Source organism: Procambarus clarkii, chromosome 61 (assembly GCF_040958095.1).
Source record: "Procambarus clarkii isolate CNS0578487 chromosome 61, FALCON_Pclarkii_2.0, whole genome shotgun sequence".
NCBI lineage: Eukaryota > Metazoa > Arthropoda > Malacostraca > Decapoda > Cambaridae > Procambarus > Procambarus clarkii.
In genome coordinates this window covers 17033904-17105992 of record NC_091210.1, presented here as the reverse complement: position 1 = coordinate 17105992, position 72089 = coordinate 17033904, and the positions used below count along the sequence as shown (strand labels likewise).

Sequence of the window (72089 nt, the reverse complement as noted above, 5' to 3'; positions counted from 1 at the left end):
TCGGAATAACTGTGTTTTACTGACGTAACAAGATTGTTAAGGAGCCAGTTATTATTTCTTGAAAACGTTCTCTTTCTCCCTCTCCCTCTCCCTCTCTCTCTCTCTCTCTCTCTCTCTCTCTCTCCCTCTCCCTCTCCCTCTCCCTCTCCCTCTGCCTCTGCCTCTCCCTCCCTCCCTCCCTCCCTCCCTCCCTCCCTCCTCCCTCCCTCCCTCTCTCTCTCTCTCTCTCTCTCTCTCTCTCTCTCTCTCTCTCTCTCTCTCTCTCTCTCTCTCTCTCTCTCTCTCTCTCTCTCTCTCTCTCTCTCTCTCTCTCTCTCTCTCTCTCTCTCTCTCTCTCTCTCTCTCTCTCTCTCTCTCTCTCTCTCTCTCTCTCTCTCTCTCTCTCTCTCTCTCTCTCTCTCTCTCTCTCCAGGAAAGTGTCACGTTTCTGGTCATTATATCTCTCAGGATTCTCTCCGTCTTGTAGTCCGTCGAGGCGTCCATCTCTTCATCAGTGGTAGTACCTTGGACCACTGTTGATTATATTACGTTTTAACGCTTCAATTTTTATATGACTACCAGCTTGATCATGAGCACCTCTCCCAACACCACATGCAACACAGTACAAAAGATGACTGTCGTATAAGCCCACTTGCAAGCTCTCAACTGTAATGATCTTAATATAAAGGTAATATGACAAAATCTCAATCAAACATGTTGACAATGCATAAAAACAATGTTCTAGAAATAGTTTCATAATCCCTATAAACCTGACATTATCCTCCATCATGATAAATATCATGATAAAAACACAGAAATAGTCGACAAAAGCAACAATAATATGAGGATCGACATAGTCGAAGCACTACATATCAAACACTTTCATTCACTTATATACAACGATCATGCACTTAGATATACCATACTATATGCATGACCAAGGCAAAATGACATCAAATATTATAATTACGATTATAAACAAATATAATAGAAACCTTGATGAGTATTCGAACCTATGCACTTAGGTTCGAACCCTCACACGGTTCCTGTGGATTTGTTCATTGATATAATACATTATTATCATTTTTCTGTATTATGATTATACATATATTATTAATATTACAATTATAAATAAAAAAAATTACTGTTGGTGTGAAATATATTGATACTAACTTATACTCTCTCAGTTTGTGAAGTTATCGACGGAAATTACAAATCTAAGTGCGTATAAATCTTTACATTTGGTGTACATGGTAATTATTACGTGGAGCTTCCACGTGACTCATAACATAGGGTGTCGCAGGGATCATTGCATTGGTGTTCACTCGAATTATTAGTTGGAGCGTCTACAAGAATTATTACGTCGAGCGTCTACAAGAATTATTAGTTGGAGCGTCTACAAGAATTATTACGTCGAGCGTCTACGCAGAAGAAAATCAAATCAAATCATATACGGGATAAATAAATTTACAAAGCGAAGCTCGAGCGGGACTGACAAACACAAATATAACTTTATCAGAGGCAACCTCGGAAGTAACTCGAGGAGTGAAATGTAAAATATCGGTTATCTGGACACGTTTTTAATTCTGAAAGTTAAAATAGTGACTAAACATGAAGAGCGCGGGAGGGGGAATAACTGAAGAAAACGCAAAGAAATATATGGAATCGAAACATTTAGAGAGTAAACGAAGCATTTGGGATATCTACATATTACCCTCCGTGGTGAGCGAAGTGAGTTAAAATTATTATGAGTAAATTTGTATTTTTTTCATTGAGTTGTTATTGAATAATAAACTGATAAACAAAACATTCGCAAGTTAAATGATACTGCGATTGCTATGGTAAGGAAGTGGGCCCCTGACAAGCAGAGTTGATTGGGCTACCCTGAGAGAAAGAAAGGAATTTTAGTTGAGAAATACATAAACTTAATTACAGAACTAATTTCCCAACAGACGCGCCGCTATTTGCGATCGACGCCCAATTGATGGTGAGTGATGAAACACTTGTATCTTTCCTGATAAGTCTCGTGTCTAGGCAAAAATAACCTAGAGGTAACACGTGTCTGTAGTCACATTCGTGCTAAGATTAACGTGTCAGTATCCAAACTCAAGATGAGATTAACGTGTCTGTAGTCAAATGCAAGCTGAGATTAACGTATTTGTAGCCAGATACAAACTGAGATTAACGTGTCTGTAGCCAAATGCAAACTGAGATTAACGAGTCTGTAGCCAAATACAAACTGAGATTAACGTGTCTGTAGCCAAACCCAAGCTGAGATTAACGGATTTGTAGGCAAATACAAACTAAGATTAACGTGTCTTTATACAAATTAATAAAGGTAGCAATTTCGTTCTTTCCTCTGAAACCTTTATTGTTTGAAATACAGACACTAAATTACTAATGCCATACATTCCAAGGAAAAATGGTTATATTAGGAACATACTAACATTATTAACGACTAACTCGTTCAAAGAAAACCAGATTCAGGGCCTTCTCAAAGAAAATGGGGTATTCGCAGCTTCACCAAAATATTTCTTTACATTCAACACGCATCTTTGAAACGTTTTCCTGGGGATTAAATATGAAAAAAAATATTCTTCAAGACTGCATTTATCTAAATCACATATAAACATATGATCTACTTCTCTTCTACTTCTCTAACAGTAAGAGAAACTCCACAATCCACCAAGATGAGAAACTCCACAATCAACCAAGATGAGAAACTCCACAATCAACCAAGATGAGAAACTCCACACACACCAATAAGAGAAAATCCACACCCATCAATATGAGAAACTGCACAATTCATAGTCCCTTTCCATAGTGAAGCAACCTTACACAATCTATAAAAAAAAACATCCGCCGAGCTTCCCATCAACCATGTGTAGAGAAGTTGTGTTGAATGAACAAAAATAAAAATAACAAGAAACAAAAGAAGTAACACAACCTCTCATATATGATCCTAACACATATATGAATATTTAAACATAGCTATACATGGCAAGCTTTCCGTATAACAAGGCCCTTGATTTCCGAGTGCTGCCAAGGCTCCCTTGGCAGCACTCGGAGAGAGAGAAGAGACAGAGAGAGAACACATTCTTTCCATTTTCTCTATAGAGGAATAGGGAAAGATGATGACTTAAGACTTATCTTAATAAACTAAAGAACGTTCTTTTAGCCTGAACAGCTGGATGTCAACAATGGTTGTCCCCGCTGAATGAGGTAAGAGTATTAACACAATGTAGGCAAGAACCGGTTCACGCTGAGGGCCGAAGATTACCGTAACTCAGAACGAAGAGAAGGCAGCCATGAGAACTTCTCTGTCCCTATCTTTTGTATCACTTCATCACCATATTCTTTCCTCTACACAAAGCGCCTAAGCTGCCACCCCCTACATTCACCTGCACTATTTCAATCAGTCAATCAGCGATGGAAGGGGAGTTGGATAAAAGATTAATATAAATGTTGGGGCAGCGATATAGTGGCGCAAAATATAGTGGGACGGGTAGGTGAAACGCTACGTAACTGGTTAACTGCACCCCTCGTTAACGAGACAACTTACCTGCCTGATTAACTGGACCCGGGTTAACGAGACATGTTATAGCACTTAACGAGACACTCTGTATCCCAATATGTGTACGATGCCACCGTCCGTTGATCAGTTATGAGAACATTAAGAATATATATGACAGATGATAAGTAATTATTTGGAATTAGGATGAATAATTTAATATAGTAGGATGTCAATGTTATGCAACATTGACATAATATTGTCATTTGAGTAATAAACTGTCAGGCTCTATTTCAGAAATAGAGCCTGACTTTGCAACGGCATAATGACTTTTTCTTCAATGCAATGGACCTAATTTGGGCATTAAAAGAAGAGATTATATCTAGTGGCATGACTGGTCGAGACTCATGCATATATGATCCAAGGCTTGAGACTCTTGCATATATGATCCAAGGCTTGAGACTCTTGAATATATGATCCAAGTCTATAGACTTGCATATATGATCCAAGGCTTGAGACTTGCATATATGATCCAAGGCTTGAGACTCATAGCGAACGTTTGAGAGATACTGGGAAGAACATATATTTTCTCCATTGGTACATACATTTTCTCCAGTGGTAGCCGAAGCCGATAGCTTCGGCTACCACTTCCTTTTGTCCGGCCGTGATGGTCAAGCGGATTAAGGCGCCCTGTAGTTACCAGTTGCGTTGCTCCTGGGAGTATGGGTTCGAGTCACTTCTGGGGTGTGAGTTTTCAGTCATATATATATATATATATATATATATATATATATATATATGTGTGTATATCACGAAAATAAACACGTGATTAAGAATGTGACAATGTCAGACCACGGAGGAAAAATGAAACAGGAAATTTCCTTAAGTACTTTCGTATATTAAATACATCTTCAGAAGGTCCTGAATAGGTTGGAAGGTCCTGTAGGTTGGAAGGTCCTTCCAACCTTCAGAAGGTTGACCTTCTGAAGATGTATTTAATATACGAAAGTACTTAAGGAAATTTCCTGTTTCATTTTTCCTCCGTGGTCTGACATTGTCATATATATATATATATATATATATATATATATATATATATATATATATATATATATATATATATATATATATATATATATATATATATATATATATATATATGTTTCATTGAATATGACCGCATATTCTGTATTTATTATTTTCTGGTTTAGGGCTTCTATCCCTCTAACTATTTTCTTAGCATCAGGGCTGATGCTAAGAAAATAGTTAGAGGGATAGAAGCCCTAAACCAGAAAATAATAAATACAGAATATGCGGTCATATTCAATGAAACATGTTTGAAAGAAAACCTGCTGCCAGTATACACCAACTGCCAGTATACACCAACTATATATATATATATATATATATATATATATATATATATATATATATATATATATATATATATATATATATATATATATATATATATATATATATATATATATATATATATATATATATATATATATATATAGGGGGGTACCCCTATATATATATATATATATATATATATATATATATATAAGGTACCCCTTATATATATATATATATATATATATATATATATATATATATATATATATATATATATGTATATATATGCCTCTTCCGTATCCCCCTTAATTTTACTGACATGCACGTAGGAAGAGCTTCATGAGAGATACAAACAAAAACGGAAATTTCAAATTGAGAATAAAATAGATGTGTGGCAGGATTACAGGGACCATCCTGGAAGTCTTAAGATTACAGGGATAATCCCGGAAGTATTAACATTACAGGGACCAATCCAATAGATTGGTTATTTTCTAAAATAATCTTTTTTGGCCCTACTCTACACAGACGCGGCAGGTCGAATCAATCGGCTCTGATACACAACCTACCTAACATGAATTTGAGTCCTGGTTTTGTGGCTGTCGACGTTTCCCTTTCTCAGTACTCTACATTCCTAACTGTTCTAACCTTCTTAACAAATGATATAACTTAGCTTTGCCCCTCTCTAGACTCTCTTTCCTTTCCTCTCTGCTTCTTATGTTACTAGAATTGTTTTTCTCTTTGCTGTTTGACCTCCTGTAGTTTACTGATTATATTTTTATCTTCTTTGATATAGCTTTCTCATTATTACCTTATTCTTATTCCTCTTTATTTTCCTTCCCTTAATTCTAACCTTTCCTATACTTTACCTGATTCTCTTAATTCTTGCATTTATTATCTTATTTTTTACCTTCTTCATTCTCTCTTGCATTCATCTTACTGTTCTTCACACTCGTACCTTAAATTGTTTGTCTATACACCTCTTCCAGTTTAACGGTTCAGGACGAAACGAAAAATTATCGGTTCTTCATTTTAAGATTTCTATGTTGGGTGTCGACTCTTCAGACATGGTGAATTGACAGCTGAGTTAAGTTAAAGGGTTAAGGGGTGAGTTAAGGGGCCCTGACAGCTGAGCTGAGTAGACAGCGCTCGGTATTCGTAGTCCTGAGGTTCCGGGTTCCAGATGGAGGTGGAGGCGGAAACAAATGGACAGATTTTCTTTCACCCTTATATCCCTTTTCATCTAGCAGTAAATAGATACGTGGGAGTTAGTCAGGTGCTTCAGACTGCTTCATAGGTGGGGGGGGGGAGGTGTAACAAAATGGAGGTCTGATCGAGGACCGGGCCGCGGGGACGCTAAGTCTCGAAATCATCTCAAGATAACCTCACGGATAACCTCAAGATATGGTATTGTGATTCGTCGTCTCCATTGTACTTTATTACTTTTGACACATAAATAAACAATACAAAGGAGAGGGGTATCAACTGGAAATGAAAACAGAAAAACGCTGAGACTTGTCAATCTCTTTTATGGATATTGAAATTATTAAATCAGTGTCATTCTATCTTATGCAACATTTGCCTTGTTTTATGCCAAGAAACAGCATCAGCATGCTAAGTTGCTTCGTTATGGTCAGAAAATGAAATGTGGTTAGGAATATATTTTCTTACAATTTCTTCAGTGAAAGACGAGACAAACGCTTGATGAGCATTCGCGGAACGTTTCTTTTTTAATTGCGGAAAAGAGCGCCATTCAACCACATTCCCGACGTAACTACGACGTTGCTACAACGTTCGAACACATTTTAACACCTAACAAGTTGTAACAACGTTCTAATACGTCATAAAAACGTTATAGTGGTTTAACAACTTTATTATAAGTTGTAACTTGCGGAAAATAGGGAGAGTTACGTTGTGTGTTTGCAGGGCTAGCGGGGCCATTTTCCGCGCACTGGCCGCCTCAACTAAAGTCAAAGTCAACACCAAGACCAACCTGTTTACAGATTCCTGCCTCGTCGCTCCTAAGGCCACAAACACTTGACAATTGGCTGCTGTTGCTCCTGCTCTCGTTCACTGTTTTCTGGCGACACATTTTTTCTTTCAGATGTAGTAAAAGATTTATTTTACCTCAATTTCATCTTTTCAGTGGAGTTCATACGGTAGTTTCAGAAAGTTAATGAGCCGATTTTGTTCTTAAGTAACAATTCTAGTTTCGAGTCATGAAATTTGCGTTAATCAGACTGCGATTAAAACTGTTCTATGATTCAGAGCGAATTTGCTCTAGTTTCCAACTGTTAATTAATCATTAACGAAGGAAACTACTACCGTACAAGCAACGAATTAACCGCTCAAAGAAATGAGTTGAAACTGTTATCCAAACAACGAATGGTAGACTCTCAAAAAGCGAAAGCAAATGTTTGACTAAAAAAAACCAAATGCTGTTTTCAATCTAACTTCACCATCAATACATATTTTCATATTTTACAACTCGTTTTTTTGTTATATTTTTACAAATTGGACCATGATTTGATCAAATTGGACCAGAGACCGGGCCGCGGGGACGTTGATCCTTGAAATCAAAGCAAGGTAACAGCAAAGTATGATGAACCGTTCATGCGAGTTGTGATAGTTCCATTAAACAAACAAACCAACATTATGCAGCAACGTCTGTGACCTTGACGAATAATTGAGAAAATTAAGAAGTACGAGACAGAAGAAATACGATAGTAAAGGATAATCATAAAAATATAAAATATCTTCAGAACCTTCATATTTCCAATTACACAAAATTTTAATACAAATTTTGAGTTAACACTTTTTTGTATTAATAAATACATGTGTTCTAACATTCTTGTAAAGCCTAGTGTTTCCTATATTTAAAATAAAATACAGATATATAAATATATATAAAAAGTACGCATAGTGTTTCGGGCAGGTCCTTAATCCTAATTATTCTCGGAATACGATCTGCCAAATCGTTTAATAATCAGGTACCCATTCACTGCTGGGTGAACAGATGCGTAGTGTTAAGGACTGGTGCCTAGTCAATCCTCCCCGTATAGGATACGAACCCGGGCCAAAGCGCTCGCGAAGCGCCGGGCGAGTATATTACCACTGCGCTACGGGGACTGCACACATAAAAATAAATAAATAAATAAATGCCCCAGTAAACATAAATATGTAGACTTAACAGGGTTGCTCAGATGTTGCCAGGTGACAAGTTGCCAGGTGACAAGTTACCAAGTGACAAGTTGCCAGGTGACAAGTTGCCAGGTGACAAGTTGCCAGGTGACAAGTTACCAGGTGACAAGTTACCAGGTGACAAGTTGCCAGGTGACAAGTTGCCAGGTGACAAGTTGCCAGGTGACAAGTTACCAGGTGACAAGTTACCAGGTGACAAGTTGCCAGGTGACAAGTTGCCAGGTGACAAGTTACCAGGTGACAAGTTACCAGGTGACAAGTTGCCAGGTGACAAGTTGCCAGGTGACAAGTTGCCAGGTGACAAGTTACCAGGTGACAAGTTACCAGGTGACAAGTTGCCAGGTGACAAGTTACCAGGTGACAAGTTACCAGGTGACAAGTTGCCAGGTGACAAGTTACCAGGTGACAAGTTACCAGGTGACAAGTTGCCAGGTGACAAGTTGCCAGGTGACAAGTTACCAGGTGACAGGTTACCAGGTGACAAGTTACCAGGTGACAAGTTACCAGGTGACAAGTTGCCAGGTGACAAGTTACCAGGTGACAAGTTACCAGGTGACAAGTTGCCAGGTGACAAGTTGCCAGGTGACAAGTTACCAGGTGACAAGTTACCAGGTGACAAGTTACCAGGTGACAAGTTACCAGGTGACAAGTTGCCAGGTGACAAGTTGCCAGGTGACAAGTTACCAGGTGACAAGTTGCCAGGTGACAAGTTACCAGGTGACACGTGCTTCTGAACACTGAGAGACACCAGAGTTAAGCTGGGTGTTGCTAGGTTATTTAATGAGTAATATCCTGAGTGTTTGATACACTGAGCGAGTGAAATCCTAAGTGTTTGATAATCTTAGTTTGTGATATCCTGGGTGTGTAAAATTCTGATTGTGGCATTCTGAATGTTTGATATCCTGAGCGCTTGAAATGCAAAGCAGTGGATATATATTCTTTGTGCTCCTTCTCAATATATCAGAGTTTCTGATATACCGAACATGTGATTTGACACATAAAACGTTATAACAAGATGTAACAACTTTATTACAAGTTGTAGCTAGCGGAAAATATTTTGAGTGATCTCCTAGGTAGGAAATTGTGGGATAGTTACCGAGCAAATCTACTTCCAACTGGGTTTGAACATATAATGGAAATACCGACTTTTCATTAATACTTAAACATCCAGAGAATTAGTGCTTTACTCTGTCAGCAGAAAGGAAAGATTCAATTAGGGCTCCGAGAAGACAAAGACTGAGTTGGGAGTGTGTGGAGAAATCACTCGACTTACAACCTGTCCTATTACTGTCACTTAGATACATGCTCCTGTCTCATATTTTCAGTTTAAGTAGACAATCTTTTAACAGTTTGGGAGAACGATACAAAATTGCTATTACTTTTTACCGTGTAAAAGACTGGAGAGGGAGTGAGAGAGAGAGAGAGAGAGAGAGAGAGAGAGAGAGAGAGAGAGAGAGAGAGAGAGAGAGAGAGAGAGAGAGAGAGAGAGAGAGAGAGAGAGAGAGAGAGAGAGAGAGAGAGAGAGAGAGAGAGAGAGAGAGAGAGAGAGAGAGAGAGAGAGAGAGAGAGAGAGAGAGAGAGAGAGAGAGAGAGAGAGAGAGAGAGAGAGAGAGAGAGAGAGAGAGAGAGAGAGAGAGAGAGAGAGAGAGAGAGAGAGAGAGAGAGAGAGAGGAGAGAGAGAGAGAGAGAGAGAGAGAGAGAGAGAGAGAGAGAGAGAGAGAGAGAGAGAGAGAGAGAGAGAGAGAGAGAGAGAGAGAGAGAGAGAGAGAGAGAGAGGAGAGAGGAGAGAGAGAGAAGAGAGAGAGAGAGAGAGAGAGAGAGAGAGAGAGAGACAGAGACAGAGACAGAGACAGAGACAGAGACAGAGACAGAGAGAGACAGAGAGAGAGAGAGAGAGAGAGAGAGAGAGAGAGAGAGAGAGAGAGAGAGAGAGAATCAAGCGGTGCCCACTGTACCAGTACAAGGGCCAAATCAAAACTCAACTAGTCAATATAGGTCTAGAAGGAGTGGTCGAAGACGTATTCGTCCTACTCAGCGTTCTCGGCCTCCACACCCTCAGCTACAACATAACCATAATCAGGCACTTCATTCCCAAACTCAACAAGGCCCAGAACAGCAACAACACCGGCCACCACACCCTCAGCTACAACATAACCATAACCTAACACTGCATCACCTGCGGGACTCCACTTGTGACGTCTCGCCAATCTGAGACCTCATCTCTCACACAGACTCGTTGTCTCCTGTTGCTTAGGTGCTCCTCTATCCACCGGAGTACCTTCCCTTTCACTCCAGCCTGCATCTCCAACTTTCGCACTAGCCTCTTGTGTGGCACTGTATCAAAGGCTTTCTGACAATCCAAAAATATGCAATCTGCCCACCCTTCTCTTTCTTGCCTTATTTTTGTTGCCTGGTCGTAGAATTCAGGTAATCCTGTGAGGCAACATCCCTGAACCCATGTTGATGCTGTGTTACAAAGTTCCTTCGCTCCAGATGCTCCACTATTTTTTTCGCACAATCTTCTCCATCAGCTTGCATGGTATGCAGGTTAGGGACACTGGCCTGTAGTTCAGTGCCTCCTGTCTATCCCCTTTCTTGTATATCGGGACTACGTTAGCTGCTTTCCAAATATCTGGCAGTTCCCCTGTTGCCAGTGATTTGTTAAACACTATGGAGAGTGGTAGGCACAGTTCTCCTGCTCCTTCCTTTAGAACCCAAGGGGAGATTCCATCTGGGCCTTTAGCCTTCGTCACATCCAACTCTAGTAAACACTTCCTTACTTCCCCACTGGTTATCTCAAACTCTTCCAGTGGTTCCTGATTAGCTATTCCCTCACTTACCTCTGGAATTTCTCCTTGCTCTAAGGTGAAGACCTCCTGGAATTTCTTATTCAATTCCTCACACACTTCCTTGTCATTTGTAGTGAATCCTTCCGCCCCTATCCTATGTGTGTGTGTGTGTGTGTGTGTGCGTGTGTGTGTTTGTGTGTGTATGTGTAATAGGTTATCCACGTTCCAGTAATATATAGGAAATGATTAGGGGCGTGGATCACCTAATTTCTCAATGTTCGTATGGCAGCCAAGGGAAAGGATAAGTTCCACTTGAACAGCAGTTAGTGGCTTCTGGAATACTTCCTTACTGGGACTGTTCTGTAGTGTGAATGATAGCGCTACCATCTCCCGTGTTTGGGGTTGGTGGTTCGAGGGTCCTAGGGGCCAGGTGTATGAAATACAAATAAATAATTAAAATATTTAACCGAAATTGTTAGATTAATGTTTCTAGCACTAATATCTTTTCTTTATATCCTATGTTCATCTTTAATGGAGACAGATGTTTAAAAGTTAACACTCATAAGATTATTTAAAAATTGCATTGGCCTTATGTGTGTTGCTAATTGACTCATCTCGATAATTAATTCTTTAATATTCTTGAAGGCTTACAAGTGGTTACAAATTAGCAGGTTTCACAGTATGTATGCCATACAGGTGAAGATTAGAATTGCATCTTACATTTAGTATTCCATCTTACATTTACATTAAGTGTAAGACGGAAGTTGATATTATTTTATCATATATATTATCTGAGAAGGAATAAACTCCACCTTCAAGTCTGACTTTTTTATTTTTCCGTGTGTTTTTACTTGACCAAAGGAATAAGTAAAATGTAAATACAAGATATTGGTACTAAACGTAAAATTCCTACCTTACATGCTATCATTCGCTGTGCAAGAATAAACAAGCAAACACACAGAAGTTTATATTTAAGAAATCATGCAATTTTGCTATCGCATTCAGAACTTCATGTTTTGCAATTATAAAAAAATGAATTAAATTGGCAATAAAATGATTGAAATTAAAGGATGATAGGAATTTCTGGAATTCACCGTGCAAATTGATTCTGCACACTCCAAGTGATATATCTGGCGAAGAGTTATAAACGTTTATTTTGTTATAAGCTTTTTATTACGTTTTGCAAATTGCTTCATTCATCAATGGGACAAAACAATTATCTAAAAGTTTACCGCAATCATGTATTTCACTGACGTATCCAGTTATCAAATGAAATGGTTACCAATTTTTTTTTACCAAACACAGTCAAATTTTTAAACTCAGTGATCCCAATAAAGGTGAGAGCTCTTTTATTGGTCACAGAAATACAAAGTTTTAAGGTACATGAACCTCTTAATAAGGCCAGTAAGGGATCAAGTCCAGCCGTTGCCTCCTCCTGGTGCTCCACAGGTCAAGATGGTAACGATGATAACACGACACACGCACAAATAACGAGACAAATTCACTTAAGAGCCAAACAAATATCATTGTCTGGTCTCAGATCTGCATACATATACAAACAAAATGAGCCTCTTGGTTAGAAACAATTCTAGTGTGAAATACTTTGTCATAAATATTTAGAAATAGTAAAATCGGAAGTTTCTATTAAATTTAGTATTTCATGATTGTAAAAAAAATTTCATAGACAATTGTCGTCTATTTCTTTACATGAACACATAGGGACGGTCAGCACCAACACTCTCAGTGTATAGAGTCCGTGTATACACATCAGTGTATAGAGTCCGTGTATACACATCAGTGTATAGAGTCCGTGTATACACATCAGTGTATAGACCGTATAAACTCTGACTCAGTGTATAACGTCCCTTTCGATGCACCTATCAATGCACAATCAGCAAGGCTCAGTTAACAATCATATACTGTGTAAACTTAGTCAGACCTTAGAGAATCTTACTAGCAAAACAGGATAAATTTACGACAGATAATGCAATATTAGATTACTACACATCAAGCAGCCAGCTTACAATCGGGGGCGTCCTATCCTCTAACGCCAGGTAACTCCACTCTTACTGCTACAGCCCACCAGTGAGAGAGGAATGGAAGATTACCCAGTTACCAAAACCCAGTAATACCTCACTCAGGCTACATGGAGTACTTAAATGTCACCTTTGCTAATGACATCATTGTTGCATATATTCCTGCCATCACTATTACGAGTAAAATAAAAAAGTGACTAACGGAATTCATTAACAGATGTCACAAACCAATTTGAGAGCTATGGCAAACCATAAACCCACTCGAACTCCTCTTAATGGACGCGTTGCTATGAAGCAGCAGGCGTTTCCTCTCTGAACAGTGACACTGAGGCGCTGGAATAAGTTTATATTTGCCTGTACACTTTTCTTTTTACTGCAACTATCTCGCTGCATGAAGATGTTTTCATCGTTTCAACGGAATTGACGTCATATTTTCTCCATTCATACATGAAAAGTATTTCTAATGAATGCTTTTTCTTCTGCACAACTAAATAATTGTTTTCAATCTTTCTTAAATACTTTTCATATCGTTCCCTGCTGACTGACAATGTCCGTCACGACTCTTCCCTCAGCTCACACGCTTGTTGCCTCACACAATTAAATCTAAACTTAATTAAAAGACCAGAGATCATTTTTGCTCAGAGGTCGCCTTCCTCCGTAATCTTCGTGCCGACTCTGCTTGCTGTGTTTTGTTACATTTGGACCCGAATTGCAGCAGAAAATGTTATCTTGTTAGAGGAGGCTTGTCGCAGTAAGAGAGCCTGACACAGACAGGTTCATGAGTGTTTATGAGATTATTTTGGCAATATCTGCTCCCTAGTGCTGCAGGTCATCCGGAGAACGTATTAACTGTGATATATAATTTAACAAACTGGGTTTATGTCCATGATTGATTATTATTTGATTTATTAAATAATACAAATCCGAAACTTACTTTGTATTTATCCAGATGTTTACATGACAAAGCCTTCATGTACATGACGTTGTTGTCATTCAATTTCGTAAATGGATATTGAAGATGGCATCAAAACAGCTGTATCTTTCTCGTAAGTGAAAGATGCTGTATTGTATGAAACAGCTGTATTCCATCTCGTAAGTAAAACGCAGCACGGAACTCTGCTCAACTCTTCTTGAGCCCGCAGCACGGAACTCTTCTTGAGCCCGGATGGGCACATGTATAAGCAAGTAGATGGGGTCGCCACTGGGTTCTCTTCTAGGTGTCCTGTTTGCAAACTTCTACATGGGTACCATCGAGCAAAAAGTCTTAGTCGACATGAACTTGAAACCGGTCATATACTGCAGGTATGTTGACGACATTTTTACACAGGTACCTGATGTCAGACATCTGCAGGAGCTGAAGGAGGCGTTTGAGCAGAGTTCCATGCTGCGTTTCACTTACGAGATGGAAAAGGATGGGAAGCTGCCCTTTCTAGATGTAACAGTCATGGAAAAGAGCGGAGGTTTCCACACTGCAGTCTACACTAAGGAAACGAACATAGGAATGTGCCTAAATGCCAACAGCGACTGCCCAGACAGGTACAAGAGGAGTGTTGTTAACGCATATGTCGACCGTGCTCTCAGCCACAGCTCAGAATGGAAGCAAGTCGACGACGAAGAACTCTGTAGGGTAAGGCAGGTCCTAGTCAACAACGGCTTCTCCAATGGTTTCGTCGAAGACATCATAAGAAGGAAAGTGAAACGCCATGCAACCTCTGAAGAGACAACTAACACAACACCTATACCCCCTATTAGACTATTATACAGGAACTTCTTTTCCACAGCTCATAAAACGGAGGAAAGGGTCCTGAAAGATATTGTTAATAGAAACGTTATCCCTACAGACAAAAATCAGAGGATACAACTGACGATTTACTATAAAACCAGAAAAACGGCCAGCCTACTCATGAGAAACTCTCCAGACACAAAGCAGAACGCTTTAAAAGAGACCAACGTCGTCTATGCCTTCAAATGCCCTCTTGGGGACTGTAAGCTCCAAAAAAACCAGTATATAGGCAAGACAACAACATCTCTTTCTAGGCGTTTAACGATGCATAAGCAACAGGGCTCCATTAAGGAACATATAATCTCTTCCCACAACCAAACCATCGCCAGAGAAATCCTAGTAAACAACACAGAAATCATCGATAGATACAGCGATAGCAGACGGCTTGACGTTTGCGAGGCACTACACATTAAAAAGTCAACACCAGCAATCAACAGCCAATTAATGCATAACTATATTCTACCCACTTCAAGACTCCGCTCCAATATAGAAGCATCAAGAAATATGGACCAATAGGCTTTCTACAATCACTTCCATTCAATACCCATTGTTTCGTGTTCTGTCTTGTATTGATGAATTTAATACCCTATTAAAACCACCTCACCCCATCCACCTCACTAAAATGTAGATATAAACAAATCGGAGATGTGTAAGTTCTATTCAGTTGTGTATGTGTAAACTAAAGTCTTTGAAAATGTAATAAGTTTTACGAATCTTTATATAATGAATTTATATAATGCTTGCTGCGTCCTCGGTTTCTGTCCAGAAGCGGAGGAGCTTCAAGAGATCCATAACCTTTAGGCATTTGTCTTGTATGTTTTGTAACCTTTAAATACACAATAAAGGAAATAAAAAAAAAAAAGGGAAGGGGGTGGTAGGAGAAAAGCACACAGAAACTGTATTGGAGGGGACCTACATTCCCTCCAATGCGTTATGTGTGGTGTCCTCCGAGGCTATAGGTCCCCCTTCTTCCAGCCAGAGGTGGTACTCCCTTCCCTTTATATATATATATATATATATATATATATATATATATATATATATATATATATATATATATATATATATATATATATATATATATATATATATATATATACCTTAATTGGTTATATATCATAACAGTTTGAAAAAAGTATACAAATTCAGTGTCAGTTAAAAACATCAAGCCAATAATTTTTTTTCGAGATACAGAAGATATAACTTAGCAACACCTAAACGACAAAAAGAAATTCAAAACATGCATACTTGTGTACATGTGTAGAATACTTGTGTAGGACGGAACTATGAACCTAGCAGCATGCCTAAACAAACACCGTAAAGATAAAACACACTAAACAATCACCTACATCCCACCCAGGCGAGAAAGAAAGCAGTAAAACGAGCCTGGAACTTTGAGGAAAATTGGGCTCTGGTGCGGGCAAGAAAGACTGAGACACAGAATATTTGCGTATAAAGGTGAGGTAAATAGTTTGGATAAAAAGGGATGCGATGTCAAACATTCCTTCCCCCCCCCCCCCCCCCGTTCATCCCAAATCCTTATCCTGACTCCTTTCCAGTGCTATATAGTTGTAATGGCTTGGCGCTTTCCCACTGATAATTCCCTTCTCTTTTTTATACTTATATATCACATTCTAAGTGGAAAATTTTGTTTTTTTAAGTCGTATGTAAAGAGTGTGTGAGAAGGTGAAGAGCGAGTGCTGGCATTTTGGCAGCGATGAAGGGAATCACACCATTGTTATTACGAAAGCTTCTTTAATGTTCACTTGGTTTCGGTCTTCCTACATCAACAGTATGGAGGAAGTTCAACCCCCGACCGTCCAAGTGGTTGGGCATCATTCCTCTCCCATCCTCTCCGTCCCATCCCAAATCCTTATCCTGACCCCTTCCAAGTGTTATATAGTCGTAATAGCTTGGTGCTTTCCCCTGATCGTTCCCTCCCCAAATCTACATAAACGTAAACTTTTCATCATAGAAATGTTAACCTAGGATTTTGTTGACATATTATTTTCTGCATCTATACTCATACTTATGAAATGAACTGTATGGTAAAAACAAAGCTTAATTCCAACACAATGTCGCTGAAAATAGTTAAATCAAAATTAAAAACAATCAAAATATATGAAAATTAAATTTTTCAATGCAATCGGAAACATTGAAAGAGAATTTGTAACATATTTAGTAAAAGTGTGTGTGTTGCTATTACATGCAACAGATGGCGCTGATTTTGGAAAAGAACATGTTTTTACCTGCCACAGGTGTGGCATTTATATAGTAGGTATATAAAAACACGCGTATATTAGAATGGAACATTGTGTCAGAATTTCAAAGCAATCGGTGAAGAACTTTGGGATATTACAGTGTGTGTTGCTCTTACGTCCAACAGATGGCACTGTTAAAAAAAAAAAACATGTTTTTCCTGTAACAGGTAAGGCATGTATATAGTAGGTATATGAAAACACGCACCTATTCGAATGCAACGTCGTGTTCAAATTTCAAAGCAATCGGTAAAGAGGTTTCGAAGATTTCTCTTACATGAAAAACACAGTTTTTCAAAAAAATATTTTTTCTTTCCGTCACAAACGTGACATTGTGTGAAAATTTCAAATCAACCGGTGAAAAACTTTCAGAGATTAGCGATTTTGAACAAACGAACATTTCCATTTTTATTTATATAGATTATAGTTTTATTAATGAATTGCAACTATACTAATAATCTCAAATTACTTATTTATGTGTTCATAGTGCTAGTGGATAATAAATGCAAGTTATAAAAGTCAAAACGATTTTATTTATAAAACAATTTCTCCGATATCCATTGTTTTCGAAGAAACCACGATTCTGGCTAAAATATGATTTGCGGTATGTTAATATTCAATGTGGAATTCAGAACAAGTTTATGACTTTTCAGTCACAATTCGATCTCAAGAAATAACAAACTTTTCATATTGTGTCACAATAGACACATTGTGCTCATTCATGATGTTCCAATAACGAGTCTCCTCACAAAGTGCCCCACAAGCAGGGGCACTATTTAGAGTTCACCTCATGCAGGCGCGCAGTCACAATAACGTGGCTGAGGTATGTTGACCAGACCACACACTAGAAGGTGAATGGACGACGACGTTTTGGTCCGTCCTGGACCATTCTCAAGTCGAATGGTCAAGGACGGACCGAAACGTCGTCGTCCCTTCACCCTCTAGTGTGTGGTCTGGTCAACAGTTCATCTCATATTCCATGTGCCAAATTGTACCCACGCTAGGCATCCCGGAAGAAAGTAACCACAGAATGTGTCCCAAAGAAAATTTCCTATTTAGAGCGTTCCAGAGCCAAGCATCTGTTTCAAGTTCTTGAGTTTAAAATTCGTTTAGTTCTTTGCATACGCATATACTCATACGTGTGCACATACAAACATATACGTGTGTATGTGTTCGTCTAGCTTGTGTGCGCTCCTTTCATACTTTTAATGTATACGTGTGCCTGCGCTATTTAGAGTCCACCTCGTGTTCCATGTGCTAAATTAAAAACACACTTGTAAAATTAATCGTCTTCAGGAGAGTAAAGGTTTGTTATTCTGAGAGTTTGTTATTCTGAAGAGGATAGAGGCTCAAAAAACACAAATAAATAACACTTTTTGGAGAGGCATAAACTGTAGAGCAATATTAGTGTGTTAGCTGCATAACGAGCACGCCACTGTGGTCGTAAACCCGTCTCTCAGTTTCTGACATGGAGACAGAAAAACGTCTATGAACAAAAGAAATATAATCGCAGCTTTTAACAAATCTGTGTATGGGAGTACGTCAAATTAACCCAACGATTGACATAAAAGACGAAAATCTGAATGGAATAATTAACAAGTTCAAAGTCTAACATCTTGCTGAATGCTTAGAAGTAATGACAAACTAAGCATTACATCTAAATAAATCATAGCCAATTTCAGTACCTGGAAAGGCGGGAGCAGGGCAAAGTAGAGGGAATATCCGCTTGTGATTACGGGAGGAAGTGCACGTCACAAAAGCATAATTGCTTCGGCTGACTATGAAAAATGAGTCGAGCAGAAAAGACACGTGTTAATGACAGCAAATTGCAGCCCATGGTGCAATTACAGAGTATTTCTCTGTAGGTGGTTGCAAACTGCACAGTGGATAACGTCAGCAGCATCTGGGTTGTGAGGAGTGGCAGTGTTGCCCTCACCTGACAATATACTACGAGAGACGAGGCAGAGTGGTCCTCACCTCACAATGTACCACATAACGTGAGGCAGCACTGCCCTCACCTCACAATGTTCACGAGAGGTGAGGTGTGCACAAAAACATTCCCTGTTGTCTTGTAACACACAACAGGCGATGATCACTGAGAATAACACTGCCAACGGTAAAGTTATTTCTCTATTATGTCTACGCAATAATTGTTACCGATATAATAGTTACTGACATCCCCAGCAGCTGTACAGCCCGGGCTGTGAACAGCGGCTTGTCATCACTAAACGCTCTTTCCTGCAATACGAGAGATTTTTAAGAACTAGAATGTTATGGATCACCACACACGGTTACCAGGAGTATAGACCCACATCTTCACTACACACAGTCACAGAGCATAGGCCTATGTGTCCACTTCATACACAGTTTTATTCAGCATACATCTTGACTTCACACGATTTCGATCAATGTAAATTTCTCACAACGATGGTCATCCCGTCCTCAGGCTGTGGTCGTCCAAGCTGCTGCCGTCCCCATCCCGTCCTCAGGCTGTGGTCGTCCAAGCTGCTGCCGTCCCCATCCCGTCCTCAGGCTGTGGTCGTCCAAGCTGCTGCCGTCCCCATCCCGTCCTCAGGCTGTGGTCGTCCAAGCTGCTGCCGACCCCATCCCGTCCTCAGGCTGTGGTCGTCCAAGCTGCTGCCGACCCCATCCCGTCCTCAGGCTGTGGTCGTCCAAGCTGCTGCCGTCCCATCCCGTCCTCAGACTGTGATCGTCCAAGCTGCTGCCGTCCCCAACCCGTCCTCAGACTGTGGTCGTCCAAGCTGCTGCCGTCCCCATCCCGTCCTCAGGCTGTGGTCGTCCAAGCTGCTGCCGTCCCCAACCCGTCCTCAGGCTGTGGTCGTCCAAGCTGCTGCCGTCCCCAACCCGTCCTCAGACTGTGGTCGTCCAAGCTGCTGCCGTCCCCAACCCGTCCTCAGGCTGTGGTCGTCCAAGCTGCTGCCGTCCCCAACCCGTCCTCAGACTGTGGTCGTCCAAGCTGCTGCCGTCCCCATACCGTCCTCAGGCTGTGGTCGTCCAAGCTGCTGCCGTCCCCAACCCGTCCTCAGGCTGTGCTCGTCCAAGCTGCTGCCGTCCCCATCCCGTCCTCAGGCTGTGGTCGTCCAAGCTGCTGCCGTCCCCATCCCGTCCTCAGGCTGTGGTCGTCCAAGCTGCTGCCGTCCCCAACCCGTCCTCAGGCTGTGGTCGTCCAAGCTGCTGCCGTCCCCATACCGTCCTCAGACTGTGGTCGTCCAAGCTGCTGCCGTCCCCATCCCGTCCTCAGGCTGTGGTCGTCCAAGCTGCTGCCGTCCCCAACCCGTCCTCAGGCTGTGGTCGTCCAAGCTGCTGCCGTCCCCATACCGTCCTCAGACTGTGGTCGTCCAAGCTGCTGCCGACCCCATCCCGTCCTCAGGCTGTGGTCGTCCAAGCTGCTGCCGTCCCCATCCCGTCCTCAGACTGTGGTCGTCCAAGCTGCTGCCGTCCCCAACCCGTCCTCAGGCTGTGCTCGTCCAAGCTGCTGCCGTCCCCATCCCGTCCTCAGGCTGTGGTCGTCCAAGCTGCTGCCGTCCCCATCCCGTCCTTAGGCTGTGGTCGTCCAAGCTGCTGCCGTCCCCAACCCGTCCTTAGGCTGTGGTCGTCCAAGCTGCTGCCGTCCCCAACCCGTCCTTAGGCTGTGGTCGTCCAAGCTGCTGCCGTCCCCATCCCGTCCTCAGGCTGTGGTCGTCCAAGCAACATAACTGTTTCATAACTGTGGCAATAACTATATGTGCAAAAATTAGTTGAAGATTAAATGCATTAGAACAAAATGCATTAGAACTACTGCACCTGGTGAGAGGTGTAATTTGAACTTTGAGACTGAACGAATCACTGTTAACTATAAGGAGCAAATTATTCTGCCCATTCTGTTTCGTAGTATCTCTCTTTAGTACTCAATTACCTAGTCTCTCCCTATTCCTGTACCTAGTCTCTCCCTATTCAAGTACCTAGTCTCGCACTACTCAAGTATCTATTCTCTCTCTTTATTCAAGTACCTATTCTCTCTCTATTCAAGAAGTGTCTATTCAATTACCTTGTATCTTTTTTATTCAAGTTCCTCGTCCCTATTCAAGTACCTAGAATCTATCTACTCAAGTACCTAGTCTCAATTCAACTACCTAGTCTCTCTCTATTCAAGTACATTATGTCTATCTTTTCAAGAATTTAGTCGCTATTGAAGTACCTAGTGTCTATTCTTGTTCCTTGTGTCTACATATTCAAGTACCTAATGTACTATCTATTAAAGTACCTAAGGTACAACCTCTTTAAATGCCTAGTGTTCTATCTATCTGAGGGCTTAGTGTTAACAAATAGATCATCATATATTCAATAACCTGCATATTGATCATTGAGAATTTCGCCGCCTCATGTAGATCGGATTTGTCTTAATATCAATTTTGAAACTCTCTTCGTGTTTGCTAAACAGTGAAACATTGTAACTATTCAAAGTCCAGCTTTGATTTCATTGACCGACCAAAATTCTTCTTTGCGTCGCAAACTGAGAAGCGAAAATATCTTCTACTGATTCCAATTACCAGAGTTCCTCTTTTGTCCAGGAAACTCATCCCCACCCAACATAATATGGCTTTCCGGCCATACATGTCGTGTACGAGAGGCAAAAGTTGCGTGTGTAGTGGAAGACCAATCTGGTGATCGGTCTTCACCAGGCGAGGGTCATCAGGAAGAAGCCCTCGAGCTGTGGTTATGGGCCCAGGAGGCAATTACCCAGGACGTGAGTACATACTCAGCCATGTTTCATGGGTAAAATTGCAGATGATGTGTTGTTTCCTTTGACTGTTCATGGACTTCAGGTGGAAGTGGTCTTGTTCCCACAGAGCTGAGGCAGGAGACCTGGCCGTTGTCCCTAGTCTGGACTGAAGAACTAGCTGTTCTGCTAGCTTTACCATTTACCTTATTGGTGTTGGTAAGCAACAATTTCCACTCGTCAACGAATTTGACACCAAAAATCTTTCCTGAACTGGAATTTCTCTAGATGGTAGTCAATGTTCGGAGCTCTGTGTCAGAAGACATCGTAGATGGTGTCAGAAGATGTTTTGTCACCTCGTGAGTTGTGCCACAAGACCTTAACAGCGAACCACTTCTCGCCTCATCTCAGGTCACCTATCATCCCCTCAACGTTTATTGCCTCTTAGAGCAAGTCCTGCAATAACAAGTCGAGAGCCGGGAGTGGCTCAAGATGCTCCTGGCCAAGACTAAATGCTACTGATAGTGCTGCTCTCAGAGGCAGTAAAGACGTCCTTAATAATGGAGAAGAAGGCAAACAAGAACATAATATAAAAAATTACGATTACCTCATTCAATTTAAAATAATATAAAGCTTCCTATACAATAACATTATTCTGAATATAATTTCGGGACTTAACAATTTAACAAACTGGCTAACTTTACCAGAATTAACATCATCATTCTAGCATACTGTGGCATAACTCACATCATCATTCTAACATACATTGGCATAATTCATATCATCATTCTATCATACAGTGGCATAATTCACATCATCATTCTAGCATAATGTGGCATAGTTCACATCATCATTCTAGCAAACTGTAGCCACTTTCACGTTATCTTTCTAGTAGACTATAGCTATATTCACGTAATCATTCTAGCAGACTAAAGCAACACTCACGTCATCATTCCAGCAGACTAAGGCAACATTCACGTCATCATTCTAGCAAACTGTAGCAATATTCACGTCATGATTGTAGCAGACTGTAACAATATTCACATCATTATTCCAGCAGACTGTAACAACATTCACGTCATCATTCTAGCAGATTGAAGCAACATTCACGTCATCATTGTAGCAAACTAGAACAACATTCACGTCATCATTGTAGCAGACAGTAGCAACATTCACGTCATCATTCTAGCAGACTGTAGCATCATTCACTTCATCATTGTAGCAGATTGTAGCAACATTCACGTCATCATTGTAGCAGACAGTAGCAACATTCACGTCATCATTCTAGCAGACTGTAGCAACATTCACGTCACCATTGTAGCAAACTAGAACAACATTCACGTCATCATTGTAGCAGACTGTAGCAACATTCACGGTATCATTGTACCAGATTGTAGCAACATTCACGTCATCATTGTAGCAGACTGTTGCAACATTCACGTCATCATTGTAGCAGACTGTAGCAACATTCACGTCATCATTGTAGCAACATTCACGTCATCATTGTAGCAGACTGTAGCAACATTCACGTCATCATTGTAGCAGACGGTAGCAACAGTCACGTCATCATTGTAGCAGACTGTAGCAACATTCACAGCATCATTGTAGCAGACTGTAGCAACAGTCACGTCATCATTCAACCCATCCTCCGAATAGACAGTACGTTTTAATACTAAGTGTAATAAGTACATTTTCATACTTACGTATTTAGTACATAAATGCACTTACCGGGCTGTTCCAGTTACCGGCTGGCCTCCCTAGAATATTTTCCCCGAAACGAGGAATACATTTTCTTTAATGTAACGGGTGTGCTGTTTTCTTTTCTTAATTTTTGCGGATACTCAGTCAATTTTGCTTATACTTGTATACTCAGCCCAAATTTTGCCTATATAATTTAAGGTATCATGAAAATTGGCCGCTTTTGAGGCAATTAAGCATAGCAGAAGCACAGTCACTGACATTCAAAGGAAAGAAGGAATGAGATAACTATTTAAATTACGATTTAAATCCTTCTAATTTTTGCTCGTTCCTCAATGAGAACTGATGTCAAAGCACTGGCCAATAAACTGAATAATACTGGCCACTAAACAATAGATTGATTGATTGGTGATTGATGAAGATTAAGCCACCCAAAAGGTGGCACAGCCATGAATAGCCCGTAAGTGGATGCCCTCTCTGAGCCATAACCAGTATCAATAGATGATACTGGAGATCTGTGGAGGTGCGATCGCACCCTGCCTGACGGGAGATGTCTCCCGTGACTAAACAATAAACTGAACCTATCATAAAGAAGAACGACGACCATTGACCGTCTAGTGCTCCAACAGAGTGTAACTGTAATTAACAATGCTCAAGTCCTTACCAACAGTCAAATATTAATCCATCAGCCACGAAGCAGAGCGTCTCCCAACATCAACTCTAGTGCAGGGTCCTGTTGAAAAAAAAATTCCTATTTTACATAGGTTTACCGTGACAGACACTAACAATAGTAGCCTTGAAGAGGAAAGGAAATCGGCAGATTGTCGAAGGTTTGCCTTGATATTTTCCAGCTATACAGTACTTTAAAAGAAAAGTTAACAGATGTTTGACTTTTATCCTTCTGTTTCACCAATATTTACCAACCATCGGGATGAATACTTATATGACACAAACTAGACATATTAGTATGAAAAAGAACTAACAATTCTCGAAATAGTAGGACGTGATTCAGTTTTCATGGATATATTAATTTTCGGGTGTTCGACTTCAGTTTGGAAATATGAAAAGGCACAGTTTGGTGCATTCAGATGATAATTAAAGCTTTATGACATTAATTACAAATGGCATAAGAAAGAAGCAAATATTAGTTATATTTAGAACCTATAACAGAAAATAATTTAAGTAAAACAGTTGATATAAAAAGCTGTATATAATTAAAAGTTGTTAGTTTCATCACAATGAATGTAAACATGTGATCATTCGTTCAAAAACAATAACACACGTGATCCTAGATTTTGCAGTCATCGGGAGAACAAATCCTTCATGCAAACTGCACCTACTATCAAGAAGAAGAAGATCCTAGATTTAAGCATGGTATGTAAAGTTTTCTCGGCATTTATGTAAATAATTCCTTCATATGTAATATTTACTAATTGAAAATAATGCAAATGTTTCATTGCTGTTTAGTTAAATAATTTTCAAAAACTTGTTGCAGTATTAAACTTTTGCTTGTTATGTGTAGGAAGAATATATTTTACTGCATATTGGTATACACATTCCAATACGTTTTTAGTATGCAGCATGTTGTTTTTATCAATTATGTTTTTTATAATAAGCTTCCTAGAAGGTTGTAACAGATCCCATGAGCACCACACCAGAAACAAATACCTATTTGATATTCCAAGAGTACGACTTAGTTAAACTAGAAATGCTTTACAAATCAAGGGACCTCGAATGTGGCCTTCCCAATTATGTTAAAGACTGTACCTCTCCCAACCAGTTTAAGTTAAAAACTAAGTACTACCTAATTAACTCAATGTAACCTACCTCACCCCCAAAATGTCAACCCATCTCTTCTATTTAAAACAATGCTGTTTGTTGACCAAATTGTATTTTACTTTTTTTCTGCCATGTTTCAACCCCCTCCCCCCCCTTCCTTTTTTTCCATTTTTTTCTTATTTTTTCTCAACACAATTTATACTTTAATCTCTTTTAGTATTAAGTTTTAGTCTTAGTGTTTTTCCTGCCTGAAACACTTTGCATAATAGTGGCTTTAGGCATTAGGCATTAGGCATTTAACAGTCTCCTTGGTGTAGTGGTAAGACACTCGCCTGGCGTTCCGCGAGCGCTATGTCATGGGTTCGTATCCTGGCCGGGGAGGATTTACTGGGCGCAATTCCTTAACTGTAGCCTCTGTTTAACGCAACAGTAAAATGTGTACTTGGATGAAAAAACGATTCTTCGCGGAAAGGGATCGTATTCCAGGGACCATAGGATTAAGGACTTGCCCGAAACGCTACGCGTACTAGTGGCTGTACAAGAATGTAACAACTCTTGTATATATCTCAAAAAAAAAATTGTATGTACTAGCTCTATCTATAAATCCATCTACTTTTGTATCTTACCTTGTATGTACAGTATGTACTTTACCTGAATAAATAATTGTATTTATATTTGTAATAGGTAGATGATACAGAAAGCAGTACAATGTCTGTCACAAATCCTTTTACTACGGCAGCATTAAGACCACAAGTCAGTAGAATAAATATGCCTGGAAGATCGACCCCAGCCAGCATACTAGCAGGTAAAAAAACATTTAATCAGCTTTTGACAAAATTACAAATAAAGATGTGTTATGTTATGTCATTGTGTTAGGTTAGCCTAGCTATTATTTCCAATTTGTTTTTTAATTTGTATTAGTATGCAGTACTAGGCTATTGTAACAAATTGGAATGTTCAACGTCCAATATTTTTTTGGCAGATTCGTTCTTGGCTCCTGAAAACTATCTTTACTTACCAGATGTACCAAGAATAACTCTGGACAATAATGATGGTATTGTTTATAATATCATTTGATTATGGCCTTTATAATACATTAATATCAAAGTTTAAAAGCTTGTGTAATACAGTAAGTCTTTGTTTTAACAATAACAGAATTTTTTTTCTATGCTCAGCATAATTGGCTTGAAATCCATCATCCCATTATAATTTCTATCACTTTGATCATTGGTTTAGACAATTACATCAAAACATTTAATGTAGCTTCTCTTGCTACAGTTATAATGTATCCTATTGAGAATGTATATTTTTTTAACAGAAGGTCTCCAGACACTAGCAATTTTAGCTAAAGAGAACCTTCATCGTGAATATTTGAAAATAAACTCAGCTCTCCAGAAAAAATGTGAATATATGAAGCGAAGTTTAAATATTGAGGACCTAAATTATCTGAAGCCTTCAAACAAGAAAGGAAAAGGAGAAAATTACTGCAGGATTATTGAAATCAATCAAACACAACGTTCAAACTTATCAGAAGGTAATTTTTTATTTAGTTATTTATTCCATGACCCATGTTTGTGTGTTCCTATATCATAGTTTAATGATAGGTTTATTTGCTAGTGTAGATTTCATTTTGCCTCAGACTTAAAATTATTTAGGTTCTTGGTGTTTTATTATTCAAAATTTGTTTATAGATAATCCAAGGTTATAGTCAACTTCTCCTTTGAAAACAGATATTTACCTGAATGCCACAAACTCTAGTAGCCTAGAAGAGTACAGGAAGCCCGCGGCTTGTCGAAATTCCCCCCATTTGCCTTTATGATCTTTTTTTGGGTATATTTAGAAATTCCGCACAGTTTTGGCAGTTACAGCTCTGGTGGGTAGGCAGTTCCATGTGTTAATAACCCTCTGGAACAAAAATAATTTCCTGTTGTCAGCCCTACATTTTGCTTTGTTGAACTTGAAACTGTTGCTCTTTGTTTGTATTACATCTGAACCAAACTAGCCAAACTTTTTTTGATAATGTCATTGACTGCTTCATATCTGGCAATCTTTCCCTGTGTCTTATGACAGATTAGGCCATGGCTGCCATATTGGTCTGCCCTTGCATAGCAGCAAATACACTGGTGTTCGGTGGAGATAGGGGCAGCGATGGTCATAGACAGCAAAAAAATGTAGATAGTTTACAAATTAAAAATCGATAAAGTGTTGTGGAATTACCATACTTAAAGGTTGATTTTCTGCCAAACAGCCCTTCTGCCTGCTTCTCTTTCACCTCCACACATTCAAAGTTCTGACTTCTCAACTAGTGTACCAACATATACTCAAACATATTTACCAGCTGCAGAACAAACACCAAAATCATTGAATTCTGGTACGTCCCTATTTGAACTATGTAATGTAATATAATCTTAGTACCTAGTATCTATATATATATATATATATATATATATATATATATATATATATATATATATATATATATATATATATATATATATATATATATATATATATATATATATATCATAGTCTAACTAACACATTACTGAAAGCTGTCAGTTGTTCTAGATGCTTATATAATATGTATAAAATACACCTTTATTTATTACATCTATTTGCTCTTGAAGATTTTCCTGACTAATTTAGAATCCCATATTTCAAAGTACTTGCTGCAGAACTGGAGGAAATTTATGATTCTCAAGCAAGCATTTCTGATTGGCAAAAAAGAAGAAAAAATAGTGAGATTAAATGGGGAGAACATAGGTCAATGTTGTTTAGCTGGACATTGTCGAAGTTGGGTGTTCCAGATAAAGGTAAATAACATCTTTAGTGTGTAATTATGGATAAATTTCAATGTATTTATGAAATGCATGATTAATGTCAATCTTTGAATACACTTAGATGTTTGTCATTTTTAAACTTGGTATACAATATTTCTAAATCCAGTATTACCATTCAAAGTACATAATTACATTATTTTTTGGAAAACCAGGCAAATGTTTTGTACAATGTAGAAGTTGTGAGGCAAGCATAAAATGTGAAGACTGCTTTCAATTTTGTGAGTCATAAATGTGATCAGCAGCAGCATTTTGTAATGCCTTTCCACCAGCGATTCTGCTGGAAAAATGGGTTCTTCGAGCCTTTAGACCCAACACAAACTGTGTGTTCAAATGGGAAAGTCATTCACTGGAGTAAGTAATGTACCTGTAGTCTGTTTCTTATACTCTCATTTCTATCCTGAACCAAGCAGTGTTTTAAAATTTTATTTAGTTCATGTAATTTTTTTAGTAGTTTTTGTATTGGTCATTTTCCTCATTAATTATTGATTACCTCATTAATTACAGATTTTTAGTTAAATAAATGAATTTTTATTTGTTATTAAATACAGTATAAATCTTTCATGTAACACCAGTTAATGCTAAAAAAATTATTAGTAATTTAAAATGTAATAATTGAAACATGTATTTATTTTGCTGCATAGCTGATCTTGTAAATTTAATTGTTACCAGAGCCTGTTGTACCAGCACATCCACCTAATTCCTGCCCGAACTGCAGTGAGAGCAAGTTCACAACTTTAAGCTTCAATAATTTATGCATCTTTGTAACTTTAAGTGGTAGGTTACTTTAAGAAACATTTATTTGATACTAGTATTGGTAGCTGGCATTGCTCAGGTGACCCAGGCTACAGTCTTCATCAATATAACCATTTATACTTCACTCTCTTTACCACTGTATATTCACTTATGAAGACGTATTTATATCACATACGTATTTATAACCAAACAGAGAATTGTTTATGGGTTGGTTTACACATATATTGATAGCCACACTTGAATCCCTTGCCAAATAAAATTGTTTTACTTCAATTTTTTTTATTTTTTTGTGGGGGGCAGGAAGGCATGATCTGTATACCCCAATATTTAGGTGCAAGTGCGGATATGTAGATGAAGAACTTGGGAAAGCCATGCACCAGTCTGGTTTTTATTCAACTGGAAGAAATAGTAGCACTTTCTACAGCATAAATCTATTGGATTCCTGGCATTTTCTCAAGAGAAGCAGCCCTGGAACTTCTCTGCAGGCATTAGTTAGTGCACTGGAATTATTTGGTGCTTCTCGAGGGCGTGTAAGTTTTCATACCATTACTGTTTTAATAGTGCAAGTATTAAATTGGTGTATAAACTTAAAAACTAAGTTTGTTACTAAGCAAATGCATTGTTATTATTTAAGAAATAGGGTTAAATATTATTAAATTAATAAATAGTATGAATATTCTAAATATATATTTTATATATGTCTAATATCATAAGAAATGGAAATGGATTACCAATCTTTAACAATTTCTCTTTTTATGTAATGCTCATGTAAGTTTATTTTCATTTCCTGCAGGTATTTATAGTCTGTTGCTTAACATGCCACTGCTTGACACTTTTTGATAATTACTTACACACATTTTACATCTTAGCATGGTCCCATCAATTTTGAGACAACAAAAAGAGTCTTCTTTGAATGGCGTTTCCATCAGTATGAACTTGGGAGAATAAAAGGAGAATTTGACAAGGGGTGCCCTGCATGTGATACAACACCTGTGGCTGTACATATTGATGGCAACAAGAAACTGTATCGTTACAACAAAGTTGGGAGGTAAATATTCAAGTTAAAATATTTAATGCTGCTCATTATTGTTAAGGTATAATGTAAGGTGTAGTAATATGTTTGTAGTACTATAAACACAGCACTGTATAATATTTATAGTGTCATGCAACTTTTAATCAGATTTTTTTTATTTGTTAACTGATTACACCTTTATTACTTGCCTTTCAACTTTTAGTTGATTTTTTTTATTTGGACTAAGGCTTTACTAATTAAAAAATATTTATTTCACTATATACATTCATTTAGAATAGGAGGGATTATGATGTGAATGCCAGCTTGGGTAGTTGAATTAGTTTTAAGTGAAATGATGTTTAACTGTCATCAAAATGTCTCACACAATGAACATTCATTAATTTAATATCATTCCAGAGGGATCAGAAACTCATATTATTTTGGTGGTATCTTCGCTTGTGACAAAGAAGTTCAAGATCACGTTTCCACTATTCAGAACCTTAAAACTCAAGTAAGAATATTTTTACATCTGTTCGAAAGCCTAAAAATAGGTTTTCAAATAGAAACCTAAGACCTAATACCAGGTTTTTACCCATACAATATTTGAAGAGTACCTTTATATATTAGCTTGAGACATTATCAATAATGTATATTAATTGGACGGTTCCTAACTATATCATGTTCAAAAAAATCTATAAAATATATGGAATGCATATTGAATGATGAAAAATATTACATAAAAAAAATTACATTTATATATGACTAATATATATATAAATATATATACTAGTATATATATACATATATATATATATATATATATATATATATATATATATATATATATATATATATATATATATATATATATATATATATATATATATATAATTTTACTTTTGTCCAACACAGTAGCCATATGTGTGGAGTGTCGACATTGAAAGCTGCCAAAAATAAACCTGTTTCATTTAGAAGTTTGGATGAAACCGGCATAAGCATGGCTTCCTATCGACATGGAATTATTCTTGCTGCATTAAATATGTATCCGGGAGAGCTCTACAGTTATGCCCACTATTTGCAAATGAACCGTTTACAAAATGTGTCCTTCATATGCCAGGTTATCTGTAAATACTGGCCATGGGCCTTAAAGATTTCATCAAGAGAACAGAAGTTCTCACTTGGGCAAGGAAAGCCTTTTTTAGGAGTCCTACATGCCAAAGGACATTCTTGGTATTGTCAGGTAAATAATCTAATACTGTAATAATATTTTGACTTCGTTTTACTGTAAGTTGGAAAATATAATTTCTTTTAAACTCTTATATGTAAGGATTTATCTATGTTAAATGCAAATTGTTAATACAGTAGGTAGTTTTTAACAAACGTTATGCTATTATGTCAAAGGTTTTGTATTGAGGGCGGTGGCAAGAAGGAAGTGGCCTGACATCTGGGGAGGAGGCAGAGCAAGTATTTTCCTACCTTTCAAGATATAACAACAACACTAAGAACATGCTTAAAGCTGGTATGTGTTAATTTTTGTTTAATCTAGTTCTAAATTTTGTACCTTTCAATCAAATCAGTACAATGGTAATATTTGATGGTTATATATATCCAGATAATGTTACTGTATAAAATAATATAAGAATATAGGAAATTGCAGAAAGGCATTTTGGCTCATATAAAGTAGCATTATACTCATATGCAACCAACATATATATGTATAATTAAGAATTACACCAAGTCTTTCACACACTCCTTGGTGCTTTGTCAAGGTCTGAATCTGAAAAACACATACTCAGACCTTGACAAAGCACTAAGGATAGTTCAAAAGACTTTGTTTAACTCTGAACATAAATTTTACAATAAATATGATGGCATTTATTTTTAAATAGGCCACAGAGACAGCTGCAGCAGTTTCAAATGAGATTCACAGGCTTAATGTCCCAGAATCTGTTATTGAGAAATGGAGATGAAAATTACTGATCATTGCAAGATCCTTAAATAACAGATCCTCTGCCAATAACATTGAGCATACTATCGAGGCATATGGAGAGAATATAAGGCATCGCAAAAATCAGATTACAGTACCACTTATGCAGGTAGACATTAATTGCTTTTTTGTTTGTTCACTGAAACCTAAACATTAATACAGTACACAGTTGTTAAATTAGTTTTTTTATGTAAAATACTATTGGTGCAAATCAAATATTTGATAACAACCTGAAACTTTACAGTTTCATCTAAAATGAGAGCTGTATTGAGAAACAAAAATGAAGTTGAGAAAAAAAAACTACGAGATCTCATAAAAATCTACAATCAGAACCATCCGGATTTGTCTGAAGCAGATGTTTTAACTGGCATCCTTCCATGGCACAATTTATTGCTTCATCAAAACACAAGTGGTATTTACACAAGATCTAATGATTCATTAGTTTTCTCAGCATTTTCAAATATTTATATATTATTTGTATTAATTGTACTTTTATATATGGAAAGACTGCAATACCATTAAATTGAGTTTGTTTTCTAAAGGTAAATTTTATAGATACAATTTTTAATGATGTTTAATTCACAAATGATTCCCATTATTATAATTTGTCAATCACATACTGTATTTTCATTTTGCATTATAGTGTCCCTGACTAAAAAAAGAAGTGCAGTGGAAAAGTTTGAGCTCCAGAAGAGATGTAGAGAGGAGGAATCACTAACCATTCAAGAAATGATAACATGGTTACAGTACTACAAAAAGAAAAGGGACAAACTATCCGAGTATATTCAAGAATTACAATGTGATTCTTTCCCTTCATGTCTCTGCAAGGTAAGAAATTCAAAATACTTTTTGCAATTTAGATCTTCAAAACACTCAACTCACTTAAATGTGTTCAATTAGTCAGAGTAATATTGCCATCATCTTTCACATTTAAACTATGAAACACTTTTATTTTCAAGAGTGGTACTGTGGAGAATATGGCTTTTATTATTATTTGTATCCTTTTGTTTTACTTAATCTATACTTTTATATATTTGCATTATGTACAACTAAATAGGTACAGTATATATTTGACTCTAAGATGTTTTAAATATTATATTCCAGGATTCTAACACGTACACCATTGAAAACCCAATTCTGTCAGAAGAAGAGAAACGTGGATTATTGACTCTTCTCAATCAGGGTCAAAAGCAATGTGCTGACAAGCTTACTGAAGCCAAACATTTATTTAGTTCCTACCAGCCAAATGAGGTCTATGAGCCTTTCTTGGAGCTCTTAGAAAGTGATGAAGATGAAGACATGTATTTGCAAAATGAATAGATACAAATGAACAAATTCACAAGGGCCATGATGAGGGTTCGAACCTATGTCCGAGAGGATCCCACACGAGCCTTAATGGACTGTGTTACGACATGGCAAAAGAATTCCAACCGGGAGTTCAACTGACCACAATCATAGATTTAAGGCATCACGCTATTGTGATTTCTGTGTTTAACAAATAGATACAAGATAGGCTTTTAAATTTTTAAATTTTTACTTACTTTTGTCCTGTTGCTTGGTTACATGAATTGACCACACAAATTATGTTGCTTAGTTACAGAGATTCTTATAACTACATGAATTTTGTTGTTCATTTATAAGCCCATTATGTGCCTTTAAAAATTTCCACTGCCACTCACAGGATGGGTATGTTGTGCATAATAAATAAACTAAACTAATATTTTATATGCATATACTTTTGTCTTTTAATACAATAAAACTGGATTATATTAAAATATTTTCCTCATGCTGTGTTTTTCTCAACCCTCTGAAACTATCACTGGAAAAAAAAAAGTGGTAGCCAAGAGGAGGATTCGAACCCCTCACTTGGTACTCTCAATCTAGCACTGTAGACCACCATGCAACTACTTTGTGAAAATTAATGCCACCTGGAATACCACTGAATCCTCTGATTAAATCCAATTCTCAATGATACATCACATCAATATGATTTCATGATACAAAGGCATGCATACTCTCAATATAAAATACCTTAAACACTCAAGTGAGTGTTGTGTATTGATGTGTGATTTAGAAGTTGAGTAGGTACGGAGGACTGAGCTTTATTGTCTGGGATGGTAAAAAATCAAGTCAAAATGTTTATTCAGGTAAATATACATACATAGATGAGTTACAAACATAATGTTGGATTTATAGATAGAGCTAGTGCATACAATACCTAAACCCATTAATGTGCACAGCGTTCGTTTCCTTAGTGTAGAAGTGTGTATCCTTAGTGTATCTACACTAAGGAAACGAACATAGGAATGTGCCTAAATGCCAAAAGCGACTGCCCAGATAGGTACAAGAGGAGTGTTGTTAACGCATATGTCGACCGTGCTCTCAGCCACAGATCAGAATGGAAGCAAGTCGACGAAGAACTCTGTAGGATAAGGCAGGCCCTAGTCAACAACGGCTTCTCCAATGGTTTAGTTGAAGACATCATAAGAAGGAAAGTGAAACGCCATGCAACCTCTGAAAAGACAACCAACACAACACCTATACCCCCTATTAGACTATTTTACAGGAACTTCTTTTCCACAGCTCATAAAATGGAGGAAAGGGTCCTGAAAGATATTGTTAATAGAAACGTTATCCCTACAGACAAAAATCAGAGGATACAACTGACGATTTACTATAAAACCAGAAAAACGGCCAACCTACTCATGAGAAACTCTCCAGACACAAAACAGAACGCTTTAAAAGAGACCAACGTCGTCTATGCCTTCAAATGCCCTCTTGGGGACTGTAAGCTCCAAAAAACCCAGTATTTATTTATTTATTTATTTATTTATTTATTTATTTATTATTTATTTATTTATGCATATACAAGAATGTACATAAGGAATGTGAGGATACAAATATGGTAATTACAGTCTTGTAAAGCCACTAGCACGCGCAGCGTTTCGGGCAGGTCCTTAATCTAAGAAAATTTTAAGGAGGTAAATACTTGCAAAATTATAGACAAAAAATGATAACAGATTACATGAAATGAAAAAAAGATGAGAGAAAATTGTAGGTACAGTATATTAAAGCACATAGGTAGCTAAGATTGATTGCAATGATAGCTTGAATTAATGGTAGTTGACAAAAAAATTGGTAGGCATAATACAGCAGAAACAATATAAGATTGGTTGCAATGACAGCTTGAATGGTAGTTGACAAAAATTGGTAGTCACAATACAGCATATGGCTAGCACATAAAAGAAGACAGCAATGAACACAATGATAAGGTTGTTTGAAATTACATAAAAATTAGGAGATTGGGTAACACTAGGTACAGAGCAAATTTAAAGCTCAGTGTAGGAAACTAAGAAGATGAAGTTAGGTACTTTTTGGTTTTGCTTTTAAATAAGGCAAAAGTTTTACAGTTTTTCAATTCACTAGGGAGTGAGTTCCATAAACTAGGTCCCTTAATTTGCATAGAGTGTTTACACAGATTAAGTTTGACCCTGGGGATATCAAAGAGATATTTATTTCTGGTGTGGTGATAATGGGTCCTATTACATCTGTCCAGGGAGAGTTTCAGAGCATGGTTTGCATTTAAGAACAGGGTTTTGTAAATGTAGTTGACACAAGATAATGTGTGGAGGGAGTTAATATTTAGCAAGTTTAGGGATTTAAACAAGGGAGCTGAGTGTTGTCTGAAAGCTGAGTTAGTTATCATTCTGATAGCAGATTTTTGCTGTGTGATGATGGGCTTAAGGTGGTTTGCAGAGGTAGACCCCCATGCACAGATACCATAATTAAGATAGGGGTAAATTAGTGCATAATATAGTGAGAGGAGAGCAGAGTTAGGAACATAATATCTGATTTTGGAGAGTATACCAACTGTCTTAGAGACTTTCTTAGTTATGTGTTGAATGTGGGTGCTGAAGTTGAGTCTCTTGTCTAGGAATAGGCCAAGAAACTTGCCATCATCTTTATTACTGATGTTAATGTTGTCTATCTGTAGCTGAATTGCATTTGATGATTTGCTTCCAAATAAGATGTAGTAAGTCTTTTCGATGTTTAATGTTAGTTTGTTCGTTGACATCCATAAGTGGACTTTTTTTAATTCATTATTCACAACATTATTTAGTGTATGTGGGTTGAGGTTTGAATAGATAAGAGTAGTATCGTCAGCAAACAGTATAGGTTTGAGAATATTAGAGACATTAGGCAGATCGTTTATATATATAAGAAATAGAAGAGGTCCTAAGATGCTGCCCTGTGGCACTCCAACGGTAATTGGTAGAGTGGACGAAGTTGTATCATTGATGGTTACATATTGGTGTCTGTCACTAAGATAGGATCGGATGTAGTCAAGGGCAAGGCCTCGGATTCCATAATGCTGGAGTTTAAGTAAGAGGTAGTTGTGATTAACAGTATCAAAGGCTTTTCTTAGGTCAATGAAGAGTCCAATCGGAAACTCATTTTTGTCAAGGGCTGAGTAGATAACGTCAAGGAGACTAATGATTGCATCGTTGGTGCTCTTTTGGGACCGGAAGCCAAACTGGCAGGGGCTGAGTATGTCGAATTTTACGAGGTAGGAATAGAGCTGTTTGTAAATAATTTTTTCAAATATTTTTGATAGAATGGGTAGATTTGATATTGGTCTATAATTGTTTATGTCCGCCGGATTGCCTCCTTTATGGACTGGCGTTACTCTTGCTTTTTTGAGGATATCAGGGAAGGTGTGACACTCTATAGATTTGTTGAACAGTAGTGCTATGGGTGGGGCAAGGGCATGGGAGGCTCTCTTGTACACAATGGACGGAATTTCACTGGTGTTCCCTGCCTTGGTTTTTAGAGAGTGTATGATGGACACAACATCTGCCGGGCTGATTGGTGAAAGGAGAAGAGAGTTTGGATAGCTGCCTGAGAGATATGTGTTAATATGTGTCTGAGTCAGTGGGATTTTACTGGCAAGATTAGCACCAACCGATGAAAAGAAACTATTAAATTCATTTGCCATTTCTAAGGGGAGAAATATAGGCAAGACAACAACATCTCTTTCTAGGCGTTTAACGATGCATAAGCAACAGGGCTCCATTAAGGAACATATAATCTCTTCCCACAACCAAACCATCGCCAGAGAAATCCTAGTAAACAACACAGAAATCATCGACAGATACAGCGATAGCAGGCGGCTTGACGTTTGCGAGGCACTACACATCAAGAAGTCAACACCAGCAATCAACAGCCAATTAATGCACAACTATATTCTACCCACCTCAAGACTCCGCAAAGAATGAGGTGATTTGATAAAATGCTATGCCCAAGATTACCATCCGAGTGCCGGCGGGGAAGTGGTTCAAATAGCTTTGGCTATCACTTCCTTTTGTCCAGTCGTGATGGTCAAGCGGATTAAGGCGTCCCTGTACATACCAGTTGCGTTGCTCCTGGCAGTATGGGTTCGAGTCACTTCTGGGGTGTGAGTTTTCAGTTGTATATAGTCCTGGGGACCATTCAGGCTTGTTTGCATATATATATATATATATATATATATATATATATATATATATATATGAGTCAGACCAGTCAGTATATATATATATATATATATATATATATATATATATATATATATATATATATATATATATATATATATATATATATATATATATATATATATATATATATATGTGTGTGTGTGTGTGTGTGTGTGTGTATATCACGAAAAAGTGTGTATCCTTAGATTAATATTAGATTAAGCCACCCAAAAGGTGGCACGGGCATGAATAGCCCGTAAGTGGTGGCCCTTTTGAGCCATCTGTGGAGATCTGTGGAGGTGCGACTGCACCCTGCGTGACGGGAGATGTCTCCCGTGAAGAGGGCCACCAAGATGGCAGGTACGCACTTATACCCACTGCACCATACTCAGAGCCCCAAAAGAGGTGGAAGTACATTGTGGTATTCTCCATAATGAACTTGTAGACCAACTAGCCAAAGCGATGAACGACACGCCTCACCTCACCCGTCATCCAATTCCCATGTTGCACGTAAAGGAGCCTTCAAAGATACCATCTCCCAGGATTTTGTAACAAACTGGAAAACGTTATGCTCACCTTTACACTATGGGTCCATTAAAAAGAAATGGGAAACTTGGAAACATGTCCGATATAAAAGCAGAGAAATTGATGTAACGATGACCAGATTAAGGCTGGGACACACCAAACTAGCAGCACCCAGCTCTAAGTACAGAACAGACATCAACGAACTCTGTACTCACTGTCAGGTGCCTGAAACAGTCGAACACTATCTCCTGCACTGCTTCCGACATTATAGTGCCAGAGTAAATTTCAAACAAGTCTTTATCGCACTTAAAATACCCTTCACCATCGAGCATATATTAGGAGGCGGTGACCACTTGTCACAAGAAAAATACCAAATAGTCAAAGCACTGGCTAAATATCTCCAATCGACCAACAAATTGGGTCACATCTGACCCGCGCCACATTTATACCTGGCGCCACCAACAGCTAAACACAGAAAACAACTACCTCGTCGCAACACTAAGGATCAGCTGACGCCATAAACACAACACACCGCCCTACGGTGCGGCAAGTCTCCCTCTAACACACCTCTGTTTTAATCACCGTTCCTCTTTCTACAGCACAACGCAACAAGCACCTTGATAGCTCCGATCATCTTCAACATAAACGGGTCCAACAACATCAGTACTGGTGCAGTCATCGGGAGGACAAACCCTTCATGCAAACTGCACCTACTATCAACAAGAAGAAGAAGAGGTGGAAGTTCTGAGGTATTTTACTCCCAGACCACCCATCCCCTCCATGCAATGGTGTAGTGAGAGGCAATTGACGTTTTCTATCAAGCTCTGTTGTATGGGAGAACACGTGGTCCATGCTTAATGCACACACTTGCCTAAACACGCAAGTTAGAAGTATAGAACTTTTAGACACATAACTCTCACCAGAGGACTTGAACCCTGGCCACCAAGAGTGATTGATAAAGATTAAGCCACCCAAGAGGTGGATGAAAGCTGATGAAATTGCTAAATTGGCAACTCGTCATCCAGTGATATATAAAACAATTCAACCCAGCCTAGAGAACATAAAAAACATCATCACCAAAAAACTCTCACATCTCAACAAAGCCTACCTGCACCAGAGAATATCTGAAGGTTCGCCATCTGCAACATGGTATCTTCAGGCAACCAAATTAGAAAGATTAAATATCCCAAAAGGAATCCACAGGGAAATAGCAGTAAGGCTATATAGACTACGTCTAGGTTACAGATGCAACTGGGAGATTGGTGAACCCCGACAGAGAGAGTGCATCTTCTGCCAAACTGTCACAGAAAAGCCATTACTTCACTATCTTCTGGAATGTGAAGCAACCAATGACCTTAGAAGAGCTTTAAGAGTTCCTGAATCATGCAGTGGCCACCCTGAAGCCATCAACACAGCCATTCTCCTGGTCAACAAAGGTGTCCAGCAGCTGGACACCCTCATAAAAACTGTGAAGCAGTATCCTCCCCCGCGATAACAGCTTGGTGGTTAAATGCAACCTCAGAATACTGAGAAAAAAAAATTGTACCACTTACGGGCTATTCATGCCCGTGCCACCTCTTGGGTGGCTTAATCTTTATCAATCATCAATCAATCTCCTCTTCACAATCGACTTGAGAATGGTCCAGGACGAACCGAAACGTCGTCGTCCCTTCAACTTCTAGTGTGTGGTCTGGTCAACATACTTCAGCCACGTTATCGTGACTCATCGACTGCATCTGACACTGACGTCACTACAGTGTTGAATGTATTTAAACGTTGCAACAATGAATAATGAGAGCAATCATTATATGGATGGCGTAATAACAGGGAAGCATTAGCGCCTCTGGTGGTCAGATGCTTAACTGTATTAGAGGTTGACAGTTTAGATATTATGGTGAAGTAAGGGTGAGTGGCGCGTCTGGGAGTCCCGCTTCTTAACGTGTGGCTCATTTGTCGACCAGCCGCTGCCTGGCAAGGGTCACGTTGATTACCAGTGAAAAAAAAGTGTGTTACAGATCTCATTACGCAATCATAATATAGGAAGAATTGTTCGGGGTGTGTACTTCATGTTGTTATTGGTTATTATTTTGTATATTTTATGTATTTAGACAAAATATAGAGGTGATTGTCAGGTGGCAGCCATAGGTGTACCCTCTAGTTAAGTCATTAGGGCGCTTGTGGTGGCCTTAATAGCCATGCCAGTAGTTAGCCATCAATCTTAAGGTTATCTTGAGATGATTTCGGGGCTTAGCGTCCCCCGCGGCCCGGTCCTCGACCAGGCCTTCTTTTTCTTACACATCCCCAGGAAGCAGCAGAAGCAGCTGTCTAACTCCCAGGTACTTATTTACTGATAGGTAAACAGGGTCATCAGGGTGAAAGAAAGTGCCCATTTGTTTCATCTTCCACCGGGGATCGAACCCGGAACATCAGGATTACGAATCCGAAGCGCTGTCCACTCGGCTGTCAGGCCACTTAAAACAACACAAAGAGAAATCAGGAGTCAAATTTCCGACATTTCAGACATTTTGAAAACTGCAGGGGTGTTTGGGGAAAATATGACCCATCGCTGTTTTCTGTAATTGGCATATTTTCGGTATAAAAAGTCGTAATTTGAAACTGAAAATAGGTGCAGAGAGTCAGAATTTGGATAAAAAATCACGCTCAGGAGTCAAATTTCCGACATTTTAGACATTTTAAAAACTGCAGGGGGGTTTGGGCAAAATATGACCCATCGCCGTTTTCAGTAATTGGCATATATTTTCGGTATGAAAAGTCGTAATTTGAAACTGAAAATAGGTGCAGAGAGTCAGAATTCGGCTCAAAAATCACGCTCAGGAGTCAAATTTCCGACATTTCAGACATTTTATTACACTTTCCTGCTCTTGGCGTTCAAAAAAAAATCATACCCCAGATGCTTTCGGCAGTTCGCGAGCCTATGCGGTAAGACCGAAAAAGTGTACACTCTTTTGACTGTCCTGACAATAATTGAAGGCGCACGTATTTAAATTTGGTATCACTGTGTTCGCAATAAAATTGTCTATAGGAACATATCTATAAAATGCCACCAAAGCATAAGGATTATCAACACCAAATAAAAAACTATTCAGATCACTAGCCGAGAGCGCCAAACAGCAACAAAATGTTTCCACTCTCTTAATGGTTGCGAAGCCTACAGTTGTCCTACTTCGCTAATTGTGGTATCATTGGAATCGCATTAAAATTCACAACACGGACATATGCATATAAATATAGATTCAATGTCGTAGCCCACCCAAAACAGTGTGGGAAGTGGCCGAAGTGTTACCCGCAGCGGCATATCGGCGAAACTCGCTTTGAAAAGTGTATATTCAATTCACTGTCCTGACATTATTTGTCGATGTATGTATTTCATTTTTGTACCAATGTGCTCGCAATAGAATGTTCTATAAGAACATAAGTATTAAAGGTCACATAAGGATGCGTTCGACCGGCAACATATATAAAAACTACGTCGATTATACTCGTCGTGTCAATAATACAATTGTTTTACCACGATGATTCACTGCCACGCCGTTTTCTTTAATAAGCTGTTCGGCTATTAGAGAAAACGTATACTTTCATGGCAAACATTTGTAAACTATTCCCAAGTTGATCGGATAATAAATGGATTTTATACAAATATTTTTGCTCGTGACTCCCGAGAGGGGCACGCGTGCGGTGTGATTAATAATATTCGTGACAACGATGGTCTGCAGGAATGCGCCAAAGTGTTTAAAAACTGCAGGGGGGTTTGGGCAAAATATGACCCATCGTCGTTTCCAGTAATTGGCATATTTTCGGTATGAAAAGTCGTAATTTGAAACTGAAAATAGGTGCAGAGAGTCAGAATTCGGCTCAAAAAACACGCTCAGGAGTCAAATTTCCGACATTTCAGACATTTTATTACACTTTCCTGCTCTTGGCGTTCAAAAAAAAATCATACCCCAGATGCTTTCGGCGCTTCGCGCGCCTATGCAGTAAGACCGAAAAAGTGTACACTCTTTTGACTGTCCTGACAATAATTGAAGGCGCACGTATTTAAATTTGGTATCACTGTGTTCGCAATAAAATTGTCTTTTACAACATATCTTTAAAATGCCGCCAAAGCATAAGGATTATCAACACCAAATAAAAAACTATTCAGATCACTAGCCGAGAGCGCCAAACAGCAACAAAATGTTTCCACTCTCTTAATGGTTGCGAAGCCTACAGTTGTCCTACTTCGCTAATTGTGGTATCATTGGAATCGCAATAAAATTCCCTACACGGACATATGCATATAAATATAGATTCAATGTCGTAGCCCACCCAAAACAGTGTGGGAAGTGACCGAAGTGTTGCCCGCGGCGGCATATCGTCGAAACTCGCTCTGAAAAGTGTATATTCAATTCACTGTCCTGACATTATTTGTCGATGTATGTATTTCATTTTTGTACCAATGTGCTCGCAATAGAATGTTCTATAAGAACATAAGTATTAAAGGTCACATAAGGATGCGTTCGACCGGCAACATATATAAAAACTACGTCGATTATACTCGTCGTGTCAATAATACAATTGTTTTACCACGATGATTCACTGCCACGCCGTTTTCTTTAATAAGCTGTTCGGCTATTAGAGAAAACGTATATTTCATGGCAAACATTTGTAAACTATTCCCAAGTTGATCGGATAATAAATGGATTTTATACAAATATTTTTGCCCGTGACTCCCGAGAGGGGCACGCGTGCGGTTTTGATTAATAATAATCGTGACAACGACGGTCTGCAGGAATGCGCCAAAGCGTTTAAAAACTGCAGGGGGGTTTGGGCAAAATATGACCCATCGTCGTTTTCAGTAATTGGCATATTTTCGGTATGAAAAGTCGTAATTTGAAACTGAAAATAGGTGCAGAGAGTCAAAATTCGGCTCAAAAATCACGCTCAGGAGTCAAATTTCCGACATTTCTGACATTTTATTACACTTTCCTGCTCTTGGCGTTCAAAAAAAAATCATACCCCAGATGCTTTTGGCGCTTCGCGCGCCTATGCAGTAAGACCGAAAAAGTGTACACTCTTTTGACTGTCCTGACAATAATTGAAGGCGCACGTATTTAAATTTGGTATCACTGTGTTCGCAATAAAATTGTCTTTTACAACATATCTTTAAAATGCCGCCAAAGCATAAGGATTATCAACACCAAATAAAAAACTATTCAGATCACTAGCTGAGAGCGCCAAACAGCAACAAAATGTTTCCACTCTCTTAATGGTTGCGAAGCCTACAGTTGTCCTACTTCGCTAATTGTGGTATCATTGGAATCGCAATAAAATTCCCTACACGGACATATGCATAGAAATATAGATTCAATGTCGTAGCCCACCCAAAACAGTGTGGGAAGTGGCCGAAGTGTTGCCCGCGGCGGCATATCGTCGAAACTCGCTTTGAAAAGTGTATATTCAATTCACTGTCCTGACATTATTTGTCGATGTATGTATTTCATTTTTGTACCAATGTGCTCGCAATAGAATGTTCTATAAGAACATAAGTAATAAAGGTCACATAAGGATGCGTTCGACCGGCAACATATATAGAAACTACGTCGATTATACTCGTCGTGTCTATAATACAATTGTTTTACCACGAGATTCACTGCCATGCCGTTTTCTTAAAAAAGCTGTTCGACTATTAGAGAAAACGTAAATTCCATGGCAAACATTTGTAAACTATTCCAAAGTTGATCGGATAATAAATGAATTTTATACAAATATTTTTGCTCGTGACTCCCGAGAGGGGCACGCGTGCGGTGTGATTAATAATATTCGTGACAACGACGGTGTGCAGGAATGCGCCAAAGTGTTTAAAAACTGCAGGGGGGTTTGGGCAAAATATGACCCATCGTCGTTTTCAGTAATTGGCATATTTTCGGTATGAAAAGTCGTAATTTGAAACTGAAAATAGGTGCAGAGAGTCAAAATTCGGCTCAAAAATCACGCTCAGGAGTCAAATTTCCGACATTTCTGACATTTTATTACACTTTCCTGCTCTTGGCATTCAAAAAAAAAATCATACCCCAGATGCTTTCGGCGCTTCGCGCGCCTATGCAGTAAGACCGAAAAAGTGTACACTCTTTTGACTGTCCTGACAATAATTGAAGGCGCACGTATGTAAATTTGGTATCACTGTGTTCGCAATAAAATTATCTATAAGAACATATCTATAAAATGCCACCAAAGCATAAGGATTATCAACACCAAATAAAAAACTATTCAGATCACTAGCCGAGAGCGCCAAACAGCAACAAAATGTTTCCACTCTCTTAATGGTTGCGAAGCCTACAGTTGTCCTACTTCGCTAATTGTGGTATCATTGGAATCGCATTAAAATTCTCTACACGGACATATGCATATAAATATAGATTCAATGTCGTAGCCCACCCAAAACAGTGTGGGAAGTGGCCGAAGTGTTACCCGCGGCGGCATATCGGCGAAACTCGCTTTGAAAAGTGTATATTCAATTCACTGTCCTGACATTATTTGTCGATGTATGTATTTCATTTTTGTACCAATGTGCTCGCAATAGAATGTTCTATAAGAACATAAGTATTAAAGGTCACATAAGGATGCGTTCGACCGGCAACATATATAAAAACTACGTCGATTATACTCGTCGTGTCAATAATACAATTGTTTTACCACGATGATTCACTGCCACGCCGTTTTCTTTAATAAGCTGTTCGGCTATTAGAGAAAACGTAAATTTCATGGCAAACATTTGTAAACTATTCCCAAGTTGATCGGATAATAAATGGATTTTATACAAATATTTTTGCTCGTGACTCCCGAGAGGGGCACGCGTGCGGTGTGATTAATAATATTCGTGACAACGACGGTCTGCAGGAATGCGCCAAAGTGTTTAAAAACTGAAGGGGGGTTTGGGCAAAATATGACCCATCGTCGTTTTCAGTAATTGGCATATTTTCGGTATGAAACGTCGTAATTTGAAACTGAAAATAGGTGCAGAGAGTCAGAATTCGGCTCAAAAATCACGCTCAGGAGTCAAATTTCCGACATTTCAGACATTTTAAAAACTGCAGGGGGGTTTGGGCAAAATATGACCCATCGCCGTTTTCAGTAATTGGCATAATTTCGGTATGAAACGTTGTAATTTGAAACTGAAAATAGGTGCAGAGAGTCAGAATTCGGCTCAAAAATCACGCTCAGGAGTCAAATTTCCGACATTTCAGACATTTTATTACACTTTCCTGCTCTTGGCGTTCAAAAAAAAATCATACCCCAGATGCTTTGGGCGCTTCGCGCGCCTATGCGGTAAGACCGAAAAAGTGTACACTCTTTTGACTGTCCTGACAATAATTGAAGGCGCACGTATTTAAATTTGGTATCACTGTGTTCGCAATAAAATTGTCTATAAGAACATATCTATAAAATGCCGCCAAAGCATAAGGATTATCAACACCAAATAAAAAACTATTCAGATCACTAGCCGAGAGCGCCAAACAGCAACAAAATGTTTCCACACTCTTAATGGTTGCGAAGCCTACAGTTGTCCTACTTCGCTAATTGTGGTATCATTGGAATCGCAATAAAATTCTCTACACGGACATATGCATATAAATATAGATTCAATGTCGTAGCCCACCCAAAACAGTGTGGGAAGTGGCCGAAGTGTTACCCGCGGCGGCATATCGGCGAAACTCGCTTTGAAAAGTGTATATTCAATTCACTGTCCTGACATTATTTGTCGATGTATGTATTTCATTTTTGTACCAATGTGCTCACAATAGAATGTTCTATAAGAACATAAGTATTAAAGGTCACATAAGGATGCGTTCGACCGGCAACATATATAAAAACTACGTCGATTATACTCGTCGTGTCAATAATACAATTGTTTTACCACGAAGATTCACTGCCACGCCGTTTTCTTTATTAAGCTGTTCGGCTATTAGAGAAAACGTAAATTTCATGGCAAACACTTGTAAACTATTCCCAAGTTGATAGGATAATTAATGGATTTTATACAAATATTTTTACTCGTGACTCCCGAGAGGGGCACGCGTGCGGTGTGATTAATAATATTCGTGACAACGACGGTCTGCAGGAATGCGCCAAAGTGTTTAAAAACTGCAGGGGGGTTTGGGCAAAATATGACCCATCGCCGTTTTCAGTAATTGGCATATTTTCGGTATGAAAAGTCGTAATTTGAAACTGAAAATAGGTGCAGAGAGTCAGAATTCGACTCAAAAAACACGCTCAGGAGTCAAATTTCCGACATTTCAGACATTTTATTACACTTTCCTGCTCTTGGCGTTCAAAAAAAAATCATACCCCAGATGCTTTCGGCGCTTCGCGCGCCTATGCAGTAAGACCGAAAAAGTGTACACTCTTTTGACTGTCCTGACAATAATTGAAGGCGCACGTATTTAAATTTGGTATCACTGTGTTCGCAATAAAATTGTCTATTACAACATATCTTTAAAATGCCGCCAAAGCATAAGGATTATCAACACCAAATAAAAAACTATTCAGATCACTAGCCGAGAGCGCCAAACAGCAACAAATTGTTTCCACTCTCTTAATGGTTGCGAAGCCTACAGTTGTCCTACTTCGCTAATTGTGGTATCATTGGAATCGCAATAACATTCCCTACACGGACATATGCATATAAATATAGATTCAATGTCGTAGCCCACCCAAAACAGTGTGGGAAGTGGCCGAAGTGTTGCCCGCGGCGGCATATCGTCGAAACTCGCTTTGAAAAGTGTATATTCAATTCACTGTCCTGACATTATTTGTCGATGTATGTATTTCATTTTTATACCAATGTGCTCGCAATAGAATGTTCTATAAGAACATAAGTATTAAAGGTCACATAAGGATGCGTTCGACCGGCAACATATATAAAAACTACGTCGATTATACTCGTCGTGTCAATAATACAATTGTTTTACCACGACGATTCACTGCCACGCCGTTTTCTTTAATAAGCTGTTCGGCTATTAGAGAAAACGTAAATTTCATGGCAAACATTTGTAAACTATTCCCAAGTTGATCGGATAATAAATGGATTTTATACAAATATTTTTGCTCGTGACTCCCGAGAGGGGCACGCGTGCGGTGTGATTAATAATATTCGTGACAACGACGGTCTGCAGGAATGCGCCAAAGTGTTTAAAAACTGAAGGGGGGTTTGGGCAAAATATGACCCATCGTCGTTTTCAGTAATTGGCATATTTTCGGTATGAAACGTCGTAATTTGAAACTGAAAATAGGTGCAGAGAGTCAGAATTCGGCTCAAAAATCACGCTCAGGAGTCAAATTTCCGACATTTCAGACATTTTAAAAACTGCAGGGGGGTTTGGGCAAAATATGACCCATCGCCGTTTTCAGTAATTGGCATAATTTCGGTATGAAACGTTGTAATTTGAAACTGAAAATAGGTGCAGAGAGTCAGAATTCGGCTCAAAAATCACGCTCAGGAGTCAAATTTCCGACATTTCAGACATTTTATTACACTTTCCTGCTCTTGGCGTTCAAAAAAAAATCATACCCCAGATGCTTTGGGCGCTTCGCGCGCCTATGCGGTAAGACCGAAAAAGTGTACACTCTTTTGACTGTCCTGACAATAATTGAAGGCGCACGTATTTAAATTTGGTATCACTGTGTTCGCAATAAAATTGTCTATAAGAACATATCTATAAAATGCCGCCAAAGCATAAGGATTATCAACACCAAATAAAAAACTATTCAGATCACTAGCCGAGAGCGCCAAACAGCAACAAAATGTTTCCACACTCTTAATGGTTGCGAAGCCTACAGTTGTCCTACTTCGCTAATTGTGGTATCATTGGAATCGCAATAAAATTCTCTACACGGACATATGCATATAAATATAGATTCAATGTCGTAGCCCACCCAAAACAGTGTGGGAAGTGGCCGAAGTGTTACCCGCGGCGGCATATCGGCGAAACTCGCTTTGAAAAGTGTATATTCAATTCACTGTCCTGACATTATTTGTCGATGTATGTATTTCATTTTTGTACCAATGTGCTCACAATAGAATGTTCTATAAGAACATAAGTATTAAAGGTCACATAAGGATGCGTTCGACCGGCAACATATATAAAAACTACGTCGATTATACTCGTCGTGTCAATAATACAATTGTTTTACCACGAAGATTCACTGCCACGCCGTTTTCTTTATTAAGCTGTTCGGCTATTAGAGAAAACGTAAATTTCATGGCAAACACTTGTAAACTATTCCCAAGTTGATAGGATAATAAATGGATTTTATACAAATATTTTTACTCGTGACTCCCGAGAGGGGCACGCGTGCGGTGTGATTAATAATATTCGTGACAACGACGGTCTGCAGGAATGCGCCAAAGTGTTTAAAAACTGCAGGGGGGTTTGGGCAAAATATGACCCATCGCCGTTTTCAGTAATTGGCATATTTTCGGCATGAAAAGTCGTAATTTGAAACTGAAAATAGGTGCAGAGAGTCAGAATTCGACTCAAAAAACACGCTCAGGAGTCAAATTTCCGACATTTCAGACATTTTATTACACTTTCCTGCTCTTGGCGTTCAAAAAAAAAATCATACCCCAGATGCTTTCGGCGCTTCGCGCGCCTATGCAGTAAGACCGAAAAAGTGTACACTCTTTTGACTGTCCTGACAATAATTGAAGGCGCACGTATTTAAATTTGGTATCACTGTGTTCGCAATAAAATTGTCTATTACAACATATCTTTAAAATGCCGCCAAAGCATAAGGATTATCAACACCAAATAAAAAACTATTCAGATCACTAGCCGAGAGCGCCAAACAGCAACAAATTGTTTCCACTCTCTTAATGGTTGCGAAGCCTACAGTTGTCCTACTTCGCTAATTGTGGTATCATTGGAATCGCAATAACATTCCCTACACGGACATATGCATATAAATATAGATTCAATGTCGTAGCCCACCCAAAACAGTGTGGGAAGTGGCCGAAGTGTTGCCCGCGGCGGCATGTCGTCGAAACTCGCTTTGAAAAGTGTATATTCAATTCACTGTCCTGACATTATTTGTCGATGTATGTATTTCATTTTTATACCAATGTGCTCGCAATAGAATGTTCTATAAGAACATAAGTATTAAAGGTCACATAAGGATGCGTTCGACCGGCAACATATATAAAAACTACGTCGATTATACTCGTCGTGTCAATAATACAATTGTTTTACCACGACGATTCACTGCCACGCCGTTTTCTTTAATAAGCTGTTCGGCTATTAGAGAAAACGTAAATTTCATGGCAAACATTTGTAAACTATTCCCAAGTTGATCGGATAATAAATGGATTTTATACAAATATTTTTGCTCGTGACTCCGGAGAGGGGCACGCGTGCGGTTTTGATTAATAATATTCGTGACAACGACGGTCTGCAGGAATGCGCCAAAGTGTTTAAAAACTGCAGGGGGGTTTGGGCAAAATATGACCCATCGTCGTTTTCAGTAATTGACATATTTTCGGTATGAAAAGTCGTAATTTGAAACTGAAAATAGGTGCAGAGAGTCAGAATTCGGCTCAAAAAACACGCTCAGGAGTCAAATTTCCGACATTTCAGACATTTTATTACACTTTCCTGCTCTTGGCGTTCAAAAAAAAATCATACCCCAGATGCTTTCGGCGCTTCGCGCGCCTATGCAGTAAGACCGAAAAAGTGTACACTCTTTTGACTGTCCTGACAATAATTGAAGGCGCACGTATTTAAATTTGGTATCACTGTGTTCGCAATAAAATTGTCTTTTACAACATATCTTTAAAATGCCGCCAAAGCATAAGGATTATCAACACCAAATAAAAAACTATTCAGATCACTAGCTGAGAGCGCCAAACAGCAACAAAATGTTTCCACTCTCTTAATGGTTGCGAAGCCTACAGTTGTCCTACTTCGCTAATTGTGGTATCATTGGAATCGCAATAAAATTCCCTACACGGACATATGCATATAAATATAGATTCAATGTCGTAGCCCACCCAAAACAGTGTGGGAAGTGGCCGAAGTGTTGCCCGCGGCGGCATATCGTCGAAACTCGCTTTGAAAAGCGTATATTCAATTCACTGTCCTGACATTATTTGTCGATGTATGTATTTCATTTTTGTACCAATGTGCTCGCAATAGAATGTTCTATAAGAACATAAGTATTAAAGGTCACATAAGGATGCGTTCGACCGGCAACATATATAAAAACTACGTCGATTATACTCGTCGTGTCAATAATACAATTGTTTTACCACGATGATTCACTGCCACGCCGTTTTCTTTAATAAGCTGTTCGGCTATTAGAAAAAACGTATATTTCATGGCAAACATTTGTAAACTATTCCCAAGTTGATCGGATAATAAATGGATTTTATACAAATATTTTTGCTCGTGACTCCCGAGAGGGGCACGCGTGCGGTGTGATTAATAATATTCGTGACAACGACGGTGTGCAGGAATGCGCCAAAGTGTTTAAAAACTGCAGGGGGGTTTGGGCAAAATATGACCCATCGTCGTTTTCAGTAATTGGCATATTTTCGGTATGAAAAGTCGTAATTTGAAACTGAAAATAGGTGCAGAGAGTCAAAATTCGGCTCAAAAATCACGCTCAGGAGTCAAATTTCCGACATTTCTGACATTTTATTACACTTTCCTGCTCTTGGCGTTCAAAAAAAAAATCATACCCCAGATGCTTTCGGCGCTTCGCGTGCCTATGCAGTAAGACCGAAAAAGTGTACACTCTTTTGACTGTCCTGACAATAATTGAAGGCGCACGTATGTAAATTTGGTATCACTGTGTTCGCAATACAATTGTCTATAAGAACATATCTATAAAATGCCGCCAAAGCATAAGGATTATCAACACCAAATAAAAAACTATTCAGATCACTAGCCGAGAGCGCCAAACAGCAACAAAATGTTTCCACTCTCTTAATGGTTGCGAAGCCTACAGTTGTCCTACTTCGCTAATTGTGGTATCATTGGAATCGCATTAAAATTCTCTACACGGACATATGCATATAAATATAGATTCAATGTCGTAGCCCACCCAAAACAGTGTGGGAAGTGGCCGAAGTGTTACCCGCGGCGGCATATCGGCGAAACTCGCTTTGAAAAGTGTATATTCAATTCACTGTCCTGACATTATTTGTCGATGTATGTATTTCATTTTTGTACCAATGTGCTCGCAATAGAATGTTCTATAAGAACATAAGTATTAAAGGTCACATAAGGATGCGTTCGACCGGCAACATATATAAAAACTACGTCGATTATACTCGTCGTGTCAATAATACAATTGTTTTACCACGATGATTCACTGCCACGCCGTTTTCTTTAATAAGCTGTTCGGCTATTAGAGAAAACGTAAATTTCATGGCAAACATTTGTAAACTATTCCCAAGTTGATCGGATAATAAATGGATTTTATACAAATATTTTTGTTCGTGACTCCCGAGAGGGGCACGCGTGCGGTGTGATTAATAATATTCGTGACAACGACGGTCTGCAGGAATGCGCCAAAGTGTTTAAAAACTGCAGGGGGGTTTGGGCAAAATATGACCCATCGTCGTTTTCAGTAATTGGCATATTTTCGGTATGAAACGTCGTAATTTGAAACTGAAAATAGGTGCAGAGAGTCAGAATTCGGCTCAAAAATCACGCTCAGGAGTCAAATTTCCGACATTTCAGACATTTTAAAAACTGCAGGGGGGTTTGGGCAAAATATGACCCATCGCCGTTTTCAGTAATTGGCATAATTTCGGTATGAAACGTTGTAATTTGAAACTGAAAATAGGTGCAGAGAGTCAGAATTCGGCTCAAAAATCACGCTCAGGAGTCAAATTTCCGACATTTCAGACATTTTATTACACTTTCCTGCTCTTGGCGTTCAAAAAAAAATCATACCCCAGATGCTTTGGGCGCTTCGCGCGCCTATGCGGTAAGACCGAAAAAGTGTACACTCTTTTGACTGTCCTGACAATAATTGAAGGCGCACGTATTTAAATTTGGTATCACTGTGTTCGCAATAAAATTGTCTATAAGAACATATCTATAAAATGCCGCCAAAGCATAAGGATTATCAACACCAAATAAAAAACTATTCAGATCACTAGCCGAGAGCGCCAAACAGCAACAAAATGTTTCCACTCTCTTAATGGTTGCGAAGCCTACAGTTGTCCTACTTCGCTAATTGTGGTATCATTGGAATCGCATTAAAATTCTCTACACGGACATATGCATATAAATATAGATTCAATGTCGTAGCCCACCCAAAACAGTGTGGGAAGTGGCCGAAGTGTTACCCGCGGCGGCATATCGGCGAAACTCGCTTTGAAAAGTGTATATTCAATTCACTGTCCTGACATTATTTGTCGATGTATGTATTTCATTTTTGTACCAATGTGCTCGCAATAGAATGTTCTATAAGAACATAAGTATTAAAGGTCACATAAGGATGCGTTCGACCGGCAACATATATAAAAACTACGTCGATTATACTCGTCGTGTCAATAATACAATTGTTTTACCACGATGATTCACTGCCACGCCGTTTTCTTTAAAAAGCTGTTCGGCTATTAGAGAAAACGTAAATTTCATGGCAAACATTTGTAAACTATTCCCAAGTTGATCGGATAATAAATGGATTTTATACAAATATTTTTGTTCGTGACTCCCGAGAGGGGCACGCGTGCGGTGTGATTAATAATATTCGTGACAACGACGGTCTGCAGGAATGCGCCAAAGTGTTTAAAAACTGCAGGGGGGTTTGGGCAAAATATGACCCATCGCCGTTTTCAGTAATTGGCATAATTTCGGTATGAAACGTTGTAATTTGAAACTGAAAATAGGTGCAGAGAGTCAGAATTCGGCTCAAAAATCACGCTCAGGAGTCAAATTTCCGACATTTCAGACATTTTATTACACTTTCCTGCTCTTGGCGTTCAAAAAAAAATCATACCCCAGATGCTTTGGGCGCTTCGCGCGCCTATGCGGTAAGACCGAAAAAGTGTACACTCTTTTGACTGTCCTGACAATAATTGAAGGCGCACGTATTTAAATTTGGTATCACTGTGTTCGCAATAAAATTGTCTATAAGAACATATCTATAAAATGCCGCCAAAGCATAAGGATTATCAACACCAAATAAAAAACTATTCAGATCACTAGCCGAGAGCGCCAAACAGCAACAAAATGTTTCCACTCTCTTAATGGTTGCGAAGCCTACAGTTGTCCTACTTCGCTAATTGTGGTATCATTGGAATCGCAATAAAATTCTCTACACGGACATATGCATATAAATATAGATTCAATGTCGTAGCCCACCCAAAACAGTGTGGGAAGTGGCCGAAGTGTTACCCGCGGCGGCATATCGTCGAAACTCGCTTTGAAAAGTGTATATTCAATTCACTGTCCTGACATTATTTGTCGATGTATGTATTTCATTTTTGTACCAATGTGCTCGCAATAGAATGTTCTATAAGAACATAAGTATTAAAGGTCACATAAGGATGCGTTCGACCGGCAACATATATAAAAACTACGTCGATTATACTCGTCGTGTCAATAATACAATTGTTTTACCACGAGGATTCACTGCCACGCCGTTTTCTTTATTAAGCTGTTCGGCTATTAGAGAAAACGTAAATTTCATGGCAAACATTTGTAAACTATTCCCAAGTTGATCGGATAATAAATGGATTTTATACAAATATTTTTGCTCGTGACTCCCGAGAGGGGCACGCGTGCGGTTTTGATTAATAATAATCGTGACAACGACGGTCTGCAGGAATGCGCCAAAGTGTTTAAAAACTGCAGGGGGGTTTGGGCAAAATATGACCCATCGTCGTTTTCAGTAATTGACATATTTTCGGTATGAAAAGTCGTAATTTGAAACTGAAAATAGGTGCAGAGAGTCAGAATTCGGCTCAAAAAACACGCTCAGGAGTCAAATTTCCGACATTTCAGACATTTTATTACACTTTCCTGCTCTTGGCGTTCAAAAAAAAATCATACCCCAGATGCTTTCGGCGCTTCGCGCGCCTATGCAGTAAGACCGAAAAAGTGTACATTCTTTTGACTGTCCTGACAATAATTGAAGGCGCACGTATTTAAATTTGGTATCACTGTGTTCGCAATAAAATTGTCTTTTACAACATATCTTTAAAATGCCGCCAAAGCATAAGGATTATCAACACCAAATAAAAAACTATTCAGATCACTAGCCGAGAGCGCCAAACAGCAACAAAATGTTTCCACTCTCTTAATGGTTGCGAAGCCTACAGTTGTCCTACTTCGCTAATTGTGGTATCATTGGAATCGCAATAAAATTCCCTACACGGACATATGCATATAAATATAGATTCAATGTCGTAGCCCACCCAAAACAGTGTGGGAAGTGGCCGAAGTGTTGCCCGCGGCGGCATATCGTCGAAACTCGCTTTGAAAAGTGTATATTCAATTCAGTGTCCTGACATTATTTGTCAATGTATGTATTTCATTTTTGTACCAATGTGCTCGCAATAGAATGTTCTATAAGAACATAAGTATTAAAGGTCACATAAGGATGCGTTCGACCGGCAACATATATAAAAACTACGTCGATTATACTCGTCGTGTCAATAATACAATTGTTTTACCACGATGATTCACTGCCACGCCGTTTTCTTTAATAAGCTGTTCGGCTATTAGAGAAAACGTATATTTCATGGCAAACATTTGTAAACTATTCCCAAGTTGATCGGATAATAAATGGATTTTATACAAATATTTTTGCTCGTGACTCCCGAGAGGGGCACGCGTGCGGTTTTGATTAATAATAATCGTGACAACGACGGTCTGCAGGAATGCGCCAAAGCGTTTAAAAACTGCAGGGGGGTTTGGGCAAAATATGACCCATCGTCGTTTTCAGTAATTGGCATATTTTCGGTATGAAAAGTCGTAATTTGAAACTGAAAATAGGTGCAGAGAGTCAAAATTCGGCTCAAAAATCACGCTCAGGAGTCAAATTTCCGACATTTCTGACATTTTATTACACTTTCCTGCTCTAGGCGTTCAAAAAAAAATCATACCCCAGATGCTTTTGGCACTTCGCGCGCCTCTGCAGTAAGACTGAAAAAGTGTACACTCTTTTGACTGTCCTGACAATAATTGAAGGCGCACGTATTTAAATTTGGTATCACTGTGTTCGCAATAAAATTGTCTATAAGAACATATCTATAAAATGCCGCCAAAGCATAAGGATTATCAACACCAAATAAAAAACTATTCAGATCACTAGCCGAGAGCGCCAAACAGCAACAAAATGTTTCCACTCTCTTAATGGTTGCGAAGCCTACAGTTGTCCTACTTCGCTAATTGTGGTATCATTGGAATCGCATTAAAATTCTCTACACGGACATATGCATATAAATATAGATTCAATGTCGTAGCCCACCCAAAACAGTGTGGGAAGTGGCCGAAGTGTTACCCGCGGCGGCATATCGTCGAAACTCGCTTTGAAAAGTGTATATTCAATTCACTGTCCTGACATTATTTGTCGATGTATGTATTTCATTTTTGTACCAATGTGCTCGCAATAGAATGTTCTATAAGAACATAAGTATTAAAGGTCACATAAGGATGCGTTCGACCGGCAACATATATAAAAACTACGTCGATTATACTCGTCGTGTCAATAATACAATTGTTTTACCACGACGATTCACTGCCACGCCGTTTTCTTTATTAAGCTGTTCGGCTATTAGAGAAAACGTAAATTTCATGGCAAACATTTGTAAACTATTCCCAAGTTGATCGGATAATAAATGGATTTTATACAAATATTTTTGCTCGTGACTCCCGAGAGGGGCACGCGTGCGGTTTTGATTAATAATATTCGTGACAACGACGGTCTGCAGGAATGCGCCAAAGTGTTTAAAAACTGCAGGGGGGTTTGGGCAAAATATGACCCATCGTCGTTTTCAGTAATTGACATATTTTCGGTATGAAAAGTCGTAATTTGAAACTGAAAATAGGTGCAGAGAGTCAGAATTCGGCTCAAAAAACACGCTCAGGAGTCAAATTTCCGACATTTCAGACATTTTATTACACTTTCCTGCTCTTGGCGTTCAAAAAAAAATCATACCCCAGATGCTTTCGGCGCTTCGCGCGCCTATGCAGTAAGACCGAAAAAGTGTACACTCTTTTGACTGTCCTGACAATAATTGAAGGCGCACGTATTTAAATTTGGTATCACTGTGTTCGCAATAAAATTGTCTTTTACAACATATCTTTAAAATGCCGCCAAAGCATAAGGATTATCAACACCAAATAAAAAACTATTCAGATCACTAGCCGAGAGCGCCAAACAGCAACAAAATGTTTCCACTCTCTTAATGGTTGCGAAGCCTACAGTTGTCCTACTTCGCTAATTGTGGTATCATTGGAATCGCAATAAAATTCCCTACACGGACATATGCATATAAATATAGATTCAATGTCGTAGCCCACCCAAAACAGTGTGGGAAGTGGCCGAAGTGTTGCCCGCGGCGGCATATCGTCGAAACTCGCTTTGAAAAGTGTATATTCAATTCAGTGTCCTGACATTATTTGTCAATGTATGTATTTCATTTTTGTACCAATGTGCTCGCAATAGAATGTTCTATAAGAACATAAGTATTAAAGGTCACATAAGGATGCGTTCGACCGGCAACATATATAAAAACTACGTCGATTATACTCGTCGTGTCAATAATACAATTGTTTTACCACGATGATTCACTGCCACGCCGTTTTCTTTAATAAGCTGTTCGGCTATTAGAGAAAACGTATATTTCATGGCAAACATTTGTAAACTATTCCCAAGTTGATCGGATAATAAATGGATTTTATACAAATATTTTTGCTCGTGACTCCCGAGAGGGGCACGCGTGCGGTTTTGATTAATAATAATCGTGACAACGACGGTCTGCAGGAATGCGCCAAAGCGTTTAAAAACTGCAGGGGGGTTTGGGCAAAATATGACCCATCGTCGTTTTCAGTAATTGGCATATTTTCGGTATGAAAAGTCGTAATTTGAAACTGAAAATAGGTGCAGAGAGTCAAAATTCGGCTCAAAAATCACGCTCAGGAGTCAAATTTCCGACATTTCTGACATTTTATTACACTTTCCTGCTCTAGGCGTTCAAAAAAAAATCATACCCCAGATGCTTTTGGCACTTCGCGCGCCTATGCAGTAAGACTGAAAAAGTGTACACTCTTTTGACTGTCCTGACAATAATTGAAGGCGCACGTATTTAAATTTGGTATCACTGTGTTCGCAATAAAATTGTCTATAAGAACATATCTATAAAATGCCGCCAAAGCATAAGGATTATCAACACCAAATAAAAAACTATTCAGATCACTAGCCGAGAGCGCCAAACAGCAACAAAATGTTTCCACTCTCTTAATGGTTGCGAAGCCTACAGTTGTCCTACTTCGCTAATTGTGGTATCATTGGAATCGCATTAAAATTCTCTACACGGACATATGCATATAAATATAGATTCAATGTCGTAGCCCACCCAAAACAGTGTGGGAAGTGGCCGAAGTGTTACCCGCGGCGGCATATCGGCGAAACTCGCTTTGAAAAGTGTATATTCAATTCACTGTCCTGACATTATTTGTCGATGTATGTATTTCATTTTTGTACCAATGTGCTCGCAATAGAATGTTCTATAAGAACATAAGTATTAAAGGTCACATAAGGATGCGTTCGACCGGCAACATATATAAAAACTACGTCGATTATACTCGTCGTGTCAATAATACAATTGTTTTACCACGATGATTCACTGCCACGCCGTTTTCTTTAATAAGCTGTTCGGCTATTAGAGAAAACGTAAATTTCATGGCAAACATTTGTAAACTATTCCCAAGTTGATCGGATAATAAATGGATTTTATACAAATATTTTTGCTCGTGACTCCCGAGAGGGGCACGCGTGCGGTTTTGATTAATAATAATCGTGACAACGACGGTCTGCAGGAATGCGCCAAAGCGTTTAAAAACTGCAGGGGGGTTTGGGCAAAATATGACCCATCTTCGTTTTCAGTAATTGGCATATTTTCGGTATGAAAAGTCGTAATTTGAAACTGAAAATAGGTGCAGAGAGTCAGAATTCAGCTCAAAAATCACGCTCAGGAGTCAAATTTCCGACATTTCTGACATTTTATTACACTTTCCTGCTCTTGGCGTTCAAAAAAAAAATCATACCCCAGATGCTTTCGGCGCTTCGCGCGCCTATGCGGTAAGACCGAAAAAGTGTACACTCTTTTCACTGTCCTGACAATAATTGAAGGCGCACGTATTTAAATTTGGTATCACTGTGTTCGCAATAAAATTGTCTATAAGAACATATCTATAAAATGCCGCCAAAGCATAAGGATTATCAACACTAAATAAAAAACTATTCAGATCACTAGCCGAGAGCGCCAAACAGCAACAAAATGTTTCCACTCTCTTAATGGTTGCGAAGCCTACAGTTGTCCTACTTCGTTAATTGTGGTATCATTGGAATCGCAATAAAATTCTCTACACGGACATATGCATATAAATATAGATTCAATGTCGTAGCCCACCCAAAACAGTGTGGGAAGTTGCCGAAGTGTTACCCGCGGCGGCATATCGGCGAAACTCGCTTTGAAAAGTGTATATTCAATTCACTGTCCTGACATTATTTGTCGATGTATGTATTTCATTTTTGTACCAATGTGCTCGCAATAGAATGTTCTATAAGAACATAAGTAATAAAGGTCACATAAGGATGCGTTCGACCGGCAACATATATAGAAACTACGTCGATTATACTCGTCGTGTCTATAATACAATTGTTTTACCACGAGATTCACTGCCATGCCGTTTTCTTTAAAAAGCTGTTCGACTATTAGAGAAAACGTAAATTCCATGGCAAACATTTGTAAACTATTCCAAAGTTGATCGGATAATAAATGGATTTTATACAAATATTTTTGCTCGTGACTCCCGAGAGGGGCACGCGTGCGGTGTGATTAATAATATTCGTGACAACGACGGTGTGCAGGAATGCGCCAAAGCGTTTAAAAACTGCAGGGGGGTTTGGGCAAAATATGACCCATCGTCGTTTTCAGTAATTGGCATATTTTCGGTATGAAAAGTCGTAATTTGAAACTGAAAATAGGTGCAGAGAGTCAAAATTCGGCTCAAAAATCACGCTCAGGAGTCAAATTTCCGACATTTCTGACATTTTATTACACTTTCCTGCTCTTGGCGTTCAAAAAAAAATCATACCCCAGATGCTTTCGGCGCTTCGCGCGCCTATGCAGTAAGACCGAAAAAGTGTACACTCTTTTCACTGTCCTGACAATAATTGAAGGCGCACGTATGTAAATTTGGTATCACTGTGTTCGCAATAAAATTGTCTATAAGAACATATCTATAAAATGCCGCCAAAGCATAAGGATTATCAACACCAAATAAAAAACTATTCAGATCACTAGCCGAGAGCGCCAAACAGCAACAAAATGTTTCCACTCTCTTAATGGTTGCGAAGCCTACAGTTGTCCTACTTCGCTAATTGTGGTATCATTGGAATCGCAATAAAATTCCCTACACGGACATATGCATATAAATATAGATTCAATGTCGTAGCCCACCCAAAACAGTGTGGGAAGTGGCCGAAGTGTTGCCCGCGGCGGCATATCGTCGAAACTCGCTTTGAAAAGTGTATATTCAATTCAGTGTCCTGACATTATTTGTCGATGTATGTATTTCATTTTTGTACCAATGTGCTCGCAATAGAATGTTCTATAAGAACATAAGTATTAAAGGTCACATAAGGATGCGTTCGACCGGCAACATATATAAAAACTATGTCGATTATACTCGTCGTGTCAATAATACAATTGTTTTACCACGATGATTCACTGCCACGCCGTTTTCTTTAATAAGCTGTTCGGCTATTAGAGAAAACGTATATTTCATGGCAAACATTTGTAAACTATTCCCAAGTTGATCGGATAATAAATGGATTTTATACAAATATTTTTGCTCGTGACTCCCGAGAGGGGCACGCGTGCGGTTTTGATTAATAATAATCGTGACAACGACGGTCTGCAGGAATGCGCCAAAGCGTTTAAAAACTGCAGGGGGGTTTGGGCAAAATATGACCCATCGTCGTTTTCAGTAATTGGCATATTTTCGGTATGAAAAGTCGTAATTTGAAACTGAAAATAGGTGCAGAGAGTCAAAATTCGGCTCAAAAATCACGCTCAGGAGTCAAATTTCCGACATTTCAGACATTTTATTACACTTTCCTGCTCTTGGCGTTCAAAAAAAAATCATACCCCAGATGCTTTTGGCACTTCGCGCGCCTATGCAGTAAGACTGAAAAAGTGTACACTCTTTTGACTGTCCTGACAATAATTGAAGGCGCACGTATTTAAATTTGGTATCACTGTGTTCGCAATAAAATTGTCTATAAGAACATATCTATAAAATGCCGCCAAAGCATAAGGATTATCAACACCAAATAAAAAACTATTCAGATCACTAGCCGAGAGCGCCAAACAGCAACAAAATGTTTCCACTCTCTTAATGGTTGCGAAGCCTACAGTTGTCCTACTTCGCTAATTGTGGTATCATTGGAATCGCATTAAAATTCTCTACACGGACATATGCATATAAATATAGATTCAATGTCGTAGCCCACCCAAAACAGTGTGGGAAGTGGCCGAAGTGTTACCCGCGGCGGCATATCGGCGAAACTCGCTTTGAAAAGTGTATATTCAATTCACTGTCCTGACATTATTTGTCGATGTATGTATTTCATTTTTGTACCAATGTGCTCGCAATAGAATGTTCTATAAGAACATAAGTATTAAAGGTCACATAAGGATGCGTTCGACCGGCAACATATATAAAAACTACGTCGATTATACTCGTCGTGTCAATAATACAATTGTTTTACCACGATGATTCACTGCCACGCCGTTTTCTTTAATAAGCTGTTCGGCTATTAGAGAAAACGTAAATTTCATGGCAAACATTTGTAAACTATTCCCAAGTTGATCGGATAATAAATGGATTTTATACAAATATTTTTGCTCGTGACTCCCGAGAGGGGCACGCGTGCGGTTTTGATTAATAATAATCGTGACAACGACGGTCTGCAGGAATGCGCCAAAGCGTTTAAAAACTGCAGGGGGGTTTGGGCAAAATATGACCCATCTTCGTTTTCAGTAATTGGCATATTTTCGGTATGAAAAGTCGTAATTTGAAACTGAAAATAGGTGCAGAGAGTCAGAATTCAGCTCAAAAATCACGCTCAGGAGTCAAATTTCCGACATTTCTGACATTTTATTACACTTTCCTGCTCTTGGCGTTCAAAAAAAAAATCATACCCCAGATGCTTTCGGCGCTTCGCGCGCCTATGCGGTAAGACCGAAAAAGTGTACACTCTTTTCACTGTCCTGACAATAATTGAAGGCGCACGTATTTAAATTTGGTATCACTGTGTTCGCAATAAAATTGTCTATAAGAACATATCTATAAAATGCCGCCAAAGCATAAGGATTATCAACACTAAGTAAAAAACTATTCAGATCACTAGCCGAGAGCGCCAAACAGCAACAAAATGTTTCCACTCTCTTAATGGTTGCGAAGCCTACAGTTGTCCTACTTCGTTAATTGTGGTATCATTGGAATCGCAATAAAATTCTCTACACGGACATATGCATATAAATATAGATTCAATGTCGTAGCCCACCCAAAACAGTGTGGGAAGTTGCCGAAGTGTTACCCGCGGCGGCATATCGGCGAAACTCGCTTTGAAAAGTGTATATTCAATTCACTGTCCTGACATTATTTGTCGATGTATGTATTTCATTTTTGTACCAATGTGCTCGCAATAGAATGTTCTATAAGAACATAAGTAATAAAGGTCACATAAGGATGCGTTCGACCGGCAACATATATAGAAACTACGTCGATTATACTCGTCGTGTCTATAATACAATTGTTTTACCACGAGATTCACTGCCATGCCGTTTTCTTTAAAAAGCTGTTCGACTATTAGAGAAAACGTAAATTCCATGGCAAACATTTGTAAACTATTCCAAAGTTGATCGGATAATAAATGGATTTTATACAAATATTTTTGCTCGTGACTCCCGAGAGGGGCACGCGTGCGGTGTGATTAATAATATTCGTGACAACGACGGTGTGCAGGAATGCGCCAAAGCGTTTAAAAACTGCAGGGGGGTTTGGGCAAAATATGACCCATCGTCGTTTTCAGTAATTGGCATATTTTCGGTATGAAAAGTCGTAATTTGAAACTGAAAATAGGTGCAGAGAGTCAGAATTCGGCTCAAAAATCACGCTCAGGAGTCAAATTTCCGACATTTCTGACATTTTATTACACTTTCCTGCTCTTGGCGTTCAAAAAAAAATCATACCCCAGATGCTTTCGGCGCTTCGCGCGCCTATGCAGTAAGACCGAAAAAGTGTACACTCTTTTGACTGTCCTGACAATAATTGAAGGCGCACGTATGTAAATTTGGTATCACTGTGTTCGCAATAAAATTGTCTATAAGAACATATCTATAAAATGCCGCCAAAGCATAAGGATTATCAACACCAAATAAGAAACTATTCAGATCACTAGCCGAGAGCGCCAAACAGCAACAAAATGTTTCCACTCTCTTAATGGTTGCGAAGCCTACAGTTGTCCTACTTCGCTAATTGTGGTATCATTGGAATCGCATTAAAATTCTCTACACGGACATATGCATATAAATATAGATTCAATGTCGTAGCCCACCCAAAACAGTGTGGGAAGTGGCCGAAGTGTTACCCGCGGCGGCATATCGGCGAAACTCGCTTTGAAAAGTGTATATTCAATTCACTGTCCTGACATTATTTGTCGATGTATGTATTTCATTTTTGTACCAATGTGCTCGCAATAGAATGTTCTATAAGAACATAAGTATTAAAGGTCACATAAGGATGCGTTCGACCGGCAACATATATAAAAACTACGTCGATTATACTCGTCGTGTCAATAATACAATTGTTTTACCACGATGATTCACTGCTACGCCGTTTTCTTTAATAAGCTGTTCGGCTATTAGAGAAAACGTAAATTTCATGGCAAACATTTGTAAACTATTCCCAAGTTGATCGGATAATAAATGGATTTTATACAAATATTTTTGCTCGTGACTCCCGAGAGGGGCACGCGTGCGGTGTGATTAATAATATTCGTGACAACGACGGTCTGCAGGAATGCGCCAAAGTGTTTAAAAACTGCAGGGGGGTTTGGGCAAAATATGACCCATCGCCGTTTTCAGTAATTGGCATAATTTCGGTATGAAACGTTGTAATTTGAAACTGAAAATAGGTGCAGAGAGTCAGAATTCGGCTCAAAAATCACGCTCAGGAGTCAAATTTCCGACATTACAGACATTTTATTACACTTTCCTGCTCTTGGCGTTCAAAAAAAAATCATACCCCAGATGCTTTGGGCGCTTCGCGCGCCTATGCGGTAAGACCGAAAAAGTGTACACTCTTTTGACTGTCCTGACAATAATTGAAGGCGCACGTATTTAAATTTGGTATCACTGTGTTCGCAATAAAATTGTCTATAAGAACATATCTATAAAATGCCGCCAAAGCATAAGGATTATCAACACCAAATAAAAAACTATTCAGATCACTAGCCGAGAGCGCCAAACAGCAACAAAATGTTTCCACTCTCTTAATGGTTGCGAAGCCTACAGTTGTCCTACTTCGCTAATTGTGGTATCATTGGAATCGCAATAAAATTCTCTACACGGACATATGCATATAAATATAGATTCAATGTCGTAGCCCACCCAAAACAGTGTGGGAAGTGGCCGAAGTGTTACCCGCGGCGGCATATCGGCGAAACTCGCTTTGAAAAGTGTATATTCAATTAACTGTCCTGACATTATTTGTCGATGTATGTATTTCATTTTTGTACCAATGTGCTCACAATAGAATGTTCTATAAGAACATAAGTAATAAAGGTCACATAAGGATGCGTTCGACCGGCAACATATATAGAAACTACGTCGATTATACTCGTCGTGTCAATAATACAATTGTTTTACCACGAAGATTCACTGCCACGCCGTTTTCTTTATTAAGCTGTTCGGCTATTAGAGAAAACGTAAATTTCATGGCAAACACTTGTAAACTATTCCCAAGTTGATAGGATAATAAATGGATTTTATACAAATATTTTTGCTCGTGACTCCCGAGAGGGGCACGCGTGCGGTGTGATTAATAATATTCGTGACAACGACGGTCTGCAGGAATGCGCCAAAGTGTTTAAAAACTGCAGGGGGGTTTGGGCAAAATATGACCCATCGCCGTTTTCAGTAATTGGCATATTTTCGGTATGAAAAGTCGTAATTTGAAACTGAAAATAGGTGCAGAGAGTCAGAATTCGGCTCAAAAAACACGCTCAGGAGTCAAATTTCCGACATTTCAGACATTTTATTACACTTTCCTGCTCTTGGCGTTCAAAAAAAAATCATACCCCAGATGCTTTCGGCGCTTCGCGTGCCTATGCAGTAAGACCGAAAAAGTGTACACTCTTTTGACTGTCCTGACAATAATTGAAGGCGCACGTATTTAAATTTGGTATCACTGTGTTCGGAATAAAATTGTCTATAAGAACATATCTATAAAATGCCGCCAAAGCATAAGGATTATCAACACCAAATAAAAAACTATTCAGATCACTAGCCGAGAGCGCCAAACAGCAACAAAATGTTTCCACTCTCTTAATGGTTGCGAAGCCTACAGTTGTCCTACTTCGTTAATTGTGGTATCATTGGAATCGCAATAAAATTCCCAACACGGACATATGCATATAAATATAGATTCAATGTCGTAGCCCACCCAAAACAGTGTGGGAAGTGGCCGAAGTGTTACCCGCGGGGGCATATCGGCGAAACTCGCTCTGAAAAGTGTATATTCAATTCACTGTCCTGACATTATTTGTCGATGTATGTATTTCATTTTTGTACCAATGTGCTCGCAATGGAATGTTCTATAAGAACATAAATATTAAAGGTCACATAAGGATGCGTTCGACCGGCAACATATATAAAAACTACGTCGATTATACTCGTCGTGTCAATAATACAATTGTTTTACCACGAGGATTCACTGCCACGCCGTTTTCTTAATAAGCTGTTCGGCTAATAGAGAAAACGTAAATTTCATGGCAAACATTTGTAAACTATTCCCAAGTTGATCGGATAATAAATGGATTTTATACAAATATTTTTGCTCGTGACTCCCGAGAGGGGCACGCGTGCGGTTTTGATTAATAATATTCGTGACAACGACGGTCTGCAGGAATGCGCCAAAGTGTTTAAAAACTGCAGGGGGGTTTGGGCAAAATATGACCCATCGTCGTTTTCAGTAATTGGCATATTTTCGGTATGAAAAGTCGTAATTTGAAACTGAAAATAGGTGCAGAGAGTCAGAATTCGGCTCAAAAATCACGCTCAGGAGTCAAATTTCCGACATTTCAGACATTTTATTACACTTTCCTGCTCTTGGCGTTCAAAAAAAAATCATACCCCAGATGCTTTCGGCGCTTCGCGCGCCTATGCAGTATGACCGAAAAAGTGTACACTCTTTTTACTGTCCTGACAATAATTGAAGGCGCACGTATTTTAATTTGGTATCACTGTGTTCGCAATAAAATTGTCTTTAAGAACATATCTATAAAATGCCGCCAAAGCATAAGGATTATCAACACCAAATAAAAAACTATTCAGATCACTAGCCGAGAGCGCCAAACAGCAACAAAATGTTACAACTCTCTTAATGGTTGCGAAGCCTACAGTTGTCCTACTTCGCTAATTGTGGTATCATTGGAAACGCAATAAAATTCTCTACACGGACATATGCATATAAATATAGATTCAATGTCGTTGCCCACCCAAAACCGTGTGGGAAGTAGCCGAAGTGTTGCCCGCGGCTGCATATCGGCGAAACTCGCTTTGAAAAGTGTATATTCAATTCACTGTCCTGACATTATTTGTCGATGTATGTATTTCATTTTTGTACCAATGTGCTCGCAATAGAATGTTCTATAAGAACATAAGTATTAAAGGTCACATAAGGATGCGTTCGACCGGCAACATATATAAAAACTACGTCGATTATACTCGTCTTGTCAATAATACAATTGTTTTACCACGACGATTCACTGTTGTTACGGCCCTCTCGGGACGCAACGGGGTTCTTACTCTGATGTAGTTAGAGGAAGATATATATCCGGCCCCAAGCCAGTAGAGGCTATCAAGGGATGCGATCCGTGACGCAAGTAACTTAAAGGGAGTAGGGAAAGAAAGGTAAGAACTTAATATAATATAATATAACCTTCACCATTTAAATATATAAAAGTAAAACGTACACAAGGGGGAGGGGTATTAACACTTTACAAAGGGGATCAACACTGTTGTCTTCTGCTGGAGACTATGGATCCTCGAAGCTAGGTGCTGAGTCCGCGGTGCTTTCTTCGTGGCCTCAAGACGTGTCCTCTGAGAACGCCGAGTCTACCCTGGCCACAGGTCAGCCACAACACAGGTCCACTGGGGGCACCGTCGTAGAGGCCGTCAACCACACGTCCAGCAGGTCTGCTGGCAGGTACTGAGCCACCAAGGCTGGTACGGCCACTCCACGAACGATATAAGGGGTACGCCCTAGACAGGAGTCTCGTGTGATATCACCAATCACCCTCCTGTCCTCAATACCCCAGTGGATTATCGTCTCCAACCGTCGGTCCCGGGTAAATCCTTCCACTGCCACTCCACTGGCAGGCTTAACACACCACAGTGTTCTTCCGGGGGGACGACGTCACGACAGCTGCAGCAAACTTCACTGTATGGAGACTGGCTGCCTCGGGTAGACTCACTCCACTTCCATCACAGTGGTCCCAGGTCGGCTCTGTAAGCAGACACGTCATTAATAACCGGGACACTAATACACCACACTCACAGGCTCAGATACAAACGCTCTACATATCCACTCCATAGATGGCGCTGTCTTCGGAGCACCACCTCACCAGAGGTCAGGAGCGGCGGTGTTGAGCGCTGAACCAGACGGGAAACTGGTCCTCGAGGCCAGTACACGCTGTCCTCACTAGGTGTCGTCGTTCGTTTGGCGGGGGTTTCGGGAGCTGACCCACAGATGGCGTGTTTGTCACTGCTCCAGGCTAGGACGTTGAATCCGGGTTCGTAACAACTGTCACGCCGTTTTCTTTAATAAGCTGTTCGGCTATTAGAGAAAACGTAAATTTCATGGCAAACATTTGTAAACTATTCCCACGTTGATCGGATAATAAATGGATTTTATACAAATATTTTTGCTCGTGACTCCCGAGAGGGGCACGCGTGCGGTTTTGATTAATAATATTCGTGACAACGACGGTCTGCAGGAATGCGCCAAAGCGTTTAAAAACTGCAGGGGGGTTTGGGTGTAACGGGGGGTGGGGGAAATGGCTCTATCTTGTCCATTATTCCACCCCCCAGTTAACTAACGAGGCCGGGGGAAACAGCTCTCTCTAGTCCGTTATCCCGTCCCCAGTTAGCTAACTATTCTAGAGCACCCTCCAGAGTTCCTAAGGCAACCTCTCTCGTTCAACACCTTGTAACCTAGGTATTCGACAACCTAGGTGCTACGACTACAAGGCGCCGTCACTTGATCAGTTACCCGAAACTCTAGAGAGAACTCTAGAATACAAAATCATTGCCACAAACGTATAAGAGGAAACGAAAGGAAAGAAATGAATAGTGAAGTAATTAGTGAGGGTTCGGGGTGAGAGGTAGGGAGGTGGGAGGAGCGAGGAGGGTCATTAGTTGAAAGTGAGAGTTCAGAGAGGGGTGGAGGGAGAGGTGTAGATAGGTAGAAGTAGAAGAGTAGATAGGTAGAAGTAGAAGAGTAGATAGTAGAAGACGAAATGCTGCCACCATCCATTCATGATCATTACATACAAGACAAGGAATGGAACTTGTCTGTATCACAAAATTCTCAAAAGATGTTATCAAGAGATCATTATTAGTATGGTCCCATCTTTATCATGTACTCATTCTAAACCATGAAACCAGTAACTACAGAGGCTTTCTCATCTCAACTCAAAATCTCTAGGGAACAAAGTTAAACACAATTTAAATAATAAATTCATAATTATATTTCACATGAAGTATCATAATTTAGCAATTCAATTAAAATGTTCCAGTTTAATATGCAAAGTGAGTCATCATCCCAGAATTCGAGAACCCTACAACTTGACTGCCCCTGATCATCACACAACATATGTAAACACGACCAAGTCACCTTACTGTTCACTCACCGAGGACTGAGTCTAAGTTGAATAGAGAGGGGGGGGGGGGGGGGTCTGCAATTTTCAGGCAGCGTCACCCCCCGTCTGGTGACGGCCTATCTCGACGGCTGGCCTCTGCTCTGCTCCGCTGGCCGGTCTCCTATTGCTTAATGCTCGATAGCTCTCCGAGTTTATATTGGGGAACCTAGTAGCTAACTCCGCCCACAAGTAGATAGCCTCCGGCACTACCAAGCCACTCCTTAAACGTCGGCATGTTTGAAGGCTACCCGGCTCCAATTATACGCTTAGCGGAAGCAAGGTGAAATTCTCATGATCTGACCTCAGGTCACTTGGGGTCGTTAACGGTTAGAGGTGTGAGATCTCAGGCAGACAACTGGCGCCTCTCAGATCCTTGTCTGTGACTCGTGTACTCTATATATATTTTAAATAAACTAACCCAAACACTTTTACAGTGTTACATCTCCCCTTCTCCCCGAAAATAAAGTTTTTGCAACACTGCTAAAGCAAGCTAGCTGTGTGCGACAACTTTATTAACGAAAAGAATACATCCTAGCTAAACAAATATACATCATCCTACTCTAAAAAATGAAATATGTAGACAGACGTCCATTGTCTCTGGCTGGGCGACGTCACTGCTTGGTCTTGTAGATAATCCTGTACCACATTTCTTCAACACAACTGCCTCCGTCGCTTCTCCGTCGTTAACGCACAACAACCCTTGGTCAACCCGAAAGCCGTTACTACTTGAACTGCGCACAGGACCGTGGAATTCGGTTGTCCCAGCTGATCTGTAATTGGCCCTACGTCAGTCACCATGAGAGACGTATATTGGGGTTCTTCACAGCTATAGGGACTACAAGTTTCGAGACCTTCATATAGTTGCCAACAGTAGAAATCCCATCCTACTCTTCTTCCTCCCTGTTGCTCCAGCACGCCTCCTTCAGAGAGCTACTTCTGACAGCCACATCAAGTCCGCATGACACAGGAAGAATCACTCAACAGAGCAACATGCTTGTAGGAGGGGCGGCCAGTTAAGGCAAACGATCCTGTCTTGCAATTATGCTCCATGCAATGATGCTGACACCAGCAAGGGACACTAGATATCATGTCTCACTCAGCTTGTCTTATCTTCTCTTCTTTCTTCTCTCTTCTTTCTTCTTTCTTCTTCCTTCTTTCTTCTCTCTTCTTTCTTCTCTCTTCCTCCTCCCATGGGTCTTAGACAAGCGACCAGGGGTCCATTGGGGTCTGTCCGTCCTGGGGTCCATCCTGGGTAGACCGATGTTGGTGGGACAGACTGGAGTCGTTGTTGCTCCTCTTCCATCATTACTGGGTCGTCTGGGGTCGTCTGCAGAACGACATGGGGTCCACTGGGGGTCCGTCCGTCCTGGGGTCCACTGGGGTCCGTCCGTCTTGGGGTCCAATGGGTAGACCAATGTTGACCGACCGAGAGGGCTGTATCTCGGGGGTCCCCTGGGGTGATGGTGGTGGTGGTGGCCCTGACATCCAGGTAGGGGGGCTGGTCGTGGTGGTGGTGAGGAACGCCCCTGAGTGTGGTACCAAACAGCCGTCTCTCTCTTCTGTATATGCGTCGCGCCTCTCCTCTGGCTCCCACCTGTGGATGAACATAAAGGCGACAATACCCGTGTTCCATGCTGTTGTGTGACCCTGTAGTTTGTATAGGGTTCACACAGTCCAATTATAAGCTCTCCTCCTGGCAACAACTACACTTAAATTTTTTTAAATAATCCAATTAACACTGAATGATACTGACTTGGTGGAACATAAGACAGTAACAGAGGAAAGTTAGAGAAGAGAGAATAAGGTCGTCACTACTTTTAACTTGTCACAAAAAAATCAATACTAATAGACAAACACTAGCCTCACTTAACTGTACCTTTCCTAATCTTAAGTACATAATTAACCGTTACTCCCACCCTTAACCTACAGCCACCTACGTGACCCAGAGTGTTTCCCTAGCATCTCCGCCGGTCAACAACTCCAAACTGTTGCCACCCCTGTGACCAGACTATCTACCGTCGAGCGTCCCCAACGTGAAGTCTACTGACATACTAAGCCTCCCCCTAGCATGCTGTACAATACCAGTACACCTCGGGTTATTGCGTTCAAATGGAGTAAAACAGTCGATCGCAATAATCTGAGCAGAACCCCCCACTTAAACTACTTAAGAACTACACCTGCCACTCCCCACTGACCTGGAGACCAGCGGTGGCTGGGTGTCCCCGTGGGACATGCGAGGTCACCTGTCACACTCAGCTGACCTGCACTACCAACACCGCTAAGTTCCCAAAATCGCCAAATCTTATTACTAACATAAATCACTACACACGCAAGTTCTGGTGAACATTCCCTGAACTACACAAAACTCACAAAATCACTAAACCACAACACTAGAGAATAACAATCTCCTAACCTGAAAAACTCGCTAACTCGCGAAAGTAAAACACCTGTCAAGATCTCCCTGATAGCGCCTGAGCGGCAAAAAGACACGTGGGACTGAACAATGTTAAAAGAACACCAATACCTTAAACATTGTTCAACACCGCTGCCAACATTGTAACGGGGGGTGGGGGAAATGGCTCTATCTTGTCCATTATTCCACCCCCCAGTTAACTAACGAGGCCGGGGGAAACAGCTCTCTCTAGTCCGTTATCCCGTCCCCAGTTAGCTAACTATTCTAGAGCACCCTCCAGAGTTCCTAAGGCAACCTCTCTCGTTCAACACCTTGTAACCTAGGTATTCGACAACCTAGGTGCTACGACTACAAGGCGCCGTCACTTGATCAGTTACCCGAAACTCTAGAGAGAACTCTAGAATACAAAATCATTGCCACAAACGTATAAGAGGAAACGAAAGGAAAGAAATGAATAGTGAAGTAATTAGTGAGGGTTCGGGGTGAGAGGTAGGGAGGTGGGAGGAGCGAGGAGGGTCATTAGTTGAAAGTGAGAGTTCAGAGAGGGGTGGAGGGAGAGGTGTAGATAGGTAGAAGTAGAAGAGTAGATAGGTAGAAGTAGAAGAGTAGATAGTAGTAGACGAAATGCTGCCACCATCCATTCATGATCATTACATACAAGACAAGGAATGGAACTTGTCTGTATCACAAAATTCTCAAAAGATGTTATCAAGAGATCATTATTAGTATGGTCCCATCTTTATCATGTACTCATTCTAAACCATGAAACCAGTAACTACAGAGGCTTTCTCATCTCAACTCAAAATCTCTAGGGAACAAAGTTAAACACAATTTAAATAATAAATTCATAATTATATTTCACATGAAGTATCATAATTTAGCAATTCAATTAAAATGTTCCAGTTTAATATGCAAAGTGAGTCATCATCCCAGAATTCCAGAACCCTACAACTTGACTGCCCCTGATCATCACACAACATATGTAAACACGACCAAGTCACCTTACTGTTCACTCACCGAGGACTGAGTCTAAGTTGAATAGAGAGGGGGGGGGGGGGGGGTCTGCAATTTTCAGGCAGCGTCACCCCCCGTCTGGTGACGGCCTATCTCGACGGCTGGCCTCTGCTCTGCTCCGCTGGCCGGTCTCCTATTGCTTAATGCTCGATAGCTCTCCGAGTTTATATTGGGGAACCTAGTAGCTAACTCCGCCCACAAGTAGATAGCCTCCGGCACTACCAAGCCACTCCTTAAACGTCGGCATGTTTGAAGGCTACCCGGCTCCAATTATACGCTTAGCGGAAGCAAGGTGAAATTCTCATGATCTGACCTCAGGTCACTTGGGGTCGTTAACGGTTAGAGGTGTGAGATCTCAGGCAGACAACTGGCGCCTCTCAGATCCTTGTCTGTGACTCGTGTACTCTATATATATTTTAAATAAACTAACCCAAACACTTTTACAGTGTTACATGGGCAAAATATG

The 72089-nt window shown here is 39.5% G+C and overlaps 3 protein-coding genes across 7 annotated transcripts; all 3 read left to right on the top strand.

Annotated features, from left to right (window-relative positions):
• The first annotated feature begins 8049 nt into the window (after positions 1 to 8049).
• On the top strand, positions 8050 to 8781 carry LOC138354140 (uncharacterized). Its single transcript, XM_069308025.1, has one exon. The coding sequence runs from the start codon at positions 8050 to 8052 to the stop codon at positions 8779 to 8781; it is 732 nt and encodes a 243-aa protein (XP_069164126.1).
• Positions 8782 to 19340: 10559 nt separating this feature from the next.
• On the top strand, positions 19341 to 20519 carry LOC138354139 (keratin-associated protein 10-4-like). Its single transcript, XM_069308024.1, has one exon. The coding sequence runs from the start codon at positions 19341 to 19343 to the stop codon at positions 20517 to 20519; it is 1179 nt and encodes a 392-aa protein (XP_069164125.1).
• Positions 20520 to 24590: 4071 nt separating this feature from the next.
• LOC123749242 (uncharacterized) lies at positions 24591 to 33488 on the top strand. Of its 5 annotated transcripts, XM_069307937.1 has the most exons (15): positions 24591 to 24705; positions 25795 to 25915; positions 26093 to 26164; positions 26429 to 26644; positions 27359 to 27481; positions 28620 to 28724; positions 29004 to 29233; positions 29573 to 29751; positions 30133 to 30226; positions 30628 to 30955; positions 31117 to 31234; positions 31605 to 31811; positions 31947 to 32114; positions 32346 to 32530; positions 32807 to 33488. In XM_069307937.1, the coding sequence occupies exons 1-10, from the start codon at positions 24655 to 24657 to the stop codon at positions 30628 to 30630; spliced, it is 1194 nt and encodes a 397-aa protein (XP_069164038.1). In that variant the 5' UTR covers positions 24591 to 24654; the 3' UTR covers positions 30631 to 30955; positions 31117 to 31234; positions 31605 to 31811; positions 31947 to 32114; positions 32346 to 32530; positions 32807 to 33488. The 5 variants fall into 5 exon arrangements, with proteins under 5 accessions (XP_069164038.1, XP_069164041.1, XP_069164042.1 ...); XM_069307940.1 differs by lacking the exon at positions 26093 to 26164; XM_069307941.1 differs by lacking the exon at positions 27359 to 27481.
• Positions 33489 to 72089: the final 38601 nt, after the last annotated feature.

Coding starts and splice junctions, on each gene's coding strand:
- LOC138354140 (XM_069308025.1), top strand. CDS start 8,050: ATGTTGCCAGGTGACAAGTTGCCAGGTGACAAGTTACCAAGTGACAAG.
- LOC138354139 (XM_069308024.1), top strand. CDS start 19,341: ATGGTCATCCCGTCCTCAGGCTGTGGTCGTCCAAGCTGCTGCCGTCCC.
- LOC123749242 (XM_069307939.1), top strand. CDS start 24,655: ATGCAAACTGCACCTACTATCAAGAAGAAGAAGATCCTAGATTTAAGC. Junction 26,645..27,358: donor ACGTTCAAACTTATCAGAAG/GTAATTTTTTAT, acceptor TCTGCCAAACAG/CCCTTCTGCCTGCTTCTCTT. Junction 27,482..28,619: donor ACCAAAATCATTGAATTCTG/GTACGTCCCTAT, acceptor AATTGTTACCAG/AGCCTGTTGTACCAGCACAT.